At 46.2% G+C, this 70,811-nt stretch overlaps 3 protein-coding genes across 5 annotated transcripts in view; 1 reads left to right on the top strand and 2 right to left on the bottom strand.

Annotated features, from left to right (window-relative positions):
• TNFRSF4 (TNF receptor superfamily member 4) overlaps positions 1 to 8,765 on the bottom strand; it is a 12,069-nt gene extending 3,304 nt beyond the window's left edge. Inside the window, exons 1-5 of one of the 2 annotated variants that reach the window (XR_007952343.1) lie at positions 5,615 to 8,765; positions 3,342 to 3,464; positions 1,289 to 1,390; positions 734 to 800; positions 1 to 479 (exon numbers count right to left, since the gene is read on the bottom strand). The exon at positions 1 to 479 is cut by the window's left edge and continues 262 nt beyond it. Coding sequence is in view for 1 of the 2 variants with exons in the window: in XM_051988854.1 (XP_051844814.1) it covers positions 268 to 479; positions 734 to 800; positions 1,289 to 1,390; positions 3,342 to 3,464; positions 5,615 to 5,756 (646 nt within the window). In the remaining variant the exon portion in view is untranslated. The remainder of the gene's footprint in view (positions 480 to 733; positions 801 to 1,288; positions 1,391 to 3,341; positions 3,465 to 5,614) is intronic. The other variant, XM_051988854.1, reaches the window with a different exon arrangement.
• A 6,769-nt stretch (positions 8,766 to 15,534) lies between these two features.
• On the bottom strand, positions 15,535 to 54,671 carry SDF4 (stromal cell derived factor 4). 2 transcript variants are annotated; one of them, XM_051988849.1, is made up of 7 exons: positions 54,577 to 54,671; positions 45,402 to 45,761; positions 33,681 to 33,817; positions 27,824 to 27,937; positions 22,903 to 23,061; positions 19,848 to 20,023; positions 15,535 to 16,580 (listed from the first exon to the last, which is right to left on the bottom strand). In XM_051988849.1, the coding sequence occupies exons 2-7, from the start codon at positions 45,704 to 45,706 to the stop codon at positions 16,404 to 16,406; spliced, it is 1,068 nt and encodes a 355-aa protein (XP_051844809.1). In that variant the 5' UTR covers positions 45,707 to 45,761; positions 54,577 to 54,671; the 3' UTR covers positions 15,535 to 16,403. The 2 variants fall into 2 exon arrangements, with proteins under 2 accessions (XP_051844809.1, XP_051844810.1); XM_051988850.1 differs by having other exon boundaries at positions 45,402 to 45,756; positions 54,577 to 54,668.
• A 124-nt stretch (positions 54,672 to 54,795) lies between these two features.
• On the top strand, positions 54,796 to 60,982 carry B3GALT6 (beta-1,3-galactosyltransferase 6). The gene has a single exon (XM_051988851.1). It carries the CDS (start codon positions 55,116 to 55,118, stop codon positions 56,121 to 56,123), a length of 1,008 nt encoding a protein of 335 aa, XP_051844811.1. The 5' UTR covers positions 54,796 to 55,115; the 3' UTR covers positions 56,124 to 60,982.
• Positions 60,983 to 70,811: the final 9,829 nt, after the last annotated feature.

Raw genomic sequence — 70,811 nt, 5'->3', positions numbered from 1 at the left:
CCCTTGGGGCTTGCTGGGGAGGCTCCCCTGGAGAAGCAAGTGGCTGGGAAGGGAAGACTTTATGCTATCCCCTTGGAAGGCCACAGGTCCAGCCCAGGAGGCCTTGGGAGCCGAGAGGAACCGAAGAGAAGGATCCCCATTTTAAAGACGAGGATTCCCGGAGAGGGGATAAGACAGAGCCCAGAGCCAGGACTGGACGCCGGGGGCTCTGTCCCTCTCCCCCAGCCTGGAGGGCTTGCAAGGGGAGGAGGGGGGCGGCGTCCTTACACCAGGGTTTGTCAGGCTGCGGCGTGAGGGTGCTCAGCACCCCTAGGCTCTGGGTGGTGAGCCGCAAGGGCACTGTGGGCGGGGAGCTGGCGGCCGGGGTCCGGGTGGGCGTGGGAGGGGATGGGTGTGGCCCTGACGTACGGGCCTCCTCGCAGCCGGCGTCGGCTCTGCTGCTCCCGGGCCGCTGGGTCCGTCTGCCTATGGCCACGCAGCTGGAGGGGGAGGGAGGCAGGCGTGAGAGCACGGTCAGAGGGCAGGGAGCCAGCCCCGCCCCACCCCAGGTGCCGTCCCCGAGATCCGGGAGGCGTTGGGGGACCCTGGAGGAGCAGGGCCTGGAACAGAGGGAGCAGGAGGCCGGGGCCTCCCCCGTGCTTTCCGTGCCCCCTCCCTAGCTCGGGCTGAGGGCTGCCTGGCGTCTGGGTACCAGTCTTGTTTGGGTCCCCTGCCCCCTACGGGACACACTTACTTGGTCCACGGTTTACACATGGTGTTTTCTCCCAGAGAAAAGTGTCCTGGGGGACACGGGGTGCACTCTGGAAGAAAGACAAGGACAACCTGGCTCAGCACCGTGGCCCTGCTGGGGGGGAGGGGGGCGTCCCTCTCACTGGCCAGGAGGGATGTCATTCTGGAAGAGGAGAGGGGGTGGGAAAGGGAGGGAGCCCTGAAGGGGAGGGGACGGAGAAGGACGGATCTGGCAGGCTGAGGGGCCCAGGGACTGCCCCCTCCCCACCCCCCCACCCCCGCCCCACACCTGAGCACGTGACCCCCGCCCCCTCCCCCATCTCTGCCAGCCCACCCGTAAGCCCAGGCTCAAACGGTCACCTGCCCAGGTGCATCCTGGCACACTTTCACACACACACACACACACACACACACACACACACACACACACACACTCACACTCATTTATACACACACTCACACCCACACCCACGCCCTCCCCCTAACGTCCCTCCCATCTTGTTCCCTTCTGGGGGGAGGGGAAGACCCTCTCCTCGGTGGGGTGGGGGGAGCCGCTCACCCACTCCCCACTTGAAGAACTGAGCCGGCTGCGTCCCTGGGGTGCACTGACACACGGTGTCACTGGACCTTGTGCAGTTCTTCAGGACCCGGCTCCCGCTCCCTGAGCGACCGAAGGGGAAAAGGAGAATCAGGCAAGGCCGGCCCAGGCCAGGACTGCGCGCTCTGTGCAACCCCTGGCCGGCCGCCGGACCTTCAGGAAAGGAACGGAAGGGAGCCCAGCCCCCCTCCTCTTCCTCTCGGGACTCTGCTGTGCTGGCCCATGACGGGCAGACCTAGGGAACGGTGGAGAGGAGGAAGAGCAGCCAAGGAGGCCCAAGCGCAAATCCGCCCTCAGATGTTCCCTCACAGGGTGGTCCTGGGCCAGTCATCTCTCACTGCTGCCTGCCTCAGTTTTCCCCACTGTAAGAGGAGGATAATAACAGCACCTCCCTCAGGCTCTGGTGAGGATCAACGAGGGGATAATGCTGAGAATCCTTTGTAAATCTTAAAGCGTCACATAAATATGGACTCTACTTATGTCTATGTACCCAAACAAAGCCCATACTTATATATCCCATATACAACATATGTCCCACCAGGCCTTGTCTCCGGGGGCTGTCCCTCTGCCCCCTCTGGGGCTGCTCTACACACCTCCAACAGTGAGGATCCCACGGGGTTTGAGGTTTGCCTCTGTGGTTGAGGAAATGGGTACAGCGCTTCAGCATACGCCCCGGCTTTTCATTCACTATTCTTTCAATTAGCATTTACTGAGACCTCCTGAGTCATATGGGCCATGGACTGGGTGGGAGGAGGTGGGAGGGGGAGGGAGAGGGAGAAGAGAAGGAGAAGGAGGGAGAAGAGGAGGAAAAGGAGGAGGAGGGAGAAGGAGGAGGAAAAGGAAGAGGAAGTAGAAGAGAAGGAAAAGGAAGAGGAGGGAGAAGAAGAGGAGGAGGAGGGAGAAGAGAAGGAGAAGGAGGGAGAAGAGGAGGGAGAAGAGGAGGGAGGGGGAGAAGGGAGAAGAAGAGGAGGGAGAAGAAGAGGAGGAAGAAGAAGAGGAGGAGGAAGGAGAAGGAAGCCCATTTCTCTCTCCCAGCTACAATGGGAACTTGTCAGCTTGCACACCAGGGACCCTGGTTGGCGGCACACGTGTCCTGGCCTGGCCCCACACCAATGTGTGTGCACGTGCACTGTCCACATGGACATTTCGCCCCGCACCCCACTTGTGCTCTCTCGCAGGGCCCTTCGGGGGCGCCTCTCCAGGCCTTGCTGCCCCCGAGTTGGTCTTGTTTAAGAACGACAGACGTTCTGGGCTGCTGTCATGGTTGGTCTGGGTGACGCAGCACATAGAATGCCTGGAATCAGAAAGACTCATCTTCTTAAGTTCAAATCTGCTGACCCTGGATAACCCTGTTTGCCTCAGTTTCTTCACCTGTAAAACCGGCTATCAGAGCTGGGAGGGCTCTTAGAACAAAGAATGTGAGAGCTGGGGGCCTGAATGATGATCTAGCAAACAATGCCATCACACGAGGGGAGATGTGGCCAGGAGCGGGGAGGGTCTTACAAAAAAGGTTGTAGATGTGGGGTGCCATCTTTGGGGAGCACCAGGGAAAAGTGGGAGCACAGGAGAGGAGCTGGCACATCAGGGAAGGAGTGGAAGCACGGGAGAGGGGCTGGGGCACCAGGGCAGGAGTGGGAGCACAGAGTCGGGGTGGGAGCACCAGGGCAGAAGTGGGAGCATAGGGGAGGGGTGGGAGCATCAGAGAGAGGTGGGAGCACAGGAGAGGGGCTGAAGGACTAGAGAAGGAGTGGGAGTATAGGAGAGGGATGAGAGAACCAGGGGAGGAGTGGGAGCACAGGGGAGGGGTGGTAATACAGAGGAGTGGTGGGAGCACCAGGGAGAGGTGGGAGCACAGAGTCAGGGTGGGAGCACCAGGGCAGGAGTGGGAGCACAGGAGAGGGGCTGAAGGACCAGGGCAGGAGTAGGAGCACAGGGTCGGGGTGGGAGCACCAGGGCAGGAGTGGGAGCACAGGGGAGGGGCTGGAGCACCGGCTGGGGTGGGACTGACGCTTACCGACGTTGCACTGAGTGCAGGGCTGGCAGAATTCGTTGCTGAAGCCCTCATTGAAGAGCCCCTCGAGGCAGGGTCTGCAGCCCGTGTCTCTGTTACTGGTGCAGCGGCTCTCCATCTCAAAACCTGTGGTGGGAGCCGGGGGAGCTGCCCTGAGCCTCGCCCTGGTCCGGCTGCCATCCCTGTTTCGTCCCCGCACGTCTCCCCAGTCCCAGCCCCCTCCGGCTCCTCCCTGGCCACGCCGGGCTCCTAGCGACTCCCTTAAAGGCGACCTTTCGCCTACCACTTCCACTGCCCGTCCGAGCTTACAGTCTTACAATCCTCGCCTTCCTTCAAGGCTGAGTTCCTCCTCCTCCAGGAAGCCTGCCCTGATCCCTCCGCCCCCGCCCCGCCTTGGTGCTCGTCCCTCCTCAGAGAACCGGCTTCACCTGCAACTATCCCCCCAGCTCCGCGAGCGCGATTAAGAACCTGCTGTGTGTCGGGCACCAGGGTGAGTGCTAGGGGCTAAAAGAGCTTGAGCAGTCTTTGTGGATCCCGCTAGCCCCGGGGCCGGAGTGAAAGTGGAAGGAGATTGACGGAGAAAGTGCAGTTCGGGAAAAGTGTTTTTGAGAGAAAGGGACTGGATTCAAATTCTGCTTCCAATGCTTATTTCTTGTGAGGCTCCAGGTAAGCTCCTCCCCCTTCTGAACCTCAGTTTCCTCCTCTATAAAAATTAGACTAGAAGGATTCTGGGATCTCTCCCCCCCCCCCCCCCCGCTCTAGTTCCAAGACCCAGGCGCGCAGGAATAGGGCAAACCCAACCCCCGGACAACCTGTTCTGACCTGGCACTAGAGCCCCTCCAAGATCCACCTTCCATGGTTCCAGCTGCGTGTTCCAACTCTCCTGGGTTTTTGATCATCCCCAACTGTCCACCAAGAAGCCTCACTGAGCCCCCTCCCCCATATTGTTCTCTGCACATAATAGGTCTTAATAAATCCTAAATTAATTAACTAAAATAATTAAGCACATAATAGGTGCTTAATAAATGCCTGCCCTCCAACATCCTTTGGTGGTGGCTCTAAATCACGGCATATTCAACACTAATTATTTAGGGCTTGGCAGCCTAGTATCACTGAGGCACAACAGATAGGGTGCTGGACCCGAAGTTACCAAAGTCCAAGGTCAAATCACAACTCCAACACTGGGCGACATTTAATCATTTCCTCATTTTCCCCCTGTAACATGGGGATAACAGCACCGTCTCCTGTGGTTTGGATCCAATGAGATAATATTTGTAAAGTGCCTCCCACCGCATCGCACACAGTCGGTGCTCAATAAATGCCTACTCCCCCTCTCCTTCCTCCTTCATGGAGAGCGTCAGCTCAGGCCTCCCCATCTGTATCTTGACTCTGGACCCAGATGGCTGCGGAGGAGAGTCTGAGGCTGGCGGCCCGTCCCTGCGGTCCCTACCTCGATCCACCCGACTTGCCAGTCACGGCATCGCCTCCCCACATCACGGTCCTCCGAGAACCAAGGGCAAACAACAAGAGCTAGCCTTAGGCGGAAGACTTGGATTCAAATCCCGCTTCCGACACGTACTAGCCGAGTGATCCTGGCCAAGTCTGTTTCATTTTCCCCATCCTCATCCACAAAATGGGGGGGGGAAAGGGGGGCGCCGCCCTAGCGGTGGAAGCTGCCCAGTCCCAAATCTGCACACAGCTGACGGAGTACCGGGATGCTCCGCGAGAGCAGACACAGTGTCCGGCACCTTGTATATGTAGTGCACGGCAGCTAAGTCCTGCTTGATGGAACTCCGGACTCGGACACGGGAAGACCCAAGTTGAAATCCATCCTCAGATACTTACTAGCCTAACCGTGTGATCCTGGGCAATTCACTTAACTTGCCTGACTCAGTTTCCCCAACTGTAAAATGGGGATCATAATAGCATCTTCCCCTCAGGGTTATTAGGAGGATCAAAATGCTCCGCATAGCGCCCGATACATAAATACCAGTTCCCTTCCTCCTTTTCCTAAAATACTTAACCACGGTTTCCTCTCAACTCCCCCACTCTCCCTCCTCTCTGATGTAGAGTCCCCGATCTGGAATCAGAGGCCCTCAGTTCGAATCCCCCCCTCCGCTAATTCCTGCCTGTGCCACCCGTTACCTCCCTGGGCCTCAGTTTCTCCCCTTGCAACTTGATTGGCTTGGATCAGTTGGCCAGTCTGAAGCCGGAGGCTCTATGAAGCCTTCCTCCTGGTCTCCACCCTTGGCTGCCGCCTCTTCCCCAGGACTCACCAGGTTTACAATAGCTGCAGCACTTGCCCTCTACGCTGTAGGAGAACTTGTCGCACGACTGCAGAGAGGCGGGGGGCAGCTGGGTAGCGAGGAGCCAGAGCAAAGTCACGGGCCTCCATGGGTGTCGCTGCCGGTCAGTCATCTTCCTGCCTCCCTCTCCGCGGCCTCTGCCCGCACTGAGGGCTCAGGAGCCCCGAGCCCTTCCTCCCTCGCCAGGGAAAGCCCCTTTCGGCGGATGTTGAGGTCGTTGATTGTTATTTCATAGAATCACAGAGTCTCAGTTGGATGAAGGCCCCGCCACAGACTTTCCTACACTCCAGGGGCTCCCAGCCTTGGCTCGGAGACTGCTTGGGAGACTCTGCTCCTTCCTCTCTCTGGGGGAGAAGGAGGAACCCCCCTGAAGGCACTCCCACTATCTCCTCTTGCTCTCAGTTTTGGCTGTCCCCTGGAACAAACCCCTCCTTTCCCAGAGTTCCCCCCCAAGTACTGGCGGAGCTCCCAGCAGCACTCTGGTGGGCTTCCTCTGGTTCCCACAGCTTACAAACTTCCTTCATCAAACCTGAAACACTATATTCCCTCTGTGGTCCGAGCAGGGTGCAGAGCACAAGACTCATTTCCTTTTTCCTGGACACACCGCCTCTTTCGGGCAGCCTTCTCAGCTGCCGGCTCAAATCGCTGATTCAGACGGAGGGTGATGTTCCACCCAAGCCCCAGTAATCCTCCAAGACTTCCTAGTATTCCCTAGTCAATCAGGACCCATGTGCCATAATCTCAAGATCTGGACAGGACCCTCAGAGGCAATGAGTGCAACTCATTCCTGGCTAGAAACCATCGCTATAAAATCCCCAACAAGGGGCTATCTCTAGCTCTAAGTGTTTTTTAAAAAATGTTATTTCTGTGGTATGTGAATATTATGGAATATTATTGTTCGGTAAGAAATGACCAGCAGGATGATTTCAGAAAGACCTGGAGAGACTGACACGAACTGATGCTGATTGAAATGAGCAGGACCAGGAGATCATTATATACTTCAACAACAATACTATATGATGATCAATTCTGATGGATGTGGCCCTCTCTCAACGATGAGATGAACCAAAAACAGTTCCAAAAGAGCAGTAATGAATTGAACCAGCTATGCCCAGTGAAAGAACTCTGGGAAATGAGTATGAATCACAACATAGATTTCCCAATCCCCCTATTTTTGTCCGTCTGCATTTTTGATTTCTTTCACAGGCTAATTGTACACTATTTCAAAATCTGATTCTTCTTGGGCAGCAAAACAACTGTTTGGACATGTATACTTATATTGTATTTAACTTATAGTTTAACATATTTAACATGTATTGGTCAACCTGCCATCTGGGGGAAGGGGGAGGAGGGAAGGAAGGAAAAGTTGGAACAAAAGGTTTGGCAATTGTCAATGCTGAAAAATTACCCATTCATATAGCTTGTAAATAAAAAGCCATAATAATAATAAAAAATTGTTATTTCTGGGGACAGCTAGTGGACAGAGAACTGGCCCTGAAGTCAGGAGAACCTGAATTCAAATCTGGTCTCAGATACATTTTCTAGCTGAGTGAACCTAGGCAAGTTACTTAACTCTAATTGCCTCACCAAAAAGAAAAAGAAAAAAAAATCTATCAGGTCTAAATTGGGCCCTCCATAATATTTATCCATCACTGGAATATGAAATTTGGAACTGGGAGGAGTTTCAGATAATCTAGCCCAATCATTCTCAATCATGGACCTTTTATAAAACTCCTGGGAGTTGTGGCGTTCTTACTAGGATTCACAGCATTATGGGAAAAGAGTTAGAAGGTGCTTGAAGATCACTGCCATCCCCTTTCATTTTACAGAGGGTTTTCTCGACTTTCCTATTTCTGTCTTTCAATCACTCAGGTTCCAGATCTTGGAATCACCCCCGACCTCCAGTCACTTGCTAAATCTGGCTGATACTGCTTCCACCTCAACCCTCACATCCAATCATCTTGAAAGCCTCTAGTTCACAACCTCATCCCCTCTTTCTTGGACTATTTCTATAACCTGCTCATTGGACTCTCTGCCTCCAGAATCTCCCCTCTCCCAGCTAACGTCCACACAGCCCAAGCCTAGCCACATTACTCGGATTTGATGGCTCAGATATCATTTTCCTTGGCATTTAAAGCCCTTCACAATTAGGATCCAGCCTATCTTTCCAGACTCGTTACATCATTCCTTTTCGTGAATTGTATCAGCCAGCTGAATCAACTTCCTTTTTAAACTTTTTTTTATTTTTCCCAATTACATGTAAAGATGATTTTTAACATTGAATTTCCTTTTAAAATTGTGAGTTCCAAACTTTCTCTCCCCATCCCTTTCTTCCTCCCTAAGTGGTATAAGCAATTTGATATAGATCACATGTTCAATCATATTATTCCATATTCAAGCAAATTTAAATATTAATCATGTTTCAAAGAAGAAACAGACCGAAAGGGGGAAAATGACAAAAAAATAAGGTGAAAATAATATACTTCAATCTAGTTCTTTCTCTGGATGTGGATAGCATTTTTCATCAAGAGTCCTTTGGCATTGTCTTGGATCACTGCATTTTTGAAAAGAGCTATATCTCGGTTCTGCAAACATATATTGTATCTAGGATATACTGCAACATATTTAACATATATAGGACTGCTTGCCATCTAGGGGAAGGGGTGAAGGAAGGGAGGAGAAAAAATCGGAACAGAAGGGATTGCAAGGGATAATGTTGTAAAAAAAAATTACCCTGGCATGGATTCTATCAATAAAAAGTTATTATAAAATTAAATTAAATTAAAAAAATTTCAAATAGAATCAACAACAAAAAAAAAAAAAAGAAAAGAGCTACATCTTTCATAGTTGATGATTGTACAATATTGCTATTATGGTGTACAACGTTCTCCTGGTTCTGTTCACTTCACTTTGCTCCGTTCATCTAAGTCTTTCCAGGTTTTTCTGAAATTATCTTGCTCGCTATTTCTTATAGTGCAATAGTATTCTGCTACTATTATATACCACAACTTGTTTAGCCATTTCCCAAAACATCAGCACACTCTTAAATTTCAATTCTTTTCCATCACCAAAAAAAAAAAACTATATTAAATATTTTTGTACAAATGGGTCTTCCTCTCCCCCCCCCTTTTTTTTTTTTAAATCTCTTTGGGATACAGACTTAATAGTAATTTTGAAGGTTCAAAGGATGTGCATCGTTTAATGGGACTTTGTGCATCAATTCACAACTAAGTTGTCTCAATTTTCTCACATCCTCTCCAACATTTATCATTTTCTCTCATATTAGTCAATCCGGTAGATGTGAATGGTGGTACCTCAGAGTTGTCCTAATTTGAATTTCTCTAATCAATAGTGATTTAAAGCTTTTTTTTTTTTTCATTTGACTATAGATAGTTTTGATTTCATCTGAAAACTGCTTGTTCATTTCCTTTGATCATTTATCAATTGGGGAATGATTTATATTCCTATAAATTTGACTCAGTTCTCTACATATTTGAGAAATGAAGCCTTTATCAGAGAGACTTGCTATAAAAATCATTTCCCAGCTTTCTGCTTTCTTTCTAATCTTGGTCGCTCTGGTTTCGTTTGTACAAAACCTTTTTCATTTGACATAATCAAAGATATCCATTTTATATCTCATAACGTTCTCTCTGTCTTTTATATGGCCATAACTTTTTCCCCTCTCCATACATTTGACAGGTAAACTATTTATTTATTTATGGCATCACCCTTTATGTCTAAATCATGTACCCATTGTGACTTAGTATGTGGACTAAGCAATTGGTCTATATCTAGTCTTTGCCATACTGTTTTCCAGTTTTCTCAGTTTTTGTCAAATAATTAGTTCTTGTCCCAAAAGCTGAGGTCCACTAGGGCCAGGATCACCTCGTGTCCACCCATCCAGTCTGCCCCATACCTTCCTCTCCCTAACAAATCTTCCATTTTCCAATTTAAATATCCCTATTCTCTTTGAGGGATCCCCATACAATATGACTCCAGGTCCTTTATCATCGTGGTCACTGTCCCCCTTCTCGGTCACTCTCAAGCTTGTCAATACCCTCCATTGTGCAAAATGAACACACACTCAGTGAAGTCCAAGTAAGGCAGAGGAGAACACAGCTAGAACGTTCTAATCCCGGGCACGAGACCTTTCAGTATAGTTGAAGGTCAGATTTGTTGTTTGGGGGGAACCTGTCACACTGCTGATTCAAACTGAGTTCATTAAAATCACCAGAATTTTTCCCACAGATACTTCCCCCTCCACATTATATCATTTAAAAAAAAAATAAAAGTCTCGTTTGTTGATTGGTTGGTGGTGGGGAGAAGAAATAGGATAAGAGAAAGCAGATGGGCTTGGGGAGTTGGAGCAAGGAGCTCCTTGTTTTTTGTCAAAAAAAAACCTGGAAAATCTATACCCCTTCTGTTTTGTTCAGGGGCTGGGATCCAGGTAGGTTATTTCCCCTTCCCCACCCCCACTGCATCTTTGTGAACCTTTCCCTGGGTCCCCCTACAATTACAGGTGCCTCATCCCAGATATCACTCTGCATATAGTCTGCATGTATTCATACACATATAGTCCCCAACCCCTGAATCCAGCTGGGGGAGTTAGGGAAGGTTTCAATATGGAAAATGGAAGATTCCAAGATGAAAGGGACCTAAGTGATCAGGTACCTAGCCCAACACCATCAATTTACTGAAAAAGAAATGGAGATCCACCTCCCATGTGGAAAAAAGGGCAATTTCTTTCAGATAATGAATGAATGAATGAATGAATGAATGACTGGAAGAGCATTTGGGGATTCAAGAAACAGTAAGGGTTAGGGTGAGAACCTAATAGATCTAATAGACTAGTAGTAGTCCAGTACCAGTACTAGTAGTAGTAATAGTAATAATAATAGTAGTGTACTAGTAGTAGTAATAGTAATAATAGTAGTAGTGTAATAGTAGTAGTAGTGTAGTAGTAATAGTAATAATAATAGTAGTAGTAGTAGTGTAGTAGTAATAGTAATAATAGTAGTAGTAGTAGTAGTGTAGTAGTAATAGTAATAATAATAGTAGTAGTAGTAGTGTAGTAGTCATAATAGAAATAGTAGTAGTAGTAGTAGTGGCAAGTAGAGCTCAATGGTCCACAGGTCATAGAATCTAACTTTCTGACTACTGTTATCCATCAGGACATTCGTCCTTTTCCTACACTTCTCCCATTCATCAGAATCGGGCGGGAATCATATGCTTTGACAAGTGTTGGAAGTTCTGAGCCACATCAAGCACATATCTCTGGACCACCGTCGCATTATGGGGTCAATAAGACAATAAGCTTCTTTATACTTATGACACCACTGATCATCTCTTCTTCCTTTGAGCCTTACTAAATGAACATTTTATTTATTTATCTATTCATTCATTCATTTATCGCTTGCTTTTTGCTGAGGCAATTAGGGTTAAGTGACTTGACCAGGGTCACCCAGCCAGGAAGTGTTAAGTGTCTGAGGCCAGATTTGAACTCGGGCCCTCCTGACTTCAGGGCTGGCACTCTATCCACTGCGCCACCGAGCTGCCCTAAATGAGCATCTTAAATGAAGGTGCAAAGCCAAGGATCTTAGGGATGGGAGATTAGATAAGCCGATGGGATCCCATCCCATCAATACCGATTTTCAGAGATTTCCATGGAACAGCTTAAGCATTTAGAGCTGCAGGCTCAGTAGTCAGCTCCCTTCTGTACAATGCTTCCTATTTTTCTATCTTAGACTTTGCTGATGTGAAAAACCAGTTTTGTCCTTTGTCACCATGACTCCAAGAAAGGAAACAGAGTGAAAGCAGGAAGAGAGGCTGAGATTTTATGGAACGACCCATGGGCAGGGCGCGGCCTGCTGGACTGGCTCGGCAGTTCTCTTTCCTTTCCGGCAGGGCCCGGGCCAAGCATCCTCCAAACTTCTCAGGAACAAAAACGCTTTTTGAGCCCACTGCTGGCTTGTTGCACGAAGGCTAGACTTGCGTTAACCAGCCAAGAGTCCTTCGGCAGATGCGAGAAAGGGAGGGTATTGTAGGGATGGAAGCGGCTTGTAGAACCGCAGGAGCAGGTGGCTTCTGGGATCAGCTGGTAGTCCTTGAAAAGGGGCTTAAATTTTGTCCGTCTCGGGTTCCTCATCTGTAAAGTGAAAAATAATCACAATAACAGCGTTTATAGGGTTATTGTGAGAATCACACGAGAGAACTATAAAGTGGTTATTTTAAATATAATAATAATGAAATAACTGTCATTAACTCACATTCTGTCTGACTGGGAGTTCTTTCCTAGGGACAGAAAGGTCGTTCGAGTCAGAAGCCAACTTTTTCCTCTTCCCGACATTACTGAGGCCCCTGATGGGGAAGGCTGGGAAAAGGATAAGGACACTCTCCCTTCACATACGTTATTAAAAACACCACCAAACGTGAAAAAAACAACCCTCCTTCCTTCCCTGCTTTCATCCATCCCCAGGGGTTTTTTTTTTTCTTCCTCCGCGAGGTACTGGAAATCCCCGTTCCCTCCCCAGGTCACAGCAGCTACAGGTGAAGGGAAATTAGGCCTTTTGATGTGCAAGCCTCAGCCCCCATCTGCTTGGACTAGCTTCCCTTGGTTCGGTGCTACCTCTGGGACCTAACTTGACAATTAGACTCTTCCCAGCAGGCCGCTGGGAGGTCTTGCGCTGAGGGAATTTCGTGCGGGGTGGGGGCAGGGGTGTGCCGCAGTGGTACAATGAGGAGCCCAGCCAGGGCACCAAGTGCTAGGGAGAAGATTCACGGGGACAGCTCGCTGCCCCTGGAGCCTTCCTAGGCCTCTGCAGATCCCACTGGCCTTAGCCCTAGGGTGCTTTGATTAACAAGGGGTCCTTTTTTGGAGGAGACGCCAGGGCTACTAAGCTAAGGATCTGCTAAAGCATCTCAGGCCATTCTGGAGAAGATGGAGAGAGACTGGATTGAACTGGTCGCAGAACCAGAAAAAGCAGGGCCCAAAGCAGGGCCCCGGTGGAAAGCCCCAGGGATCTCTGCTTAATTGTTGTTCATCAGTGGCTTAAAGAAACGTGCCTATCAAATTCGTAAAAAAGGTGGGGGTGGGGGGCAGAGCCGGTTACTGTAGTTTGCCCTTCAAGGGCCATGATTCAGGGAGGTGATGTCATGAGTCGGACCCAAGTGAGGGATCTCCTCTGGATCCAGGGAAAAGGACAACTGGAGACGGGCCTGGACGCTGTGGGAGATTGCCTATGAGAGCACTGGGCTGAATCTCCTGAGATAAACTTCAATAGGAAGGAAATGAGTAGTTATGAAATACTTCCATGTGCCAGTCAATGCGTCAAGTGCTTTACTAATATTAATATGAATAAATAAAGATTTGCTTCTCCCAGCAGGCCCTTTTCCCAGCTGAGGCATCTAGGTTGGACTTGCCTAAGGTCACACAGCTGGTGTGTGCTCGAGGTCACATTCCAACTGCAGCAGACAAGAGTGGGAGTCCCAGAATAAGGAAAACCCGAGTTCGAATCTGGCCTCGGGCACCGGGTACTGAAACTTTTTTACCTCATCTGTAAAAATGGGCTGGAGAAGGAAATGGCAAAAAGCACGAAAGGGATCACGAAAAAGTCGTGACTGAAAAAGAAAAGAACAACTTCCTGGCTGCAGGGGCAGGTGCTAGCACGGTCCTCTGAGGCATTTCCCATCACCAGAAAGTCTACGGAGCGTCAGGCAGGGCTCCCACAGCCGACGTCAGGCTTCTTACTCTGTTCACGTCTCCAACAGTGGGGCCTTGGGCCTGCTTGGAGAAGGGGCTCCCTCTCGGATAGAGCAGCCGTGACTCACTGTTAGGTCTGGCCTTCACTGACCCCGCGGCCTGTGACGGAGACCGAAGAGGGGGCCGCAGATGGATAGACAAGGCCTGACCATGGTCTGCAGTGTCCGGCAGTCTCGAGCCACCTCGCTGGCAGCCGTGGTTCCGTGGCTCGGTCCCTGCTACGTTGATAACGGCAAGATCTGAAGCTTGACGTTAAAGCCCTTCTAAAGGGAGCTAAACTCCCAAGGAAGGACAAAGTTTCCCCTCGTCTATTTTTACACAAACTCTGCCCACTCACAGTTGGGCACGCCGCGAGAAACGGCTTTCGGTGATGTAGGAGCAACCCAGCCAGCGGGGAGATTCTAGCTCAGTCACACGTATGTCAGGAGCTGGCTCAGCAGACATGTCAGCGAGGGGAAAACAGGGCGTCTCCGAGGGCTTTGGAAAGAGTTAATAAGAGAAAAATAGACGACTTTGCATGGAACTGGTCACACTCCCCAATTCACACCCACCCTGGGAAACTGGTCAGCGGCGGAGCCCCCTGCCCGAAATGTGCCGACCCCAAAGAAAGCCACTGATAAAAGGGCATTGCTTGCAGAGCTCTCGCTCGCTGCCGTCACCCAGAGAGGAAGGTTTTATCTGGGACTTCTCCTTGGTCCTTTGTCCTTGATGACGCCCAGAAGCGAGGCCGTGGCCACCAGGGCCCCTTTGTCCTCCGGAGCCCCCTGGGTCCCCCAGGATAGAGCGGGGGCCTCTTTAAGCTATGGCCTTTAGCACCCGGCCATTGGGACGCTAGTCTCAGGTGGTAAATGAGCATGAGAGGCTGGACAGGGCTCACGTCGCAGACATCTGTGAACATAAAGAGGAGGGAGCAGACGCCCAGCTACCTGGGGCCCGAGCAGGACTGGACACTCAGGGCTCCGGCCTCTCTTTTATGCTGCTTTTCTATAAACCTGGACTCTCGATAGTCCAATGGGCTGGCTCTGCAGGCCAAAATCAGTTTATCTGCAGACCACCGGCCAGGGAGGGGGTCCTGGGGAGCAGCGTGGCTGAACGTGACGTCTAGCCAAGGACGAATGATGTAAGGGGGCTCTGCCTCTGTCCCAGGAGCCCGGCCTGCTTACAGCCCTCAGAACACACACTCCCGGGAGGAGGGGGCTGGGAGGGGCACCCGCCCCCCAGGTCAGTGACCCAAATGAGACTTCTGCAGGGCATGCTCCCCCACACGATCCCCCGGTGACCCCCCTCTGCAGAGCCAGTCTGCCCAGGCCGACGCATGACTCACGGCACCCAGATAACTGAAACGAGCCCGTCAGGCAGATGCAGCGTGCGCCAGCGGGGAGCGCGTCATCAAGGACCGGCAGCAGGGAAGATAAGGACCCAGGGGAGGATGGAAAAAAGCCATCACATCCTGAGAGGCACCGGGCCAGGCCGCACGTGGCCCTGAAGACTAAGCCCTCGGGAGATGAGAAAGGCACCTCCAGGGAGACCCAGGAGAAAAGGGCGTGGGCAGGCAGGCGCTCTCTACCAGGCCAGGCCAGGCCCGTTCAGGGTCCTCTTCTGCACCGGGCCAGCCCACAGCAGCTCCCTGGTGCTGACTGCCAGCCTTTACCAGCAGCAGGCCCCTGGTCCCTCAGAGTCTGAGGCGGGTGAGTCCGGCCCCTCCTCTGCAGTGACGGGGGCCATAGACCCCTCTGCCCGAGCAAGGCTGCTGTTGGTCACCATCCCAGGCCCACCCCGCCCCGAGACACAACCCCCACCACAAAGCCTGGCCACTTCCTCTGGCAAGCTTGCTCCTTTTTATGGGCAGACCTCCTCAGTTTTCTGTCTCAGTGAGGCAAAGGGGGCTACTGCCGCCGTGGGCGTGCCTGTGGGAGACATTTTGTATCACATGAACAGTGGGTATTAATGGGACGCCTCAGAGGCTGCTGGTCCCTGGCCAGGGCGGTATAATGGGAAGACGGGATCCGGGGACCACTGGAACCAAGCTGGCTTCCAGCCCACCTCTGGCACTGCCCTCCGTGGGACCCTGGCTAAGTCACTCCTGGACCAGCCACCCCCGGGTGCATTCAATGAACACGACAAGCCAAGCTTTCTGAGGAGATTTTTAATAAATTTGAAAAACAAAACTGCCACTGGGACAAAATAACAATACAGGAAGGGCAGGGGAGGCCCGATCCAGATGTGTCTCCCAACAGTCTGATGCGGAGTGGGGCAGCTTCCTCACTGGGGACGAGGAGGGAGAGCCCGTCCCCTCCGAACTAGAGCCTCCGTCACTCTGGTGTGGCCAGCTCCAAGCGGGCCCAGGACTGCTCCAGAAAATGCCAAAAGAACATGGAGATCGTGCTGCTCGCGCCCAGTTCAGATCCTTTCCCCGGATGACTTCTAAGGACCAACTCAAGGCAGCCAGAGTAAACATTAATGGAGGCCACATTCCCACAGGCTCAGGGCTAAGTGGGGTGCCCCGACTTGTTGGGAAAGATCATCCCTGTCCTTCCTCGGCCTGCCGGCCAAGCACTGGCCCCTCCTTCCTAAGCCACAGAGAAGCCCCCACATCCCCCTCCCCCTCAGCTGGTTCCGGGAGGGGTGTCACAAGCCAAAGGACGGGTCTGATTGAAGAGATGGTGGTCGGCTCTGGGAAAAGCATTCCAAGTGGCCACTGCCCTGCTGAGCTGGGATGGGCTGCAGGACAACAGACCCACACGTTTAGAGTTCTAGGTGGACGGAAGGTTCTCTGTTCCAGAACAGTGTGAGTGCACGAGCGCACACACACACGCACACACACGCACACGCACACACACACACACACACACACACACACACACAATCGCACACACACACACACTGTGCACACGCACTCACACCACAAATAGCAGCAGGAGAATTCTATTCTCTCGTCAGTGGGGCAGGAACAAGGGCAGGAGCGCGAGAAGGTGCAGCAAGCTCCGCAGGAGGGAGACCTCAGAACTCTTCGTGGACGTTCCGGGCATAGTCCATTAACTTGCTCCCCGTGAAGTATTCCCCGTATTTCAGGATCTCCTCCATCTCGAGGTGGTGGTTCTGGTTCTCATCGGCCACGGCTATCATCTGTTTGGCTTCATTGAGAGCGTTGTATTCGTTCATGGGGTCCATGTACTCCTACGAGAGACAAACCATTAGAAAGACAGAGTCAAGAACCACACCGGGACCCCTTAAGGTACGAACCCCAAACGCCAAACTCCTCCATGTTTGGGGCATTTACCGGCACTAAAACACATTTTTCACTTACAAATGGCTGACTTACATCCACCTTTCCCAGTCTCCCAGAGTAATATGAGGAAAAAGTCCCTTTTCCAACGTTGCTGTTTACTCTGAGCCCCTCCTGCCACAGGCGCCCTCACGTTCTGCAGAAGGCTGCGAGCCAGAAGCACGGGCTGAGGATGAATTCTGAACTCGCTCAGGGAAGCCCAGAAGGAAGGACAGTTTTGATCATTGGGAACCTGAGGCTTTATGCAGCTGATGAAATGAGACCCAGAAGGCCAAACTGCCCACACGGCTAAGGGTCCCTGAATGTGTTTCTTATCACTCCAACAGAAACATGGCCCTCAAAACTCTAAAAAGACGGCAAACACTGCCAAGATCCTAGACCGTACACCTGCCAGGGCCACAACCTCTCACAGCACAGCAGGCTGCCTAGCTCAGTGGTTATCCTCCTTTATTGGGCCTCTCCCCTTCGCTGAGCCCCACCATGTGTGTCCTTCATATCCCGTGTACAAGCAAAGAACTGCCACTGAAGGGAAAAAAGGCCATGAAATACCACAGGAAGCCGGTGCCCTCAATAGGGCGCTCAGGAAACCAGCATGTTTGGAGGCTCCTGCCCAGAGGGAACTCTGCAATCCCATCCTTAGTCCACAGGCAAACGAACAAAAAGCCCACTTTTGTTTCCATGGGCACCTGAGGCTCGGCATGTCCAGGGCCCCAGCAGGCTTCCTGTTCACTCCTACACTAAAACGCACTTGCCGTTCCCTCGTAGCCAAGAAAGGGCAGGCCTGCGGGTCGGCTCTTAGGCAAGCTGCCACGAGACCTAGGGAAGTCCTCCACAGTCCACCTACTTTCTACAAGCCACCAAAATGACTTTGCTAAAGCACAAGTCCTCTGCTCGAAAAACTGCAGAGTTCCCTCATACTCAAAGGTCAAATTCAAACTTGCTTGCCAAGTGGGCACCAAATAGCTCCATCTGGCACATCATGTCTCCACACCTTTGCCCCACAAACCTAGCATGCCTTTCCTCCCTCTGCGCTTCTCTCTGCCTCCTGGTCTCCTTCAGAGCTTACCTCAGGTGCTACCTCCTCCATGAAGCCCATCCTGATTCCCCTGGCTGCCTCCCACCCACCACAAATTCCTTGATGTGTCTTGTATCAACATTCTCTCCCTGACAGAAGAGATGTCTTCTTACTTGAGAGACGCTGCTGACTGACTGACAAGCTCTGGGCCTGTCTTAGGCTCTGTGTGGCTCCATCCTCCCAGAGATGGGTTTTCTGTATGAAGCTCCCCCGCTCCTGAGCAGGGCTCCCCAGCTGTGAGGGCGGCTGCGCCAGCCGATCTCTGCCAGGGAAGCACTGATGGGCAACTCTTTTGGCTTCGAGGCACACAAGCAGGGCAATGCCCGGGACGAGGGATCCCATGCCTGCACGACTCCACCCAGGGCTACAGCTCCAAACCACCAGCTGCTTCTCCTCGGTCCATTTCCCACCTTTCTCGCTACAGGACAGAATCTGAAGGACAAAGGCCAGAAAGGGAGCTCCAAGCCCGGGGCCAAACACTGGGAGCCAGGGGTCAGTGCTTCTGCTATGAGCCAAGAGCAGGGGAGAAGGCCTCTGAAACCTTCCAGAAAGGGGGATTCCAGACCTCACTGCCTCGTCTTGTTCTCTGTGGTGGCCCAACCTCCTCAGGCTGCCGCTCCCAACATGGCGGCTGGCCTGGCCCTGCTGATTCAATGTACTAAACCCTTAGAAAGCACTTTTGCACCCAGAGTAATGAGGAAAAGACAGGGTAGACACAGGGGACTGGACGCTTTGCTTCCTGCCCAGCCTATGACTCTAAACGACTCAAGTTTTCTTAAAGGAGAGAACCAAAGATTTTAGAGCTGAAAGAGATTGAGATTAGAGTTCAATTCTTCTCCAAGACTTGATTTCTTCATCTGTGAAACATTAGACAGCGCCCTGGAAGAGTGCTCCCGCTCCCTGACTCCAGAAATCCCCTTTCTATTCTAAGAGGAAAGGTGGAGTGAGGGTCAGCATCTCCAGGGCCCCGAGCCTCTTTCCAGGTCCGTGCCCAGAAACCCACCCCATGTCAGACCAGTGACAGCAGCAACAACATGCTGCCAGCCCTTCCTCTAACCAGCCGAGCTTCCCTCTCCAATAAATGGGAGCTAAGAGAGAAAAGATTTCTAAGAATAGGAAAACCTATTCAGTGCCCACGGGACATACCCAGATGTTGAATGACCATCTCCTTCTTTCTACAGAAGCCTAAATACTGACAAGAATTTCATTATTCAAAGCTGTGGGCAGGGGTTTCAATGCCCCCAGGGGCATGGGGAGAACCAGGAACCCTTGGTGAGTTTATGGTAGACTAGCCAAAGCACCGGGCCGTGCATCCTTTAAAACTTTTAATGAACCACTAACAGCATCCTCTCTCCCCATCTCTTTCCCTGCCTCTATCTCCCTCCTTCCTTCTTCTTCTCCTCCCCCACCATACTTCTTCCACATATAAAATAGCTCTCCAAAAATGACACTTCAGTGAAGCAGGCAGCAAACTAGAGAGAGCGCTGACCCCAAAGCTGGCGCAAGTCTCTTGGTCCCAACAAGGGTCTAGAGGAACTCTCCAAGACCCTGAACTGCAGGAAAGGTGGGGTCCGTTACACCGGCACAGGGAGGCTCCTTATTGACCATTCGCTGCACCAGTGAAATCCAGGGAGCAGATCACCTCGGAACTTAAGTGATCATACACTACAAGGAATGGTTCTTAAATAGTAAATGGCCTCCTACTATGAATGCCCATGGGTTAGTTTAAGGACTATTTGGAACTTCAGAGCAGAAGTGTGAAGTGGGCAGACTAGATAATTGAATTGGAAATGACAGATCACCCAGAATGAAAATCCCCACAACCCCCTCTTAACTCTCTTACATCAAAGATGGGATTCACCCAGTGACACCCAACAGAGGCTTGCTGACCTGAAATGGAAGAAAGCCCTCTCTTCCCAATGGCAGGAGGGTCAGATGGCTGCCCATAGCACAGGCCTGGCTGGGCCTAGGAGCAGTGACTGAACCAGATCACCGAAGGCCATAGCAAAAAACCTGAGAGGCTGTCACAGACCGAAAAAGGCAGAGAGAAGGCCTCCAGACAGGTCCCCTCCACGAGCCTCACCTCGAGCTCATCCATGGTGACAATCCCGTCATGGTTAGCATCAATAACTTCTTCAAATTCCTTCTTCCTGTCTTTCACCCAGTCGTCATCAATGTCCTGGGCCTGCTGGTTTTCAACTGTCCCCACAGGCAAGGAAATGAACTCGGACAAAACCAGCTTCTTATCGCCATCCTGGTCTGGAGAAGAGGTTTGAAGAAAGAAGGCACATGAGAAACGGACACAAAAGATTTGCAACTGACCGTGCAAACAACAGAAACAAGTCACCCCTAAGCACACAGAAGACCATCTAAGTCTGGGGTGACAAATTTAGCCCAAAGTTTTGTTTTTTCTTGGAACAAGTCAGGCCACAAATTTTATTTACCTTACACAAAACTGAGATTAGTTGAAGTAACTTGAAACACAGATGCCATGTGAGGTGCCAGTGAATTAAGAGTCATCCTGAAAAGAGAACCTTAGTCTCTGGTGCCCACAACACTTATGCCCAGGGAACCCCAGACAGCGTCATTCCTCCCACGTTGGACCTGAGTCACCTGGGCTCTCCCTGCCCACCCCACCTAAGCTCTTTGTAGCTCTCCCCAGGGCACCTGACAAGCAGGACAGACCAGTGACCCACCAGAGTGGTCTTTTAGAGCTGACAGGAACACCAGCATCAGATCACAGGTTTAGGGCCTGAAGCCAAATGATAGAAGAAACTGAAGCTGAGAGGCCCAAAGGTTCATCCACGGTCACACAGTGATTAACACCAGAAGGCAGCACTGCACCCTCAGGCCCAGCATTCTCTGTTCACGCCTTCCACAGCCCCTCGTTTAGAATCCCTCTAAAAAAGCCACAGCTTCTCTCAATTCTTTCTAGAGAACCATCACTCCTGGCTACCTGCCATCCATTCCCTTTCTGCTCCCTGATCCCCTTCCCCAGAAGACCCTCCTGGCCGCCCCTTCCCAAGGCCAGCCTTGCTCTGGGTCCCCTTCTCTCTCCACTCCCAGCAAGCTCATCAAACACAAGCTCTGCTGAGGCCCACAGCCCAAACGAGATTTTACCAAAAGAAATGCCTGGGACCCAGGCCCTCGATGAATGCTTAATGAAAGGAAAAGTCCTCTAGCTGCCAGGGGATGGAATGAGCTCTGGAGGCTAGATGGCTCAGCTCCTGTCCCCAGGAGTCTCCCCTCGCCGGCTGGCCGGTCAGGAGCCTCCTCACGCCGGTATTCTCACTTCCACAGCGGGGCTGGGCCACCTGAAGCCCTTTCTGAGAGGACTTCCAGGCCCTGGCGCCGCTCCTTCCTGGGCAGCCTGTACTGACACACTCTGCCTCCTCAACATCTGGACCTGCTCTATGCTCAAGGCGGGCTCTGGGCCTTGGTGGGACACAAACGCAGGAGACACAGGCAGAGACATCGAGCAGCTTCCAAAGGACTTTTTGCCATTAGTTAAACTCAAGTAAGAGAGAGATAACATGACAGAATCTTACTGAAGAAAAGCACTTTAGTCCCATGAAAGAAAGTTAAACTATCTCTATTTTTATGTATTAAATAATTTCTCCATGTATTCATTCTTGCACATCTACAAAGCACAAGATGGAGGTAAGGAACTGGCCCTGAGCAGGTTCCCAATGGTGGGAGAACCAAGAAATTACAAAGAGAAAGGTCACAGTCCTCTCTTTCACACATAACACATGATACATGTTGTGTGACCCAGAACACTTAACCCTGCTTGCCTCAGTTTCCTTATCTATAAAATAAAGGAAATGGTTAATCACTCCACTATCTTTGTCAAGAAAATTCCCAAGGGGTCACAGAGAGTTGGACACAATTGAACAAAGAGTGGAAAGAACAATAAAAATGTGGAAAGAATGATGAACATGTATGTATATGTACCTATATAGGAACACATGTATATATGTGCATATATGAATATATAGTATTTACAATAATAACTGTTCCCCAATAAGACAATGAGTAAGGGAGTCAGAGAGTAGGGGAGAGTCCTGGAAAAATTTCTGAATAGATGCCCAAGAAGGGAAAATCCCTCCGTTTACCTGAATTTCCCCAAAATGCTTAAAATGTCCAGGAAAAAAAAAATCATATAATTTGAGTGGGCCCAGCCTTTATGGGTTAGGAATGAAAAATGAACCAAATGAAGAAAATGTCAGAACTGAAAAGAACATGAAAAATAAAGAAATGTAAGAGAAAACTTATTTTCAAAAGTATAAGATTAAGGGAAGAGAGAAGGTAGAAGCTGTAGTCAGCTTCTCCTTGAGAACGAAGTATAAAAAAACAACTGTTTTTCCCCTAAGGTAAACCACAAAATTTACATTGTTAATAAATTCTACCACAAAAAACACAGGTAAAAAAAATTTTTTTTAAATTTCAGAGAAGTTTTTCTATAAAGAATACTAAAATAATAAAATCTGAAAGTTTAAAATAGTTTCAGTTTAAACTTTCTTCCCAAAGCCATAAGAGAATCAGTCACCTGTTCCTTAAATACTTCTGGTGTCAGGGAACTCACTACTTCTTGATAAAGCTACCTAATTCCATAGCTCTTAGGGGAGCATGCTGAAATCTGTTTTTTTTCCTTCCCTGATCATGTCCAAATTCAGAGATCAGAGGTACACTCGAATAAACGGACACCCAGTGAAGTAACCGGAACCAGGAGGACGAGAGAGACGACCACAGAGCAAAAAACAAGGCAGCAAGGTGTTTGTTGTACAGATATTGTTGCCTACTCTCTGGAGCCAGGGGCTCTTCCTGGTGGTCGTACCACTGAGCTCTGTGTCATTGGATTTCTTATTACAATGGAGGTTTCCAAGTTACAAGGGAAGCCCAGAAGGCAAACACAGATTGGATTGGATGTAAAAACAGAAGTCAGCAAAACAAACAAAATGGATCCAGTGAATCTGATCCCTTTCACAAGAGATCTTTCTAATTATTTAAAGTCAGCTCTCTGTTCCAGATCAACACACTCTTTAAGTCCCTCTGACCCATCTCCATATGCCAGGTTCTGTCCCCACCCTGCCCTGAACAGATCCTTTTACTACTCTGGGCAAAGAGGAAGCACATACCCAAGTCCCGGACAATCTCCTTGACCATAAACTTAAGCATTCCCCTGCTATGCTCTGGATGGAGGAAGGACAGGAACTCCTCCTCATTTAGCAGCAGGTCAGCCGGAGGGTTGTCAGCCTGATACCAGCGATCCTTGAGATTATCGAGAACTTCCAGGGCTGAAAAAGGACATATCTCATTAGCACAAATAATCACAGGTGCCACATACCTTAATCTCCTACAGCTGAAGGGAGATGTTTCTGGGGAGTTCTGAGTACCTACGTTTTAAGAAGAAAAGATCATCAAATCGGAATTTAAAAAACAAATAAACCCAGCAGACCCTTCCAATGTAATCTCATGTGACAAAACCATTTACGTGGGGGGAAATGGATTGCTGCCTTGTCCTCTCCTACAGAAGCTATTCTTTCATGTGCAGAAAGCATGTAATCACCTGAAATTGGATGAGTCGTAAGGCTTTTATTATTATGAAAACTAGGGAAATGGGGCTGGTCTGCCGGTCTGGGATTAATACACGCTATCTACTGAAGCAAGTGACTCCCTTAGCCTAAGGCTGGAACCCCAAGGTGGCCCCAAATGAGGATGCTGCTGATCAGTCTCTGCAGTAGTCTCTCACTCACCCCTTCCTCTGCTCTTATCCTAACTCCAGGCCTCCTGAGTTGGGCTCATAATCCGACCCTCCCCATTGGGGTACTTTCCAGACACAGGCTCTTGGAGGAAAGGCTTCTTTATTTTTGTCTCTGCCTTTATCCCCTGGCACCATGCCTGGCATGCAGAAGGCACTTCGTAAAGGCTTCCCCGCCAATTCAGCCCAGCCCCAAGCAAGCGGGAGAGCAGTCCCTTCTTCCAGAGTCGAAGATTTTCAATGGCCACCGAGCACTCGGGATCACCTGAGGGCTGGGAGGCCGCACTGAGGAGATGGCCTTTCCAAGGCTGTACTTTAACAACTGCAAATAGACCATGCAAGGGACTGGACAAGACTGACTGCTCTGGGCCTTGGTCACACACATCCTGGCCAAACAGAAGGGCAGAGGGCTAGCTCTCACCTCCCGAGAGAGGCCGGAGGCCGCTACCCAACTACCTCAGACAAGGCTGGCCACCTTCCAAATGTCAGTGATCTCAGTGAAAAGCTTTTCCAACTCAGATCCAGCAAGGAAGGCAATATGATCACTTCAGTGTCTGGAGAATATCCCCAGCTGCATTCCAAGATGATGTCAGAAAGAGAAGGATGCTTTCCTTCCCTATCTCCCCTGCTTCCCACCTGGCGTGGTCCATTCAAGTCAAACATTTGTTAAACTCTTGGTGGCAAGGTCCCAACTACAACCATGGCTGCTGCAGGACAGCAAACCTCACCAGAACCTCAGAGGGCCCAGAAAAACTGGTGTTTAGTCCAAGCGGTCTCAAAGTGTGGCCCAAGGACACCCAAAGGCCCTGAGACCTTTTCAGGAGGTCCAAGAGGTCAAATCTATTTTTCTAATACACTAGTATATTATTTGTCTGTATCTCCCTTTTTCAAGTAATATATCCACAGAATACGATCTTTCATGTATTTCAACTAACACATGGGTTTATTATTTGACATGAATATTTAAAAGTGGATCAGTTTTAAGTTCTAATATGGTCGTTACTAATAACAGCATATCTAACCCACATTTTAAAAAAGCTCTCTGGGGTCCTCGATTATTTGTGAGAGTATAAAGGGGCCCCAAAACCAAAATGTTTGAGCATTGCTGGTCTAGTTCATTGCTACTGGCACAGCTGGAGAGATGGGCTTCAGAGACCACCACAGACCCACCAAGGGGGTCTTCTAAGCCTGGTATCCACCAGTCACCCTAGCCTCTGCTGAGGGCTCAAGGACTAACAAGGCTGGGATGATAGCAGTTGGAACAGGACACACCTCATAGGGTGACAGAAGAGATCATGATCCTAGAGGTGAGTGCCTCCTTATTCCTGGGGTACCTCTTGCAGGTGGCTTTTGTGACCACCCCCTCACATGAGTGAATGACTGTTTATTTAATGCTAACTTTGTGCCAGGTGCTGTACTAAGTGATGGGAAGACAAAAACAAGCAGAAAGAAAAGCACCCGCCTGCCCTCTAGGAGCTACCCTAAAAAGGAAAAAAAAGAAGCTAGGAAAAGAGCCTGGAGGAGGAGGATGGGGAGAGAAAATCCTAGGGGATGGGGACTGGCTTGGGCTCTCTCTTGAAAAAGGAGGTTCTGAGAGGAACCATCTAATCTAAAGAGGATGGGCTGCAGGGACAGAGTGAGAGGAATGAGCCTACAGGGTGAGGAAGCTGCTCCAGTGCCAGAGAGGAAACCCAGAGTCATAAGGAGACCCCACGGGTCACAATGCTGGGAGTCTGCTTCAATGCCCAGATCAGACATCCGGTCTTTCTTTAACCCACGTAAAGGACCTGACACATTCCTGCTAAATTTCATCTCATCAGATTCGGCCTCTGTGCTCTCAAGCCTGTTAAACATTTTTTGGAGTGAGAGAGTGTGAGTGAGTGTGTGTATCTGTGTCTGTGTCCCTCCCAGCAAGGCCGCTGACCAGCCTCCATCTAAATCACCAATAACTTGGTCTTACTGTCAGGCAGGTCCTTTCTTTGCCGATAATATTAGCGGGCCTGACCTGACCCTTCCTCTGATTATGGAGACAAGATTCTTGTTTCTTTTGTCTTTTTCATTAAGTGGAAACTGTGCTACCAACACTTAGTCATAACAAAGAAGCCAAAGGCCGATTCTTTTCTTACTGTAGGTTATTCCCACATGCAAAAGGACAAATGACAAGAATTTCCACTAAAAGTCCACCATAGAACGTTATTTCCTGATAGGAACGGACCAAACAGGGATAAAAACTATGAAAATGAGATTTGGATTAGTCAAGTTTCAAGATGCAGACAAGCACCCAGTAGCTGAGGCTCAGCTGGAGGGCCACTCCCCCTGGGGGCCGCCCGGGGCTCCCCCAGCTCTCTTAGAGCGTCCTGTCCTGAATCCCCCTTTCCCATCGCCACCTTCTACAGTCTCTGGATCTGTACTCGTCCTGGGCTCCCACACTTGGCTGATCTCTTTTAGTAACAGATCGGGCCCTGGAGCCCCAGCTCTATGTCACTTACTAGCTGGGAGAGCCATGCACCCCACCCAACATCTCTCATCCAGGACTATTGAGAAATTCAAACGAGGGACTGTGTACAAAGCCCCCCCACTGGGCCCAAGACCTTGTACTCAAATGAGTATCTGACAGATGTGAATGGCCTACTCAGCATTCTTGTAAAGGAAAATCACATACGTAGTCCTAAGACGAAGGGAAAATACCTGCACCATAGAGAAATTATATTTGTCTTTTGATGAATAAGGGGTAAAAAACAAAAACAAAACAAAACAAAAAACCCATTTTAAAATGACTAATCCACACACAGATCAAAAGAACCCAGAGCCTGGGTCGGAAGGGCCCTCAGGGGCCACTAGGTTCAAGCAGGATGTGCATGAGCAGCCTCCAGTAAGGAGGGCCTTCCATGGCTAAGGTCCAGATCCAGGAGGGACGTGACCTGCCCCCTAACTGCTGCTGGCTGTCCCCACATCTATCCCTGAAGCTCATGAGCTAAAGACTCAATGTCCATCCATCTTGGCCACCCTGCCTCCTCCTCCCCCAACAAAGCTTTTCTTTCCCCATCTAAACCTCCCGAGTTCCTCCATCTAGATGGACTCTAGGTTCTCCACCCTCTGGCCATTCTTCTGCTTGTCCACGACTTCACAGGCCAGCAGGGCTGGCCCCCCTGCCCTCCTCTGAAGGCAGACACAGCTCCCATTGGCCCTTTGTGCTGCCATGTAAACTGGGGTGATTCACATGGAGTCTATTCAAACCCCCAGAAGTTTTCTACACCTGCCTTCTTCTCTCTGTGTCTATGAAGCTATCTTCTAAACCCAACAACAAAACTTCACATTGATTTCTATTAAATGTCATTCGAGGAAATCCAGCCCTTTATTCTAGCCCACTGAGGCCTTGGGGCTCTGTCGTTCAATGATATTGGCCATCCTTTCTAGCTCTGAGTTCTCATGTTGAAAAGATATACGAGTCATGCTTTCTTCCCAGTTGATGATTCAACTTGTTTCTATTTTAATTTCACTTTTTGTTTTATTTCAAGCTCTGAAACATCTTTCCTTCCTCTCTACCCCTAATTACCCAATTTTTAAATGGTCCAGAGCCAATGAAAGATTCCTATGGCATTTCACTAGAAAATTCCCCAAGATGACATGGATTTTCATGACCATGGGAGCTCCAGCCCCCACCTCTCTAACTTGTCTACATGAGTAACTCTGTCAAAGACTTTATTGACATCTACACAGTCTCTTCATCATGTTCCTAACCAGTGTAAGTAAGGCTGGCCAAAAGAGATGAGCTTCGTTCTCCGAGACCTCTTCTTGAGGAAGCCACTTTGGCTCTTCATGATCACCATTTCCCTTTACAAATATTTATGCATGGGGGAAGTCATTCACTCCCCCAAAGTCTTCATGGTCCCTCCTTCAACAAGGTGGCTCCTGCTCAGTCAGGATAATTCTGCCACCTTCTGAAGAATGAAAGCAATACTGCTGTATGTGAAACGCCTCATGAAGCCCGAAGCCCAGCAGTTACTGTCACCCCAGTCTGACACATCTGCGAGCTGTGCATCCTCACTAGGCCCTGAAAACCTGAACGTTCGTTACCCCACCTCTGGCACTACCCATCTGGCAGCTGCTTGCTCTCCTGGCCTAGCACGGCTCTTACTTACCCAAGTCAAAGCAAATGTTCCACCAGGAAGCACCAACTGGCCCCCTAGCACCCTCATTCTGAGGGCCCAATAAGTAGCTGGCTCAAGAAGGAAGCCATGCAATCCCAGAAAACTCCCAGAAAACCTGGCCCTGGATCAAAGCTCATCTCTACTTACTTTCTTCATCAATTTTCAGCTCCTCATTGTTTTTTATTTTTTCCGCAATCTCTTTTTCGTTGTGGCCTTTGCTTGCCAAAAATTTTACTTTATATTCATCCCAAGACACACGGCCTAAAAGAATACATCAAACATGTTAGAATACTTAATAATACATCATTCTGCTCTTCTGATATAGCTATTAAAACCCCAAAACTACAGTCATATGTAAAAAGCAGGAAAAATCCCAGGAATCTTCCCAAATACTTAACTAGCTTTCTTTTTGAACAAAGGCTTCAAAAATACTTTTCTTGAGTCCAATTTTACTTTTAGATAAAGTGGGAAGTAGGGAAATGGAAAGAAAAAAGAAAAGCACATAAGAAACCGCCCAAGGAAACCCCCATGTCGGCCTCCACCTTCCCCAGAATTCCGATTGGGTGCCCAGCCCTTCTATGGGTATGCTAACCCAGAAAATACTATGGAATGAACCCGAGGGGTAAAAAGCAGTATGGTATGAGGAAACATTCTTAGGTAAAATTTTAGACCTCCTCTACAAACAAAATCAGTGCAGCCAAAATAAGAGAGGAGAAGCTGGAAGGTTGTGTGTATGGAAAAGCCATTGAACATTTCTAAGAAAAGTCCCATAGCCAAGAAAGCAGCCAGGAATATATGATTAAGAGTCATGCTTGCAGCAGCAGATAAATTTTTAAAAGAGAAACACTTTTCAAAAGAATTTAACAACCATATAAAAAAACTATTTCAACCATGTAATCTATATTTTAGCATTAATATTTTAAAATTTGAGTTCTAAATCTTCTCTCTCCCTCTAGCCCTTCAGTCCACTCTCTGAAATGGCACATAATATATCAACAATTATACATGTGAAGTCACACAAAACATATTTCCATGTCAGCCATGTTGCAAAAAAGGAAGAAAAATTAAGTGAAAAGAAGTATGCTTCAATCTACACATAAAATTTATCAGTTTTCTCTCTGAATGTGGATATATGAATCCCTTGAAACTGTCTTAGAACAATGCGTTGGTTAAATAGTTAAGTCTTAGATCACCATAAGTATATACAGTAATGTGACTTTAAATTATTCACTACAGCTAAATTAGATTAAAATTAAGCAAGTAAAAATGGCTCAACTTAGAAAAACAGTGAACATAATTGAGCATTTAAGAAACAAAAACCCATTACTATGTAGTTTTAAATAAATAAAATATAAAATATTCACTTATACTAAAAAAAAAAAAAAAAAAAAACTCTCCAAAATATAGGGATAGATGAACTTTTTATAAAAAAGTGATAATGAATACAAATCCAAAACTAAAATCTAACATTGGGGAAAGCTAACAATGAGGAAATATGAGAAGCTTTCCCAGTAACTAACAGAATAAAGCTATTTCACATAGTTCTAGGAAGTCTAATAAGAGTAATTATACCAAAGAAAAGAATACACAGCAGCAAAGAGCAGATAAAATCAATCCTATTTGCTGCTGGCATCGAACTTCAGCAAACAACTAATAAAACAACAACAGTTAGCAAGAGAGAACATATTTATATAATATGTAGCATCTCACAACAACCCTGGGAGGAAAGTGCTTATTACCCCTTTTTACAGATGAAGAAATGGCTGCTGGTGAGGTTCACAGAGCTAACAAATACCCGAGGCTACATTTGAACTCAGGTTTTCCTCACTCCAGGGTTAGTGCTCAATACACTGAGTCATCTAGTGAGAAAATGTTCAATTAAGAAAATGGAAATAGATAAACCACAAATAAATGATATTTCTATGTAATAATAATAATAAAACTCAGGGAATAATAATAGAAAGAAAAATCCCAATCACAACTAGTAAATGCAGAAGTTATCTTAGAGTCAGTTTAACAAAAACAGACACAGAAAATTATAAAACCCTTTTAAAAAATAAAAATAAAAATGGAAATATTCAGAGGGATATTCCTTGCTCATTGCTAACCAGAATCAACATAACAATAAACTTTATACTACCTCAATTATCGTATAAATTCAATACCATACCAAATCCTCGAATCAATCATCACTTCCTAGACTACAGCAAGATTCCAACCCAGTCACATTCCATACCAAAGTTATCTGTTATTCCAATTATCTTTTATTTCCTATTTTAGCATTTTAGTCCCCTGTGATGAATTTTGGTGTTATTTCTAGAAAATAATGCATTGGTTTCTTCAGCATCAATGACTGGAGTGCAGACTTGTAAGAAATTAAGTTTAGATCAACATATTACACAATATGCCACGAAAGATACAATTGTGAAAATCAAAGGATTACACAATAAAAAAATACTGATACTTTAAATTGGTGCAGAAGATTTTTTTATTAATTCAATTGTGAATAATGGAAAACTTCTTAACATAAGAGAGAGAATCACAGAGGACAAAAAAAGATACTTTTAGATACTTTAAATTATAGTAATAAAAAATCTTCAGCACCAATAAAATCAAAGTGCCTTATGTCCAATAAAACAACAAAAGAAATAAGATAAATAAAAGTAAGCCATGCCCTTTTCTGGGCCCCAACAGATCAGTGATCAAAGAATATAAACAAACAATCCTCAAAAACAATTGCCAACCATGAAAAACCAGAGGAAAAATGGTTCCAAGTCATTTAGGAGAAATGTTGATCTTTCCCCACACACTCAGCAAATTGACAAAGATGACAAAAAACAGGAATACACAAATGTTTCAGGAGTATTAAAAAGGTGGGGCATACAATCTACTGGGTGTGTATCCTAAAAAGATCATAAAGGAGGGAAAGGGACTCACATGTACAAAAAAAGTTTGTGGCAGCCCTTTTTGTAATGGTAAGAAACTGGAAACTGAGTGGATGCCCATCAGTTGGGGAATGGCTGATTAAGTTGTAGTATATGAATGTAACGGAATATTATTGCTCTGTAAGAAATGAACAGTGGAATGCTTTCAGAAAGGCCTGAAGAGATTTACATGAACTGAGCTAAGTGAAGTGAGCAGAACCAGGAGAATACTATATACAGCAACAACTTGATTATGTGATGATCAATTATGATGGACATGGCTTTTTTCAGCTATGAGATGATTCAGGTCAATTCTAATAGACTTGGGATGGAGAGAACCATCTGCATCCAGAGAGAGGACTGTGGGGACTGAGTATGGATCACAGCATAGAATTTCCACCTTTGTTGTTGTTGTTGTTTGCTTGGTTTTTTCTTTCTCATTTTTTTCCTCCTTTTTGATCTGGTTTTTCTTGTGCAACATGATAAATGTGGAGATATGTTTAGAAGAGTTGCACATGTTTAACCTATACTGGATTATTTATTCTAAGGGAGGGGAGAGGGGGAGAGGAAGAAAGAAAAATATGGAACATAAGGTTTTGCAAGAGTGGATGCTGAAAACTATCTTTGCATGTATTTTGAAAAACAAAAATTATTACTTAAAAAAACAAACAAACAAAAAAACCAAAGATGGGGCGCACATAACTGCCATGAGTTGAGATGTAAAGTGGTCCAATCATTTTGGAGGTAATCATTAAGAATTATGCTTTTTAAAAAAAAGAAGAAACTAAAGTGCAACTAAAGTGCTCATTATCTCTGACCATGATAAGCCACTTCCAGGCATAACCCCAGAGATGAGAGTCAGAAGGAAAGGCCCCAATTATACTAAGACAGTCAAGGCAGCATTCTTTTGGTGGAACATTGGAAAGGAAGCTGGCCAGGGATTGTGGCTTATGAGTGTAACACTAGTTTTTTCCTCAATAGTATTTTATTTTTCTAAAAACATAACTTCCAAAAACAAACTTCTTTATGAATGTTGAATTCATTTCTGTAAGATTTTTGTGTTCCAAATGTTTTTTCCCCTCCCTTCTTTATCTCCCTTTCCCCAAGACAATAAGCAATCTGATTAAATATGTGCAATCCTTTTAAACATATTTCCATGTTTGTCATATTGTGCAAGAAAAATCAGACTAAAAAAGGAAAATACAACAAGAAAAAAAAACCAAACAAAAAAAGTGAAAATACTATGCTTTGATTCACATTCAGCCTCCATAGTTTTCTTTCTGGATGTGGATGGAATTTTCCAAGCCTAGTCTATTGAAATTACCTAGAATCACTTCATTGCTGAGAGGAGCTAAGTCTATCATCATAAGCGGATCATGAATCTTCCTGTTGCTGTGTACAAGGATCTCTTGATTCTATTCATTTCACTCAGCATCAGTTCATGTCAGTCTCTCCAGGCCTTTCTAAAAGCATCCTGCTGATTGTTTCTTACAGAACAATAATATTCCATAACATTCATATACCATAATTTATTCAGCCATTCCCCAACTGATGAGCACCCACTCAGTTTCCAGTTCCCTGCCACTACAAATAGAGCTACTACAAACATTTTTGCACATGTGGGTCCTTTCCCCCTGATTATAATATTATTACATAGTAAGTACTATGTAATACTAGAAAGAAGTCGTGGATGTAAAGATGCTAGAAGCGTGGGAAGATCTCTGTGAAGTGAAGAACTGCCAGAAAACCTAGTACACAATAAGAACAGGAAAAAGAAACTATCAAAAAGATGGAAACAGAATGCTGGGAAGTAACGACCAAGTTCTCCCCAAAGAACCAAAATGAGAAGACATCACCCCAACTTCTTTGCAAAAGGAGGGACCAGGGGTGGGAGACACTGCAAATAATGTCAGATTTTCAGTGTTGTCAGTTTTTCTGAATTTTTATTTCTCTTTTTATTTTTTGTTAAAAAGGATGGCTCTCTGGGATGGTGAAAAACAGATACTTCAAGAAATACAGATATTACAAAACAAAAAAAATTATAAAATTTATTTTAAAAATCCAATGTAAAACATTGGCTTGTTTGTCATCTAAGGGTAGAGATAGAGAGGAAGAAGGAAGAACAAAAATTTGGAACACAAACTTTTGCAAGGTGAATGCTGACTATTCATGTGTTTTTTTGGGGGGAAAAAAGCTTTATATAATTATTTAAAAATTATAAAAAACAAGATGTTTTAAACTGCTAGTTTCTGTGTCCTTTACTGATTATTTTCTTTGGTCCTTTTCTTTCTTCAGGTTGTATTGTCCTTTTTAATGTACAACTTTAGTCAGCGTTTATACTAAGGATCACTCATTAAAAAAAAAGTTCAGAGGAGCCCTTGCAGTAAAGTATTTCAAATTTATTTTTAAGATGTTCACTCTAAATGGTACCAAACTATATTAAACCAAAAAATATCAGACCATTTCCTAGTCCATATTGTCAATCAATTGTATTCAGACTTTTTAATATGATGAACAATTTACTAAATGGGAAGTGACTGTGACTGTATTTATAAAGGACTCCTAGGGACCTGGTACTATGCTAGTGTCTGGGGTTTCAAGGAGCAGAAACCAAGTTCTATGGACATCCTCATCACACTGGAAGGATACAAGCAGAGCCACCTGTTCTACTGCCCAGCCACATTCTGGGTATTCTGTGCAGTTCAGGGACAGGAAAGCAGCCACCTGGCAGCTCCAGACTAGCCAGGCCTATGGCCGGTTTATCTGCCAGGGTCAGCAGGGACAACTGTCTTTCTTATTGTCTCTAAAGCCTAGAATGTGGAGGCCCACCCTGCAGGCAACTCTCCCTGCAGACCCAGCAGTTTTTCAGACATGAAAAGCGACAGGCTAACTCACTTCTAGGAAAATGAGCACCCCTTTTCCTCTGGGCTCCATGCACCAGTACTGGGAGAGCAGTTCTTTTGCCCTATTTTTGCTTTTAAAACGTGCAGTTTGGCTCAGGAAGACCTTTGTGACCTTGCTGGAAGTACAAGGGCCTATTAAAAGAGGCACAATTCCGGGGCCAGGGGAGACAGTCCTACCATCACCATCGGGATCAACTGCCCTGAAGTGCATCTTGTTCTCTTTGACAGCTTCCTGAAAGTGCTCCTCCGTCTTCTCCATGATCCATCGCTGCATTTCTTTGGCGCTGATTCTTTTGTCGTTATTAACGTCCACCCTGCAAAGATGCACCAAAGTCAATGAAAGAGCTGTCCCTGTAGGACTAAGGGTAACTGACAAGAGCTGTTCTCTAACCATCAGGGCATCCAAATGCCCAAAGTCCAAGCTCTCCCCACTGCCCGATCACAGCGGGGAGCATAGGTCCAATCCCAGCACATCGGGGTCCCTGGGCCTGAGCCAGGACAGAATGGCTGCTGGAAATGACTGCTTCTGTGGCCTGACTCCTGGAGCTTTATTCTAAGCCCTGGTGATGACTGAGTGGCACTGTGGGAGATACGGGTGTCCCCTCCAGGATCTAGAGATACTGCTGTGCCCACTCATATGTCTACACTCCTCAGGCAAAGGAGAGAGAGAAGAGGGACAAGTAAAGCAGACCAGGGCCAAGGGCCGCACAAGACTCAGAGCCACTGCTTTTGCCAGAAGGAGCCGAGGAAAAGCCCGGGTGCTGACACCTCGGGGAGAGCTCCTTATCTTGGCACTCTGGGGGCTTTGGCAGGTCCCAGTGAGGTCTAGGTCTGAGGCTTCTCTTAATTCGGCCTGCAGTGGTTTTTATGAGACTCTGTGAGCACCAGATTGCAACTCTAATTCATACTAAGGTTCAAGTCCACGAGCACTACCAGGATCTCCTTGAACAAACTTATCTCCCCAAGTTAACATGCAAAGTTAGAGAAGCCCCCCAAATGTTCGTAGGGACTTTGTATGTGACCTGTGGCAGAGCAGTCTGAGCTCGCACTGGTCTGATCAGCCAGTCGGACACACGACACCTCTACCAGAGTAACGTCATCTTGGTCCTCTTCGAGAACAAAGGACAACGGTGGACCAAAACCCCAGCCTAAGACTGGACCTGTCCTCTAATAAATGTCACCCTTCTCACCCAACCAAAATCCTGGCCTAAGACTGGACCTGTTCTCTTATTAAGCGTCACCTTTCCAATCTTTCAGCCTGCCAGGGTCTGTTTGGAGAATAACCATCATTTAACATGCTAGTATGTCATCTGAAAACTGGAAACCTGATATCTGTGCCTTATCCTGGAAGACTAGATCCCAGGCACTCTGCTGCGTGCTGGGGCACAAACGCAAGGGCAGCTGAACCAGGCTTACCCGGGCAGTCTGATGGGACTCATTCAGGACCGAGACATGCTGACCAACACTTGCTGCCTTCTCTAGACGTGGTACAAACCATTTCTTAAGTGCTGGACAGTCCAGAAGAAGGCCAGAAATCAAAGTCCAACTCACTGGCCTGCACTCTGCTTGTACCCTTCTCGTCCCATCTTAGGAATCGGCCCAGTCTTTGTCCTCCAGTCCTGAGGCACTTCTCCTGGGGTCCATAATCCCTCAGACACCAACAACAGCTGCCCGTCCCATGCGGCAGTTACTCAGCACCCTGGGGAGGTAGCTCGCTTTGGCCTGGTCACTTGACCTCTGTGGGATGACTATCTCCTCAATCCGTTCCTCTCCTTTTCTTCCCCTCTCTGCTTAAAAGGCATTTCAACTCTATCCATCATTCTCATTTTTTAGTGGTTTACACTATCCAGGCAAGATGATAAAAATGGAGTCTGATTATATAAAACAGAGTAACTGAGTCTGGACCTAGCTAAGCCAACTAAAACTACTGTTCCTACTCTCAAATGGCAGAAAGTAAGGGGACTTTTTCTTTTTCTTTTTTTTTTTTTTTAGCTCAATATCTCTGGTTCCATTCTATAGGTCACATTACCCCTAAAAAAATTCCAAGACTAACCACATATGACTGAAATGAATAGTTAAAATGTCAGCAGATAGCAGATAGATTAGAACAATTTTAAATCAATAAGCAGACCTGTTATTAGATGGAAATATCACAGAAATGTAGTGGGGACAGTCACTTTTGCAGCCAATCTTTCTCTTTTCTTTCTTTGCCTCTGGTTTTTAATGTTTCTGCCTACCTGCTGGTCTGCCTGCCTCTGTCTCTGTCTGTATCTCTGTCTCTGTCTGTCTCTCTGTCTCTCTGTCTCTCTCTCTCTCATAAATAGCTATAAGTTATTTGATGCTTTAAAATTATACTGTAAATCTACCTTCATAACCTCAACAACGATACTATATGAGGATGTATTCTGATGATAGTGGATTTCTTCGACAAAGAGATCTAACTCGGTTTCAATTGATCAAGGATGGACAGAAGCAGCTACACCAAAGAAAGAACACTGGGAAATGAATGTAAACTATTTGCATTTTTGTTTTTCTTCCCGGGTTATTTTTATCTTCTGAATTCAATTCTCCCCGTGCAATAAGAGAACTGTTCAGTTCTGTACACATATACTGTATCTAGGATATACTGTGACATATTTAACATGTATAGGACTGCTTGCCATCTGAGGGAGAGGGTGGAGGGAGGGGAAAAATTGGAACAGAAGTGAGTGCAAGGATAATGTTGTAAAAAATTACCCTGGCACGGGTTCTGTCAATAAAAAGTTATTTTAAAAAAATCTACCTTCATAGCATTGTATTGATAAGGAACTACTTGGAAATTATTAGATAATTTTATTTTCCATAAAATCACCTTCTGATTCCCTATTTTAATCCTGACTATGGCATTAAGAGAATAAGAAAGGAAAAAGGGAGCAGAGCAGTGATTTCATCGGATTGGTCTCTTGGTCTGGATTCAGAAAGATCTGAGTTCAGATCCAACCTGAGATAAAATAGGAATATTCACCTCTCAGGATCGTTGTGAGAACCAAATGAAATGACAATTGGAAAGCACCAATGTTAGCCATCATTATTACAAGGAATTCCTAAAGGTTGATACTTTCTCTCCAATTTATTTAGTCTTAAGAGAGATCCTGGTGGCCCAATGTGAGAAAAGTGACTTTTCTCACACAACCAGTAGGTGTCAAAGGAGGCTCTTGAATCTAGGTCATCTCAACTCCAAATCGGCTCTCTAGCCACAATGCTATGCTCATTCTCGATGGGAATACAGTTGGTGAATTATTTCTAAATTAATTCCATTGTCTACCTACAGTAAAACAAGAATCTCCATAATATTTTAAGGCAACAAAAAAGCAGCAACAGGCAATGTTCACATCCTCCTACTGCTCTCCCCAACCCTACTCAACCACAACAATTTGGGTACGGACTGAATTAAATGTAGCTTTAAAGGAGTTTTTCCTCTGGAGCCAGCAGGTAACAAGTTTTCTCAGAGTATAGGATAAGGTAGGTATCCTCAAAAGGCTGTTAGGCATATTGCCTGATCTCTCAGTTAGCCAGGTCAAGGACGGCAAGAGAACAGGCCTTCTACTGGTTTCTGACAGGGAAATTTGGGGGTTAAACCAAAGGGAGGTTATACTATCTACCTAACTCACTTGGCCTCCTGGCTCTTCCATGAACCAGATCCTCTCCTGGCTCCGGGCACTCTCTGGTTGCCCCCTATGTCTGGAAGGCTATTCCTCCTCATTTCTGCTTTCTACTTTCCTGGTCTTCTTAAAATTCCATCTCTTACTGGAAGACTTCTCCAAGCCCTATTAATTCCAGTGTCTTCTCTCTGTTCTTCTAGCTTATTTGTTTGTCTTTAAATGATTACAACGTAAGAGCAAAAAGCATCAACAAAATTAGGTTTTTCCCCCAAAGTTGGAGATAAAGCAGAACCACCCCCGGATACCACTTATTTTCTCTGCCAAGAACAGTACTCTTTGTGCTGTGAAAAACAGAACAAAGACCATGAACAGGAGCTGAAACTTGGAGTCATTAAGGACACACACTAGACACCAAGTGTAGACAACGGTCTCACGAGATGTGACGAGAGCTGGCAGGTATGGCAGCTGAGTCACAGTCAAGGGCCTCAGAAAGACTGCAGAGGATGCTCAAAGGCCTGAATCTCAAAACAGCCCTGCTGATGGTGTGACAGATTACTTGCTCCATCTTGTCACTGGAGACCAGTTTGAGAACACTAAGAGAGGAGTGCTGATTGGTAACTCCCAAAATAGCTCATCCAAAAGAGTTCACATCAGAAACAAAGTGTTGGAGACAAAACCCAACAATGAGTATAGGGCTAAAGAGAGAGTCCTTCCTACCAGGGAAGAGTATTAACAAATGACTTTAAAAGAAAAAGCAATGAAATCATTATTGATTATAGAAATACAAATTTAAAGAATTCTGAGGTACCATTATACACCTCTCAGACTGGCTAAGATGAGAAAAAGATAATGATGCATATTTTAGAGGGGATGTGGGGGACACTAATACATTGTTGGTGGAGTTGTGAACTGATCCAACTATTCTAGTGAGCAATCTGGAACTATGCCCCAGTGACTATCAAACTATGCATACTCTTTGATCCAGCAGTGTTTCTACTGAGCTTATATCCCAGGGAAATCTTAAAGAAGGGAATGGGACCCACATGGGCAAACATGTTTGTGGCAGCCCCTTTTTGTAAAAAGTGGCAAGAAATTGGGAACTGAATGAATGTCCATCAGCGGGAGAATGGCTGAATAAGTTGTGATATATGAATGTTATGGAATATTATTGTTCTGTAAGAAAAAATCAATAAGATGACTTCAAAGAGGCCTGGAGAGACTTATATGAACTGATGAACACAGCAACAGCAAGATTATATGATGATCAACTATGATGGACTTGGCTCTTTTCAACAATGAGGTGATTTGGGCTAATTCCAAAAGATCTGTGATTGAGACAGCCATCTGCATCTAGAGAGAGGACTGTGGAGACTGAATGTGGATTAAAGTAGAGTATTTTCATCTTTTTTTGTTTGCTTTTTCTTTCTTATTTTTTTCCCTTTTGGTCTGATTTTTCTTGATATGAATATGGAAATATGTTTAGAAGAAGTGTAAATGTTTAAGCTATATATGATTGCCTGTTGTCTTAGGGAGGGGAGAGGGGAATGAGAGGGAGAAAAATTTGGAACACAAGCTTAGCAGAGATGAATGTTGAAAACTATCTGTATGTATCTGGAAAAATAACTATTAAAAAGAAAAGAAAAGAAAAGAAAAAGCAAGAAGCTTCAATAAGGTAAGATTTTAACAATAATAGATCATGGCAGACCAACTTGATTTCTTTTTATAGGAAGGTTATTTGACCCTGTCAAGACCAGAATATAATAACCATGATCCATATCATCAAATGTTGGATAGGCTTCCATGCCATCCATGGCCAAGGTAGAGAAAAGAGCAGATATAACTGACTGAGAAAGGTATTTATCAACGGGGAGCAGCTGAACAAATGATGACACGTAAATTTAAGGGAATACAGTGGCTATTAGAAAAGATGAACGGGACGACTCAAAGAAACCTGGAAGACTTGAATGAGCTGTCAGAGGAAGGACAACCGAGGCAAGAGCACATTAAAGGCAAGCCCAATAAGACAAGGAAGCTCCCTCCTGAGAACTGAGACAAAGCTCGCCACCTTGAGGAGGACAGAGACCTGCACTCTCGGACCGGGCCTGATCACATCCCTTGTGACTAGCAGGGCAGGGTTGGGGCCAGAGATCAGGGCCCCTCTCTGGGGATTAGCAGAGAGATGGCCTGAGGTCTCGCTTACCCAGCATTCCTGAGGCCCCCTCCTCACCACACTCCCATCTAGCCACTCCTAGTGATAGACAAAGAGGCCAATGGGAACCAAGTGATGTTCTTGGTGAGAACAGAAATGAGTCTCTGATTCCCAAGAATCACAGGGTGGAACAGAAGCGTTGCTGTCATGTGTATACAGCTTGCAGTCATTAGGGGCCAATCGCTCTTGACAGGAAAGGAGGCTCTGCCTGCTGAAGGGTAGGAATACATCTGCAGCAAGACAACAACATTTCTGAAAACAAACAGAGGGTGACAAGAACTACCTGTCCTTTCTGAGAACTACCTCTTTTGCTTATCTCAGAAACCACAGTGTTCTCCCTTACTAAGGGAGATTAGAAGGTCATAGAAGTAAGCTTACACGGCTGGTCATCAAGTTTGCTCTTGAAAAAGAAATGAGAAAATGTCCCCTCCCTCCTTTTTTGCAGACAGGGTTGGGGGAGAAGATGATGGGGTACTGAACACTGCATTTATACTGTCAACTCAGTTGCTGTATGTGTCAGTTCTACTGGGCTGGATTTTTTAAATTCTCTTTTTAAAAAATTATTATTATTATTATTATTATTTTTTTTACAAGATATAGTTCCCTGGGTAGGCAGAAGAAGGATAGTTATAAATGCAGGTGACAAATAACAATTTCAAAAAAATTCAAAAAAAGTTTGGCTTCTCCTTCCCCAACATACTTCATTTCAAACAAAAGATCCCTCTAAATGAAAGACAAGTTCTTTGGTGGAAAATGCTGCTGCCCTTCCATCAAATCCAAGCACCACCATTTATTTAAATCTATATTTAATACATACTATGTTCACTTTTTTTGTTCCTCCCCACCCCTATGGTTTTTCCCTTTTGTTCTGATTTTTCTCTCCCAACATGATTCATTAGAAAATGCGAACTAAAACAAAACAAATAAACGTATTTAAGAAACTGTAAGTTTTAAATGCTAAGGGGGGAATCACTGCCATCTTGTGGCAAATTTGTCATCAATGTAACTAGCACTGCACCAATGCTATGGCACTAGCTACCCCAATAGAGGAGTAGAGTTGCCTTAGCTAATTGCCTTCTGTTCCAGAGCCAGCACGGACTTAGAGGTCATCACAATTGTAAAAGTAGGGCAGGGCTTCATATTTTAGGGAGAAATGTTATAAGATCTTAAATTAAAGCAGATTAATTTTTTTCTTCACAAAGACATTTTTCCACAGAAGGGTGTTAGAGTTATCTACTGAAAATTAATCTTAAAGTCACTTCAAGCTATGTCTCAGAGTTACTGAGCTATGCTTCCCCAGTGGTACCAACAAGAAGCTAAGCCCCCTTATATCCCAAAGAGATACTAAAGAAGGGAAAGGGACCTGTATGTGCCAAAATGTTTGTGGCAGCCCTGTTTGTAGTGGCTAGAAGCTGGAAAATGAAAGGATGTCCATCAATTGGAGAATGGTTGAGTAAATTGTGGTATATGAATGTTATGGAATATTATTGTTCTGTAAGGAATGACCAGCAGGATGAATACAGAGAGGACTGGCGAGACTTATATGAAGTGATGCTGAGTGAAATGAGCAGAACCAGGAGATCATTATATACCTCAACAACGATACTGTTTGAGGATGTATTCTGATGGAAGTGGATCTCTTCGACAAAGAGAGCTAATTCAGTTTCAAGTGATCGAGGATGGACAGAAGCAGCTACACCCAAAGAAAGAACACTGGGAAATGAATATAAACTGCTTGCATTTTTGTTTTTCTTCCTGGATTATTTATACCTTCTGAATCCAATTCTCCCTGTGCAACAAGAGAACTGTTTAGTTCTGCACACATATATTGTATCTAGGATATACTGTCACCTATTCAACATGTAAAGGACTGCTTGCCATCTGGGGGAGGAGATGGAGGGAGGGAGGGGAAAAATCGGAACAGAAGCGAGTGCAAGGAATAATGTTGTAAAAAATTACCCTGGCATGGGTTCTATCAATAAAAAGTTATTTAAAAAAAAACGATTAAAAAAAAAAAAAAAAAGAAGCTAAGCCCCCAAAGGGATCCACCCTCCTGGGCACTCTCTTGGCCAGCACAGGCTGGAGGAGGGAGGGGAGCACCTAAATCAGGGGCATGGAGGGCTGCGGCTCGTGCCCCATGTGCTGAGGTAGAGTCAAGGGAGTCGAGCCACTCAGGAGGCCCCCTGATCTCTACTTCCCTTGCCCCTTCACAGACAAGACTCCCTCTCCCTCAAAGCCAGCTCAGGTGGGTATTGGTATTGCGAGGTCTTAGCAGGTGCCATCGTACATAGAGCACTGGGCCTGTGGTACAAAAGCTCTAAGTTCAAATGAGACCACAGATACTTCCAAACAGGTCACTTCTCTCCAAATTTGCCTCATTTCCTCATCTGCAAAAAGAACTGGAAAGGGAAAGAGCAAAATCCTTCCGGTATCTTTGGCATGAAAACCACAGAAGGAGCCAAGAGGAGTCAGACACAACTGGACAAGCGAACAGCCAAAATGCCAGTGACAATCCTTCTACCGCTTGGTCTGCTGGAGCCTCTGCTCAGTCTCTAGCTTCTTCTTCCTAGCCCTGGCTTTCCTGATCTTCTCTTCTCCTGGATGCACCCCTCAGCATCTCTGTACCACTTCTGTGACTTCTTCATTTCCTTTTTATTCCCTATAGGGCTGAATATTTATCAATGATGTATTTATTGTTTAAACTTCTACAATAACTTGTCTGCAACTTAAAAAAAGCTATCACTGTTTTATCACTAAAACTATTTAAAATACAAGCATAAAATATTAAGTACCTATTAAGTGCCAAGCAAAAACCTTGTGGAGGGGGAAGAGCAGAAGAAAACATCATAGCAACAACTGACCTAGAAAACAAATTGAGGGAAGGAAATTAAGACTCTTTGGACTATTTGAACACCAAGATCCAAAGAGAAATCTCGACATAATGTTTCAAGAAATTTTAAAGGAAATTTTTTGGATCTCTGAGAACCAAAGGATAAATGGAAATAGAAAGAATTTATCAATCTCTTCTTGAAAAGAACCCCAAAGTGAAAAGTCCCAGGAACTTTATAGACAAGATCAAAAAGCTCCAGATAAAAATTAATAATAATAATACAAGCAGCCAGAAAGAAATAATTCAAGCACTAAGACAGCCTAATGACTATTACATAAAATTTAGAAGCACCACTATAGAGGAAGAGAGAACCCAGAATATGATATCCCAAGAAGGCAAAGGATGTGGGTTTACAGCCAAGAATTTACCCAACAAAACTGAGCATAATGTTATAAGAGGGGAAATGAACTTTTAATGAAATAGAGGACTTATACACATGCCTGATGAAAAGACCAGAGCTATGTAGAAGCTTTGAAATTCAAACACTGGAGTGAAGAGAATGATTTAAAAAAAAAAAAACAACATAAATAAAGGACTTAATAAGGATAAATTCTTTCCATTTCAAACATAGGGAGAAGATACAAAAGTCTCTCTGATGCTTATCATCATCAGGGGCCGCAGAGGGAGTCCAAATGGATAAGGTTTAAGAGTGGTTCTATAATCGCTTCATGATTTTAAGAGAAGAATGAAAAAAGAGGGGAAGGAGGAGAGAGGAAAAAAATCATCCCATGTAATCTCACATAAAAGTATCTCACATAAAAATATTTCATAAAATTATCTCACATAATATCTACACAAGTAGACATTTATACAAACAAAGAGGAGGGGTAGAGAGAAACGGCTGATACTTAAACCTCCCTCTCATCTGAACTGGTCAAAAGAGTCAAGAATACACACATACACGAAAAAAGTACATTTCACACAACAGGAAAACAAGAGCAAAGAGGAAATGAGAGAGCGAGAAAGAGAGAGAGAATATTAAGGGATAGATTAGTTCTATGCAAAGCAAATTCTAAGGATGTAAGAAAGTATCTCTCTTTGAGGGGACAAAGAATGGGAATCTGAGAGGGTGCAATGCACACACAAGTTATGGTATACAAACTTATGGAATACCACTGTGCTAACTCCCACCAGAATAATAATCGACCAAGATTTCAGAAGACCGGTGGAGAAGCAAATACCCGCCCTGACAGAGAAGTGAAAGACTCAGAATGCAGAATGGGACAAATATGTCTTAGACATGGTGAATATAGAAACTTCTTTTGATTGACTACATATTTATGGCATGACTCCATGTTCCTGTTTTCTCAATTAAGAGGGGCAGGAAAATTAGAAGATGAATCTTAGCTTCTTAAAAATGAACTTTTTTTTTTTTTAATTTTTAAAAGAGATCATTGATAACTTTGGAGAGAACATTTCTGGCTGAACGATGATGTCAAAAGCCTAACAATGGAGACTTAAAGAGACTGTGAGAGGAAGGGAACGGTGGCACCAATTATACATGGCCTTCCCCGGGAGTTCGGACCCCAAAAGGAGAAGAGACAGAAGATGAAAGCTTGTGGGCAAGGACGAGACACGGGCATGTTGGTAGGCAGAACGGAAGCAGCCAGCAGACATGGAGAGGCTAAAGGAGGGTAAAAATGACAGTAGGGAAATCTCGCAAAGACAGATGGAATGAGCTCCTGTGGGTAGGCAGAGGATTCACCTGCCTTAAAAAGGATGAGGGAGGCCTTTGAGTGATGGGAGATGAGAAGGAAGGGGGAGGGAAACAAAGAGAATGGCCTTCATTTTTTCAGTGAAAATATGGGGTGTCAAGATTCTCAACTGAGAAAAAAAAAAAAAAAAGCAAAAACAGCCTCTGTCTTCAAGGAACTTGTACAAACAACAGAAATGCTCCTCGATCACAAAGCATTAATTAAGACCCTGTGTCTCATGTAGCTCACTTCCAATGACAGCTCTTCATCTCCTTTCTATCCCTCCCTCATCAATCCCTCTCTTTCCTTCACAATCCTTTCTCTAGAATTTGCGAGGGAAGCTCTCATTATCCCCTGACCTTGTTCCCGCTATCAAATCAGTCACTTAAATCAGCTGTGCTTGTGGAATCTTCTCTAATAAGACCATGGCTCTCCCCCACGCCTGAGAAGGCAGTCTTTCTACCCCAAAGAAGGCCTTGCCCACTTCAGCTTCCCCTCCCCATCATCCACATGCTTAAACCTTAGGTCCAGCCTCTCAGAAAAAACTGGTCCTCTCCTTACCAGGATACCCTCCTCACTATGCTCAGTCCTGTATCTCCTCCACCAATCATTTCACTTGCCACCAGTCTACAAGGCCCAGGACTATTCACACAGCTAGTTCACACTATTCCTTTGCTCATTATCTTCCCCCATTAGACTGATTACAAGCTCCTTGAGGCCTGGGATTGTGTTTTGCCTCTTGCTGACCCCACAGGTGCCTGCCCACAGCAGATGCTAAATCAATGTTTGCTGATCCCTTACCGGTATCCCTTGCCCTTCAAGACAAGACCCCTCACAGCCTAGAATCCAGCATCTGCCCCAAATAGCCTTTCCAGCCATGTTTCACATTATTCCTCTCCCTGACTCTATTTAGGTCAAACTGGATGAGCCTCTATTCTCCAAAGTCATGTTTTGCTCCCTGCCTCGGGGAGGCCACACAAGCCAGCACCCCCTGCTCTGTGCTTCTCTTCTCTTCTCAAACCCTCTTTCTATACCAAGCCCCAACTCTCTTAAGGGCTAAGGTTCTCTCCTCAAATTATTTTGTGTTATACTTATCAATTCTACTAAGAGACAACTAGGAAGGGCCATGGATGCTATTCTGATCCTGGATCAAAAAGGACCTTAATTCAAATTGTGCTTTGGGAACCTACTAGTAGTGCGATTTAAAATGAGTCACTGAGTCACTTTTTGCCTGTTTCCTCATCTATAAAATAGGAATATGATGGCATCCATCTCCCAAGGTTGTTGTGAGACTCAAATGAGATTATTTGTAAAAAAGCTTAGCACAGGTCCTGGAACATGGTAGGTGCTACATAAATACTAGTTATTACCATTATTACCAGCATCATTATTGTTTTTCCAGATAAATCCCAATGGCCACAGTAAACACTCAGAACCTGCCCCTAAGACATATCCCCGACTTACTTTGCAAAGATTGCCATGAGTTTTTTTCTGTTTCTTCGTGGTTCTGAATCTTCATCAAATTCCTCCATCTCTTTCCCCAAAAAGACCTCCTGGTGAAAGTCTTTGTTCAGGTGCCCGTCCATCTCCATTTTGACGCCATTCAGGTGGTCTCGGGGTAGGATCTCATTCTCGTCCTTGTCAGCTCCCTTCTCCTTTAAGGCCGAGTTGTTCGCAGGCCTAGCGTAAACGTCCATGAGGAGGAAAACAAACAGCAGAGACAAGTAGACGGAGCCTAGGCTGCAGAGGAAGGCCTGCTTGGACACCATTTTCTTTCAGCTCTTTAATACGACCTCAAGTATCTTCAAGGAAGGATCCACTGAGCTGCCAAAATAAAAACGAGATAGTAAAGCTCCCGGAAGACCCCAGAGAAAGCTTAAACTGGCCTCCAGAAAAGGGACTGGGATTGACTAGAGACCCATCAACAGCTCCACAGCCAAGCCCAGCTATACACTTCCAAAAGGACAAATCTATTTTGTCACTTGAAGAGTCAGTCTCTGGTTTAAATCTCTTCAGACAAAGAGCATCTACTGAGTCAGAGTCAAAAGCAGAAACCCCCAGGCTTCCTTCTGGGGCCTACCTCAGCTAAAAGAGCAGGGTCAAGCTCACTCATGTCGCTTTATCCCAAACACATTGTGTTTATAACTAGCACTCTTTGCCCAGATGCCATGGGAATGCTGGGCAGAGCCAAGCATAAGTTATTTACATAACAAACGCTAAGTGCTGGCTACAAAACCCTTCCCCAATGCCTCTGGCTTTCAGGGACAGCACTGAGCCAGGCCCCAGCCAACTGGGAGGACTGCAAGCCCAGGTCAGAAATCGTCCTGTCCCAAAAGGACCAAGTCCAGGTCACAGAGATTGGCTTCCTGAGAATCAGAGAGAGTCACCAGGCTGAGGAAGACATGGCTCCTCCAAGGACATGGAAATGAGCTACAACAAGAGCAGTAAAACGTTCACTTTTCACCATCAGAAACTTTCTTTTTTTAAAGTACACATGGTGTCTACAATAAATATCTTATGTAGTTTTGAAGGGAAATGGTTACCAAATCTTATACTACCTACTGCAGCTGATGTCCTCTCTCCTGACTGCTACCAACTAGATCCATCCATCCATCTAACCATCTATATCTTAAAGCACCTACTACTATAGACCAAGAGCCAGGTCTCTATCAACTCAATTCAATTACTGCAATCATCACCTAATAGGCATTTCAGGAGGTATCTGGACTATGAAAAGCAAGGAAAGAATGAAAGACCAGTACAAAGCTGACCAGTGGATTTCTGAATCCTCTGCTCTAAGGGACTTTGGTTTGCTCTGGAGCCGCTATCAATGCAGTTTTTATCAGGAGCTCTCTATTACTAATTTTTTTAAATTATAGCTTTTTATTTACAAGTTATATGCATGGGTAATTTTTCAGCATTGAAAATTGCAAGACCTTTTGTTCCAATTTTTCTCCTCCTTCCCCCTACCCTCTTCCCCAGATGGCAGGTTGATCAATACATGTTAAATATTGAAGTATGAAGTATAAGTTAAATACAATATATGTATACATGTCCAAACAGTTATTTTGATGCACAAAAAGAATCGGACTTTGAAATAGTGTACAATTAGCCTGTGAAGGAAATCAAAAGTGCAAGCGGACAAAAATAGAGGGATTGGGAATTCTTTGTAGTGGTTCATAGTCATCTCTATTACTAATGATGGGAACATCCAGAAAAGAGGTGAACAGCAAGAAGACCGGGGGCTGCTATGGCCAACCTGGTGGCACATGCCCATAATCCCTGCTGCTGGGAAGACCTAAGCTGTGCTCAGGCAACACAGGGGAATGGGTATGTACCCTATGCAGTGAGCCTCTAGGAGCTGAGGTGAGCAGGTGCTGAGGTGAGCAGGTAGCCAAAGAGTGAGACAAACAGAGCCAGGCTGGAAAACTGGAGGCAGTTAGAGTTTCTGTGACCATCAATTTGGGGATCAGGCCTACATGTAGCCACGATACCTCCAGCCAGGGCAAGATACCAGTCATATTAGACTACCTTGATTTCATCTTGTGACAGGGTATCTAAACTGTATAAGCAGGGAGTATTATCAATATGGTTCACCCAAGTCTTAAACCACTTGATAAAAGTATCTCATACGGGTTGTTTTTTAAATCATAAAGATACATTTTATTTATATACATATTACATATATATATGTTCATATAGTTTATAATTTTCCATTCCTAGCCAGAAGCCCCCTTCCCAATTAGACACAAGGACTCCCTGTATTGGGAATTCCCAGGAGAGGAAGGCTCCTCCAATGCAAATCAATCTCTTCTTAGTATCTCCATGTTTTGTAGGGGTGGAGGTTTCTTGCCCAAATGACAGATAGGATGTGCTAGATAGGCTTTAGGTCCTTGAAATTAAAAATAAGAACTAAAAAGGGAGCAAAACAACTACAGAAAACTGGCCAGCACAACAGTCAAATCCGAGACTGCTCCAAAGAAGAAAATGCATTTTCTCTTTTTCAAGGCCAGGCTCAGTCAGTTATCACGGTGCTGTTCAGTTTTGATTTTTCCTTTCCATTTATCTTATGCTACTCTGACAGGAAAAAGGAGAGATGCTGACCAGACAGAAGCACAACTAGATGGGTCTCCAACAGGCTGCTCAGAGAGCCACCATCACCAATGATTCCACATCAGCTGGGAAGGTTCTCTGACAGCAGCCCAGGATTTCTGCCCAGCCCTTTTTATCAGCAAGCTGGATAAAGTTAAAGAGCTTTTTACAAAACCTGCAGTTAGCTTGGGGGCTAACTAACACATTGGGTAGGTCAGAACTTCAAGAATGACAGGCCAGAAGAGTACACTAAACCCAACAAAGAGAAAGGATGGGCACAAGAAACCAGGCTGGCAGAAGCATGGTAGGCACAGTTGGAGCTTTGAGGGGATTGCAAGCTCAATGAGCCAGTCAAGTAATAATCATTTGAAACTGCTAGGGAGAAAAGGCCAAAGCCAGTTCCCTCCTCCCTCCCCCAAATATGGTCCTTGGAGTGCTATGTTTTTCTGAGGAGCACATCCTGACAAGCTAGAGAACATCCACAGGAAGACAATCAGAACGGTGAAGGGCCCCAAATGCATGGAAGTCCCTAATAGTCCCAGGGATATCACAACTCCTTTGAAGCACCCTAAAAGCAGGATTTAGTCCCATCCAGTCTGCTCCCTACAGGCAGTAAGAGGAAGTTGCAAAGAAGCAAATGTATGCTTCACTGGGGGGAGGAGGGGAGGAGAGAAGGGCACAGCAGGAATAACACTCTAGGAGCTCTCTAACATGGAATGGGCTACTCTGGAAGGCAGTGGGAGCCCCCCAAGAGTATGTACTGTGAACATGACCACAATGGGCCCCTTGAACACCTATAATTCTACAGATTTGGGGAGGTGTATATCCTAAGCCAAAAGACAAAAATTCAGAATTTGCCCCTCTGACTACAGTTTTAGATCTCTCTATGCCCAGCCAAGAGCCCCTTTTTCATTCCAGCCTGGCAGGAATAAATCCAAAAATCCATATTTTGCTGATTTGAAAGGGAGGAGGCAACTAGAATCCCTAAACCTATCAGAGATGGTAAATTCAAAAGAATTCCAAAAGTCCCATCCATCTTTCCTATGAAAAAGATTTCACAGGCAGATGTAGCTAAGGGGAAGATTCTTCCAAAATCTCCCTTCTCAAGGTACAATAAAAATTACATTTTGTTACTGGCATGTGCTCTCCACTTTTAACTGTTGCAACATGAAACTAAATAAGTAATTATTGTCAACCTCCTTTCTTGTATTAGGCCCCCAGCACTGCCCTCTGAGACAAACACTTGCAAAGAAATGGTATGTATTCCTGACTTGCTACAAATCAATAGTGAAACACACACACACACACACACCAAAACAAAGGGAAGGGAAAACATGGCTTAAAAACAGTTATTTCTTTAGGAGAAAAAAAAGGAAAAAGAAAATCTGGGAATTTTAGAGACTTACAAGCTGCCAAAAAAAAAAGCCAACATCATTTCCAGCAGCATCAACAATGCTTTTTTCTCTATTAGCTTTAGTACTCCCTTAGGAGATTCTTCCTAAAAGCAAGTCATGTGATTCACTTACACCTGGGGGACTGAGCAGAGACCCTTCCACACCCCCACCCCCATTCCCACACACACACTGGGGTTCAGAGGAGTACTGGGTCAGTGACAGAAGTTCCTGACTGTACTAAGTCACCAGTCAGGAGGGAGCTCAGCCTTCTCAGCTCTGGCCCAGCTGCACTACTCTGATTTCTGACTTTTTCCTCCAGGCCCCATGCCAGGAAGGAGCATCGAATCTCTCTTCCAGTTTCCTGGTGGACCATTCCCCCGTTAGAACAGGAGCTGGCTTTTTTTGAATTTGTATCTCCGGCACTTTGTAAATGTTTAAGGACTAACTCACTACAGCCCTGCTAGGAAAGGTTAATGCTTAATCTGCCAATCCCAACTTGATCCCTGGTTTTACTGGTCAGTCCATAAGCTTCCTCTGCTGATGTCAGCTGCTGAGGTCTAAATCTTTCCTGCCACTTGTGAAATTCTATAGTATCCATCCTGCCCAAAGTAACTTAGAGCTACTTGAGATGGCCGAAAAGGCTGCTCAGGACGCCCGGCTTCTGCGTACTGCGGTCTCTGTTCAGCATGTTACAAACCGCTTCGAAAATGTCTACTTGCTGATAAGGCAGCAAGACCTGTCAACAAGTCCTTGGACAATAGTGATGTTACTAACTACGGATGCCAGAGGCAACATTCCCTTCCTGCCTTCTTTCAGGTGGGAGCAGACACCTGAGGTCACGAGGACTAACAGACCTGGAGGCGTCTGGCCTGCAGAAGGTCCAGAGGGGCAGATGAGGGCACGTTTCTGAAGGGAGGCCCCAGGAGGAAGGCCTGGACCGGCTCTCTGGCTTCAGAAAGCATTGCCTGGAGAAGCCAGAGCACCCGGCTGGGTACCGGACACTGAGCCCAGGCCCTTCTACCTCCCAGAACCAGTGAGGCTGCGTGTGATGCACGGCTTCTTAGCTCGGTGACATCTGGCCTCAACTCCCCCCCTGTAATGTGAGGACTGGCAGGATAAGAGAGAACCAGAGAGGCTGGTGATCCTGCCCTAGAGGAGGGCTGCGTCCCCAGTGGCTAACTGTTAACAACCCCGGGACACCCCAGACCACCCAAGGGAAACAGAGTAAAACAAGTGCCGGGTTTCAGCTCACGCTTGAGGACGACCCGGCTCAGGCTGGCCACGCTGGGGCCCCTCCTGAAGACATTTGGCCAAGCTGTAGAGAGACCTGAGCCTCCTGTCCATTGCTCTGGACACTCACCACGCCGCCGCCACCATCCTCAGCCACAAAAGGGCAAGGATCTACAAAGTCTCGAGTCGGCCCAAGGCCTCATTGAATGGGGAAATGGGTAAACAAATTGCAGCTCCATGGGACTCCAAGTGCTCTTACCCCATGTAAATCTCACCTATCTGCAGGAAGTAGGGGAGGCTGGGAGGAGAAGAGGAAATCATTTCCCCTGGAGCCCCCCTCCCACCCCTGAGCTCCCGGAGCATCAGGGCTTCCCAGGCGGGCCAGCTCTCCTCAGAGCAGGGCGACTGCACTCACATCAATAACTGAAGGAAATGCAATTCCAAATTCTGTTAGGGTGATGAAAATAAAGACAGTTCTCCCCTTCAAGTTAACACCCTGCTCCTGCCTGAAATACATCCATGACCATCAGTGTAAGAGCACCTCTCTGTGTGCAACATGGAACAAATGAACATGAGGACTGATGGCTCCCCTCCCACCTCCCAGGATGCACGCCCCAATTGTTGTTCTATTGGGGGGGGGGCAGCCTGGGTCGGCGGGGCAGCAGCAAGCACCTTTCAGTCTGTTCCCTGACTTTCTTGGGTTCAACTGTGTTCTGGCGAAGCAGGAAAGGGTGACTCCCTATAGGAATTAGATTTAACGTAAGAAGTCCTTTCAAGAGTATTTTTCCTCTAATGGGTTTTCAAAGACAGTTTTAATTCAATGAGATTTAGCATGAAAATAATGGAATCTGAATGCACTACTCTAAGGACCAAAAGTTTTTAAAATTTTAAAGAAACATGTAAAGAACAAAGAGAACACTATACAATTTACCATAATAATATAAGTGGAAACAGTACTAAGGCATGGCAAGCACTCTGTGGCCTCTCAGGAGTCATATTATTATATGCGGTTATTCTGGGGTGTAGGTGTTGCTCAAATTACTCTGACAAGAATTCAATGAAAGACAGTATAAAAGTTAAAATAAGTAAATAAAAAGGGTTATTACAGGAAAGAGGGGTTACTAGGTGTCATACAGCAAAGCTGCCAAGAGATCAGGCAGTAACAAACAGCTGCTCCAAGTGGAAGCCACTGGCTAAGGGCTGGAGGCCGGATGCCCATATGCCAGGGATGTCACAGAAGGTTCTGGGCAGAGAAGCATCGGACAAGATGAAGGCCAAGCCTCGCCCAGCAGAGCTCCCAGCCTCAGAATGTTCCTAAAACTTATTTTAGTTCCTAGTTCCCAGGTAGGACTCTCCTCCCCTTGGGGAGACTTGTTCCTCCCCCTCCTCCTCTTCTCTTCTCCTATGGCCTCAGCCCCCTTTCCCCCTCCCCAAACTCAGGACTCCTGGGGTAAGGAGGGAGTCACTTCAGTCAAGTCCCAACTCATTGTAACCAGCTGACAGGCACACCCAAGGCTCTGTCCTTTCCTTCTCCAGCCCATTTTACAGATGAGGAAACTGAGGTAAACAGGGTGACATGACTTGGCCAGGGTCCCAGATCTGAGCTCATGACTTCTTGGTGCTCTGCCCACCCTCCACTAGAGACCCTGGACAAATTGCCTTATTTCCTCATCCACAAAGAGGGGATGGCAGCACTACTGACCCTTCCCTTCCTGCCCCTTTTGGCACTACAGGGCAGCTCTGGTTGGCACACAGCCGTGGGCCGACCGCTCTCAGCCAGCTGACCCTTCTGACCTAAGCTCTAAGTCTTCACCCAAAGTCACTGGGATCGTCCCTGACAAAGCTCCTTCTCCAACCTTCAAGGCCCACCCAAGTCCAAGAGCCCTGACTGGGGTCCGGCCACCTCTTCTCCCACTAAGCTCTCCAGGCATTCGGTATCTGGACCCTTGACCTTAGCAAAGACAAGCTTCCCTGCAGCCTCAGTGCTGTCAGCAGCTGTAATTTAACTCTTTGGTTATTTATTATTTAAAAGTGTTTTTTCTTGTATGAAACTGAATATTTATTATTTAAAAGTGAAATCCCTTCAAAACAACGGCATATTTACATGAGCAGTAATCAGCCACTAGATTTAGTTTGAAAAAATAGATACAATTTCCCCCAGAGTGGGGCCTCCCTAGGTGGCGATCAGAGAGAACGTACCGACCACTGAGAGGACTGTGGGCCAGGACAGTTTTCCTCTAGCAGAGTCAAAAAGCCTCCCATAGCCCTTTATCTATCCTCCCCTAGGCCCTCTAGGGCTCCCCCGGTGCTAAACCCAAGCATCCTGTTCTCCCAGGACTGCAAGAGAGTTCTGGACTTAGCTGAGATCAGGCTTCGATCACAGGTCCAACACTTAGTGACCCAATGGCTTCACTGACTGTAAATGATCACCCGCTCGCCTCCCCTATTCTGGGGGCAGGTGTGAAACCTCCCCAGGAGCTGACAGCTCCTGCCTTTTTTTGTGGGCTCCCAGGAGCGGTGAGAAAAAGCTGGGCCCTTCACCCAGAACACAGCCCTCTCCGGAGGCCCCAGGGCAGTGGGGGTATCCGACCAGGGGGGAGCTCCTTTGAACAAGCCCCCAGCTCCACAAGTGAGGTCCTTTGGGCGGTTGCTGGCCCAAGGACGAGGCCCTTCGCAGGGGAGAGGATCCAGCCTCTGACCAGACAGGGCACAAGAAGGACTTGCAGATTTGGGAGGTAGGAGAGCATCCTCCTCCTGTGCTCACCCTGTCCCCGGGTGCTCATGGATAATGGGGGCTGGCATCTCCCTCACCCTCTGTCAACAAGCACTTGCTGAGCCCTTTGCAAACTCGGAGAGCCAGAGACCAATGTCACATTGGTTTTACAGAAGAGGAAACGGAGGCAAACAGCCCCGAGGGCCTTGCCCAGGGTCACACAGCTAGGATATGCTTGAGGCTGGATTTGATCCCGGGCTACCTAATGCTCCAGGAATCAAGCAGACTTGGAGCCTCCCCAAAGGCGGGGTGGGAGTCCTTGGCTCAGCCCCGAAGCACCCAGTGGGAGGGTACCTGGGACAGTTCCCCTCCCTCCCCCCAAAAAGAGAGGATGACCAGGCCCCAGACTCGGTCTCTGGCCCACTCAGTCACCTCGGCCGGGAGGATCGCTGGGCGGGGTTCCATGAAGCCCCCGTGGTGTTCACAACCATTAAGAGACAAACCTGGGGCCAGAGTGGACACCTCAAGCCGCGCGGGGGGCGGGCCGAGCTCCAGGTCCTTTACAGAGCTGGGGCTCTCCCCCAGCCCGCCAGCCTTTAGTAGGTGCTTCCGAAGTGCCAGGCCCGCAGCTCACCCTCAGCCCGCCAGCCTTCAGTAGGTGCTTCCGAAGTGCCAGGCCCGCAGCTCACCCCCAGCCCGCCAGCCTTTAGTAGACGCCTACAAGGCGTCGGACCCAGACTCGGAGGACCAAGGGGCAGCCAGGGAGGACTTCAGGCCACCGCAGGTTCGACTAGAGGACGGAAGGGGGGTGGTGGGAGAAGGACAGCTGCCTCCGAATCCAGCAGTGACTTCCAGCGGGAAGAGGAGCCCTCCACCACGGGCTTCCAAGTCCGCCCTCCATCCCAGGGAGTCTGACTGTGACCCCGTAACCTCCGACGTCCCCTCCCGCAGGGCTGTGCAGTAGTGAGCTCCCCGTCGCCGGGGAAATCCCAGCGGGAGTCCTGTAAACTAGACCGGCTGAGAGGCTGTGACCCTGTGATGCCCAAGCAGCCAAAGCAGACGGTCCGTGATTGGTAGTGAGCTCCCCATCGCCGAAGGTCTCCCAGAGAGACCCCTCTAGCCTGGACGGCCTATGACCTCGTGACCCCCGGGTCCCCTCCACGCCCCCAACCAAGCCAGGCCGCCCCAAGGAAGTCGTCCGGTCACTCACCGCCCTGAGCCCCGAGATGGCCAGGAGCAAAGTCCGCGACACAGTCAACGGAAGCCCAAACAGGCCGCCGCCATCTTTCTTAAGGGAAGTAGCGGGGAGGGGCAAGAGGCCGCAGACTCTAAGGCTCGCAGCCCCCGCGCGTCGCCATCTTTTCCCCGGGCGGAAGACACCGAAACCACGGAGATCCTATCACGTGGTAGAGGCGGCAGAAGTTACCAGCGTCATATGACTCTCGGGCCCGCCCCGCCCTTCAACCCTGCCACCTCAGCGCGCTCGGCTGGAGGCACGCCTCCACCTTTTGCGAGTTTGCGCGCCCGCCCCTCTCACTTTCTCCTCAGCCGGGAGGGGTGAGCGCCGCCCTCAGACGCGTCACAGGTCTGGATGACAGGGGCTGTGGGAGGCCGTCCCGCGCACGCGCAATAGCAGCGCGCTGCCCCCACCCCCTCGGCCCCCGCCCGCCAGACGCCCCCTACTCGAAACAGGCCGCGGAGGACAGCGGAGAGGAGGTGCGCGCGCAGTCCCGCGTGCGGCAGGGTGCGATGAACTTGCTGCGGCTCGTGTGCCGGCACCGCACGGCGCTAGCGCTGGCCGGCTTGGCGCTGTCCGCAGGCGCGCTGCTCTGGCTGGCCAGGTGCGCGCCCGAGAACCCGGCGAGGGTCGGCCGCGCCGCCGCCGCGGCGCATGCGCCGGCCGGGGCGGGCGAGCCCGCGGAACGCGCGTTCCTGGCCGTGCTGGTGGTGAGCGCGCCCGCGGGCGTCGAGCGGCGGAGCGCCGTGCGCGACACGTGGTTGGAGAGCTCGGGGCGGCCCGGGCCTCTGGCGGACGTGTGGGCGCGCTTCGTAGTGGGCACTGCCGGGTTAGAGGCGGCCGATCGGCACGCACTGGAGCGGGAGCAGGCGCGCCACGGCGACTTGCTGCTGCTACCGCAGCTGCGCGACGCCTATGAGAACCTGACCGCTAAGGTGCTGGCCATGTTCGCGTGGCTCGACGAGCACGTGGCCTTCGACTTCGTGCTCAAGGCCGACGACGACACGTTCGTGCGCCTGGGCGCCCTGCGCGACGAGCTGCGCGCGCGCTCCCCAGAGCAGCGCAGCCGCCTCTACTGGGGCTTCTTCTCGGGGCGCGGGCGCGTGCAGACGGGCGGGCGCTGGCGCGAGGCCGCCTGGCTACTCTGTGACCACTACCTGCCCTACGCTCTGGGCGGCGGCTACGTACTCTCGGCCGACTTGGTGCGCTTCGTGAGCCGCAACCGCGACGTGCTGCAGCGCTGGCGCAGCGAAGACGTGTCTCTGGGAGCCTGGCTGGCGCCCCTCGACGTACTCCGGGAGCATGACCCGCGCTTCGACACCGAGTACCGCTCGCGCGGCTGCAGCAACCTTTACCTGGTGACGCACAAACAGAGCCCCGACGACATGCGCGCCAAGCAGCGCAGCTTGGCCCGCGATGGCCGCCTGTGCCCGCAGGAGCTGCGCCTGCGCCTTTCCTACATCTACGACTGGGACGTGCCGCCCTCGCAGTGCTGTCGGCGCCGGGAGGGCATCCCCTGAGCGCCCCGAAGGGCGCGGGTCCGGAACGGGAGGAGGACCTTGAGCCGCTGCACGGACTCTGAGCCCCCTCGGTGGGCGCGGGGCCGGAGAAGGCTGCGCGGCAGCTGGAGGAGGATCAGCCCAGCCTAGCTGCAGCACCCACGCTGTACTGCCCTCTCGGCGTGGCCTGGGGGCGGAGCGGCAGCGAGAGGAGGACCCCGAGCCGAGCTGTGTACTGTGGGCCGCCGGCTGGGCCCCTCCCCGCAATGGGGTGGACGCCTTCCCTACTGTAGCCTCCCGGTGCACCCCAGAGATACCGTTTCCCCTAGAAATAGGGGCCTCCCGGGTTCACATTTCTCCAAACTCCGTTTTTGGGACCAGCTTCACCCCCAAAGCGGGCTGAGACCGACGGAGACGTCGCGTCGGATGTTTGGACGTGAAACGTAATTGATTATTTGCCATCTCTTAGGTTTATTTATTGAAAGTTGCACACGGTGGTCACTGGACCTCTTGTCCTAATTCTGAGCCAGGCCAGCCTCCCCAATCCTGTTACCTAGGAAGGGGGAGACAAATTTCAAAATACCAGTAACTAAAGTTGACCTCTGTTTTAGTCATTTATGCCAAAGGAATCAAGACTGTATATATTCTAGGGTGGGACTGAATAAATTTTTCTCGTCTCATTCTAAACAAAACTAATGCTTGAAGGAAAAAAAAATATTTTAATGGTTGAAAAGGAAATCACTTTTTGACCCCTTTTACACCGTTGAGGTAAAAATATACTTGCCAAGACAATTGTAACTTTCCTTAATCTACTCTTTTGCATCTGACATTAGCAAAATTAGTTGTAGTAGGTAAAACTTGTTTGAATTTTATTTTGGAGTTATTATATTTAATGGGCTGCTGGCTGGTATGTCTCTAGGGGAAGGCAGTACTGTAAATACAGGTCAGTGTTTAACTGTGATATATTTATAAATATTGTAAATATATATAGTGAGGAGCTTAAACTGAGTGTGAGGTTCCCAGTATTTGAGTAGTAGTTAATGCTTTTATTCTTCATCTGTCTTAACAAAACTTCAAATTCACGGGTGTACAGTTTGTTTTTAGGTTCAGAGTTTTATAATCCCAAATTGTTTCATGTCCATTTAAATTGGCAAGGACATAGGAACCATCCATTTATCTTAACAGTTTACATATATTGTCTTTTGTTAAAGCCTCTCCTTTTAAGGCTCCCTCGTTGAAGTGAATAGTTACAACCTCAAACCAGGCAGTGAGAAAGGCTTCTCTCTCGTTAACATGGGTCTGAGCTTCTTCAAATCCTGGAAAGACCCCTTTCCCATGGTGATACTATTTCCTTTAAAAAACAAAGAAAAAGGTTCCTAGGAAATGACCCTGACCAGTAGCCTCCAGTGCCTTTTTCTTTTTCTCTGGTAAATGAATTCTAGTCCTTGTAATTAAAATAGGGTAAACCTTCATTTTATCAACTGATTACTAAACTTACTTTAAGACTTTTTCCTTTGTGGTTTGTACCTGAGAAGCTATTATGCATTCATCATCTTACTAGACTTGTTAAAACACAAGTTTGTCATTTCATTTTTAAACAAATATTAGGAGTTATGAGAATTCTAAAATAATTACAGTGTTTCTTGAAATTTTAAGTTTTATTTTTCTTTATGAAAAAAAGAAAATGGTATAGGAACTTTAAAACCCCTTTCCCAGGGCAGAGGGAGTGTTTACATGGAAGAAGCACAAGCACAGACCTGGAGGGCCAGCAGTCTGGATAACCCTGGGCAAATGAGTACATCTCTGTCTCCCTGTGTATAAAATGTGTTCCCTATGTATAAAATGAGAGGTGTTGTCTCCAATGCTCTACAGGACCTGAGCTCCATAAGTCCATGGGATACATTCAGTGGAAACATCCAGAAGAAGCAGTCCATGTCAAAGAATCAGAATTAAAAGCTGCTTTCTGCACCATTCAGTTTCCTCTCTAGATTGCCCGATTGTCTTTCTAAGTAGATTATAAGGAGACTGCTGAAGACAGTTTCAGCTGCAGTGAAAATAGAGTTGAAATGACCAGCTCATGGTCTGTGACACTGGTCACAGTTGAGACTTTCTTAAGAAAAGGAATGTGAGCATCAGTCAACCCAGATGTAGATAAAGGCTCAAAGTAAGCCTGAAGGAATAAAAGGAAAAGCTTTTCTTGTTTATCTCATTCACCCTACTCCTGGAGCTAGAGATGAGGATTTCTTGTGGTGGTCACAGTTTTGTCTGTCCCAGAGTTCTTGGCTTTACCTAGAACATACAGCTCTAGAATCATATCTAGAATATGGAGAGATTAAGGATTGTGCCCAGGTTCCCAAAGCCAGGGGGTTTCACAGTTAAGACTCAGATCCAGGCCTTGGTTCCAAGGCCTTTTCTGTCCATTTTGGCCTTTTGCTTTTCAAATCTCTGAATGAAGTCTAAGAAAATTTTTTTGTTTTATATATATTTTGTTTGTTTTGTAGCAGAAGCCTTTTTAAGTTCTAGTAACATATTTGATAAGTTGTGGACATCAGGAACATTATTCCATTTATATTTTGTTTTGTTTAGAAAGATGATGCTTTAAGGGCAGCTAGGGGGCACAGTGGATAGAGCACAAGCCCTGAAATCAGGAGGACCTGAGTTCAAATTTGGCCTTGGACACTTAACACTTCCTGGTTGTGTGACCCTGGGCAAGTCACTTAACCCAGCAAAAAAGAAAGAAAGAAAGATGCTGTTTTAAAATAAAGTATCCATTATCAATGATCCTTAGTTCTAAGTCAAAACTTACAAATCAGTGCCTCTCTATTTTAATAGCTTTCAGTGACTTGCTTAGTGTGCATAAATGATCAGACTCCATCTGTCACACCTGGTAGACCCCCCCCTTCTCTTTTCTCCCCATCTTGACTTACAGAAAAGGTTTGGAAAGTGAGGACGGTGCCTTAAGTAACAGTTGTGTATAACCCTACAGTGACATACTTTGACTTAGAGCCATATTTCAACCTATGAGACAGGTCCTTCATTCAGCCACGTTTTAGGTCTCCTCTCTTACTAGGAAGCTGCTTTGTTATGTGCTCTCTCTCTTTATAAATGAGCACATTGGGAGAAGTAAGGTTACTTGCCTGGGATCATCCTCCAAAATTAGTGTCAAAAGTAGGATTTGAACTCGGGTGAGCCCTTCCTTTGGGCTACCTAGTCACCTCTTAGTTTGATTTTAAATGACTTTTTCTATCTAGAGAATTTGCATTATAGACCTGTTCAAATTTTGCCTTTGGCCAGTTGTATCAGCCCCTTCACTATCCCCCTTACATTGGAACATTTATTGAACTATACAAACTGGAAAGTTGGGCATTTGGGATGGCTCATTTGATAAAGGGGCTAAGGGAAAGAAATGATCATTTATACAGCACCTATTTTGGATTTACAAATATCATTTGGTCTCAACAACCCTAGAAGGGAGGTGCTGTTAATATCCCCATTATAGCTAGAATAAACTGAGGCAGATGAATGATTGCAGCTTGTGTCTGAATGCAGATTTGTACTGACAGCTTGACTCCAAGCCTAACGCTGCCACCTAGCTGCAGGGATGAGCTACGTATCTGCCTTACCTGGCCAACCTTGTTATGTTGACTGGCCAGGTGCAAGCAGTTCTTCAGCAGTTCACTGTATGAGGACACTGGGATGGAGAATCCTGGAGCTTTAAGGGCAAAAACTGAAAGGAACACCTGCCCTCAAGGGGCAGACATTCTACTAAAGGTAGGCTGTAGTATTCAGGTAAATACAAAGTAATTTCAGAATTTAGCAAGTGATAAATAAGGATTAGGCCCATTCACCATATATCCCCAACCCACCCCACCCCACCCCCCAAAAAACAAAACTAATTCAGGAAGATATGTTAGGATTCCTATAGAAAGTGACCAACTCCTAGAGAGAGTGGTTCCTAGAGATTTCCCCTAAATCTAGATCCGAGATTTCCCCTAAAGGGAATCAGCATCCTGGGGGAGGAGTTGCAAGATGTAACTGCCAATATGGCGGAAGAGGATTGTGGTTGTTAATGCAAAGTCCAAGATTTGGAGGCCCTTTCCAAGTTGAGGGGAAGGGGGTGACTCAGCTGCACAGGTCTGTGTGTGACATTTATATCAAGTCTGTAAATACACCATATTTATGGTCTTTCAGGGGTGGAACCCAGACATAAAGCCTACGTTTAGCTGGCTAATGAAACCTGGCTGCTCTTCATTTCCTAATTTAGCCCCTAATTGTGGCTATTCCAACCCAAATATGGGGCTCGATTTTTATAGCAGCAGAGATGCTGCACAAACAAAAAGAAGGTTTTTTTTTTTTTTTTTTTTTAAGGCATAGCTTGGGGATTTAAAGAGCCCCATTAGTGCTGTCTCCCTGTAACTGCATGTCAGGGGGCTGATTTCCAGAGACTGCCATGGAAGCGGGGTGCAATCATTGGAAAAGGCGACATCATTCAGTTCAGCAGGTATTAATGCCAAGCACTGTGCTGGGGCTACAAAAAGGATCTGCCCTCAAGGAACCCTAAGAAGCACAAATGGGTAAAGAAAGAAGTGTTGGCTCGTGACAGGAAAAGGAAAGGCTCTCGTGGAAAGACACATGGGGTGTGTAAGAGGAAGCAAGGAAGAGCCCTCCTGAAAAGAGGAGCCATGTTGTGAAAGACTGTAATTAGAGGGGATTTTATTCTATCCATCGGCAGGAAGGAGCCCCTACAAGTCTGTCAGGGAAAGAGCCTTAGGAATATTAATTGGAATAATCTTTTGTAAGTGCTGGTCCTGCCTCTCCTTATTTGCTAAGAGCCAATTGTCATAATAAGTGCTTGTTGGATTGAACTGGATTGAGCAAAACCAATTTGTCTCCTGGCTCATAAGAAGCCTGTGGGTAGGAGATGGGAACTCCAATGATCTCCTGGATTCAGTGATTATCTCCAGTGCAAAGGGTCCAGCCCTGACCTCTCTCTGGAACACTAATCACACAGCACCAACTACTTCTTGGGACATCTCGAGCTGGATGTCTTCTAGACTTCTCAACCTTGACCAAAACAGAACTCCTTGTGCCCCAACCTTCCCTTTCCCTTCCCAATCCCTCTATTACTGTCAAGGGTACCACCATGCTAGGCTCTGAGTGCTCTTGGCTCTCTCTTCCCACTCCAGATAATTAATCTGAAGCCTCATGTCATTTCTGCTTTCCCAATCCTAATTCAGAGTCCTCACTTTCTCAGGTTCCCCGCATTCCAAACCATCCTCCACTCAGCTGCCAAGATGACCTTTGAAAAAGTTAAATCTGAATTGAAACTATTTATAGACATATGAAAATATGCTCCAAATCATTATTAATCAGAGAAATGCAAATTAAGACAACTCTGAGATACCACTACACACCTGTCAGATTGGCTAGAATGACAGGGAAAGATAATGGGGAATGTTGGAGGGGATGTGGGAAAACAGGGACACTGATACATTGTTGGTGGAACCGTGAACACATCCAGCCATTCTGGAGAGCAATTTGGAACTATTCTCAAGAAGTTATCAAGCTGTGCATACCCTTTGATCCAGCAGTGTTTCTACTGGGCTTATACCCCAAAGAAATACTAAAGAAGGGAAAGGGACCTGTATATGTACGAATGTTTGTGGCAGCCCTGTTTGTAGTGGCTAGAAGCTGGAAAATGAATGGATGCCCATCAATTGGAGAATGGCTGGGTAAATTGTGGTATATGAACGTTATGGAATATTATTGTTCTGTAAGGAATGACCAGCAGGATGAATACAGAGAGGACTGGCGAGACTTACATGAACTGATGCTGAGTGAAATGAGCAGAACCAGGAGATCATTATATACCTCAACAATGATACTGTTTGAGGATGTATTCTGATGGAAGTGGACCTCTTTGATAAAGAGAGCCTTAATTGATCAAAGATGGACAGAAACAGCTACGCCCAGAGAAAGAACACTGGAAATGAATATAAACTGCTTGCATTTATGTTTTTCCTCCCGGGTTATTTATGCCTTCTGAATTCACTTCTCCCTGTGCAACAAGAGAACTGTTCAGTTCTGCACACATATATTGTATCTAGGATATACTGCAACCCATTCAACATGTAAAGGACTCTTGCCATCTGGGGGCAGGGGTGGAGGGAGGGAGGGGAAAAATCGGAACAGAAATGAATGCAAGGGATAATGCTGTAAAAAATTACCCTGGCATGCATTCTATCAATAAAAAATTATTAAAAAAAAAAAAAAAAGAAAGAAAAAGTGAAATCTGATCACCTGTCCACCCTGCCCCCTCCCTCAGTGAATCTTGGGAGTTCCCTCTTACTCAGGGTCAGAGATAAATCCTCTGTGTGGCATTTAAAGTTATCTGTGACCCGGCCCCACCCTGTTCTCTAATCTCACACCTGCTCCCCTCTGCCTACACGACCATCTGCCTACACTGTGTTCCTCATGCACCGTCCCCCATTTCCCTTCATTGATCCCTTTGAACAGGCTGTCCTCCCCTCTCCATACCTAGAGTGCCCCTTCCTAAGCTTCCCTGACTTCAAGGCCCAGATGACACCCCAAGGACACCCCCACCCTCCGTTGCAAGTATCTTCCCTCAGAGATGGCCTTCCATTAGCCACTGTATGTATCTTATATATACAGTGTTGTTTGTATGTCATGTCCTACAAGGTTGGGGCTGGGTTTGTCTTACTCGTCTGTGCAGCTTAGCACAGTGTCAATCCATACACATTTATTAGAGAAAGAGGCCCACTTGTGCAACTATGTGGCAGCCCTTTTTGTAGTGGCAAGAAAATGGAAACTGTGTGGAAGCCCATCAGGTGGAGAATGGCTGAATAAGTTATGGCTTATGAGTGTTATGGAATATTATTGTTCTATAAGAAATGATGAGCAGGAGGATTTCACAGAGGCCTGGAGAGACTTATATTGAGTGAAGTGAGTAGAACTAAGAGAATATTGTAATAAAAATTTAAAAATAAATGAAAATGAACATTTATTAGGCACCTGCGCTGAGCATCGGGGATATAAAAATGAAGCAAAAGACAGCCCCTGTCCCAATAGCACTAATCTCATGAGAAATACGACAAGCAAGCAAATATATACAGAACAATTTATTTTCAAGATAAATAGGAAATCATTAAGAAGGCACTAGAATTGAGAGAGCTTAGGAAAAGCTTCTGTAATAGGTGGGATTTTACCCGGGATTTAAAGGAGACCAGGAAGGTAGAGATGAGCGACAGTGCTTAGTAACCAGTAAGTGCTTAATAAATGTTTGGTGGTTGATTTATTGCTCTAAGACCCCTTTTATCTCTAAATCTATACTCCTCCCGAACTTCTCCTCAGGACCTGTTCTCAGCCACCGGTTCAATGATTCTCTCTAGTGCAAAGGATACACAGGTCTAGATCCAGTACTGATCTCTCTCACCCATCACCAACTACTTCTTGGGGCCTTTCAACTTGACCAAAATGTTAACTACATTGTCGGCTCTGTCTCTTCCTGGTTCCTTGCCCTTATTACGGCCTCCCTTTCATACTCTGATCCGGCAGTAGACCAAGTTACCAATACTTTGTCCTTGATTCCCTTTATCTATGTACTGTTCTTTTTGTTATTTATACTCTACCCCTATCTTCAACCTGGGATCATCCCCACCAGCATTGGATCTAGACCTGTGAGTCCTTTGCACTAGAGAGGATTGTTGAACCTGTAGCTGAGAACAGGTCCTGAGGAGAAGTTCAGGAAGCAGCCAGAAAGGGCGATGCAGAGCCCCAGATCTGAGTACCCCACGTGGGCAATGTGAGGAGAGCTAAGCTGTGAGCATCCCTGGATGGGAATGAAGCATGTTGACCTGGAGCCAGCATGTGTAGAGACATGAGCATGTAGACTGAGGTCCCCGAGTGTGCAGGTTTTTATTATAAATTGGAGTTGCCCTTGTTGGCCATTTCTCTGCCTCTGTGTCTCTGAATGTGTATGTATGTCTGTCCATCCCTCCCTGTCTGTCTCTCTCTTTCCCTCATTCTCCTGATTTTGTTCACCTTACTATGCATCAGTTCATGTAAGTCTTTCCAGGTTTTTCTGAAATCATCCTGCATGTCATTTTGCACAATACAACAATATTCCATTACAATCATATAGCACAACTTATTTAGCCATTCCTCAATTGATGGACATCCCTTTGATTTCCAATATTTATCTACCACAAAAAAAGCACTGGTATAAATATTCTGGTACAAATAGGTTCTTTCCCCTTTTTTGGATGTCTTTGAGATATAGACCCAACAGTGGTATTGCTGGGTCAAAGAATCTACACAGTTTTATAGCCCTTTGAGCAGAGTTCCAAATTTTTCTCCAGAATGGTTGGATCAGTTCATTAGTATTCCAGTTTCTCCCCATCCCCTTCAACATCCAACATTTTGCTTTGTGGTAATATTCTTCACTCTGGTAGGTGTAAGATAGTACCTTAGAGTTGTTTTAATTTGCATTTCTCTGATCAGTAGTGATTTAGAGCATTTTTTCACATAACTACAGATAGTTTTGATTTCTTTATTTGAAAACTGCCTGTTTGTTTCCTTTCACCATTTATCAATTGGGGAATTGCTTATATTTTTATAGTTAAATGTGCAGAAATGTTTGCAGCAGTTCTTTTTGTGGTAGCAAAGAATTGGAAAACAAATAGGTACCCATCAGTTGGAGAATGGCTGAACAAACTGTGGTATATGAAGGTAAAGAATATTATTGTTCTATAAAAATTGATAAGCTGATTTTTAGAAAGGCCTGGAAAGATTAACACAAACTCATGCTGAGCAAAACAAGCAGAACCAGGAATACATTGTACACACAACGGCAAGAATGTACATTGTACACAATGTACTGCAAGAATGTGTGATGATCAACCATGAAAGTCTCGGTTCTTCTCAGTGGTTCAGTGATCCAAGGCAATCCCAATAGATGTTGGACAGAAAATGCCATCTGCATCCAGAAAAAGAAATGGAGATTGAATATAAATCAACACATGCTATTTTCACTTCTTTTTTCTGTTTTTTTCTCTCTCTTCTATGATTTTTCTCTTTTGTTCTGATTTTTCTCTCCCAGAATGATTCATAAAGCAATGTGTATTGAAAATCAATTTTTTAAAAAAGAAATGTCAAACTCTTTACATGTAATCGAAAAAATAAAATACTAGATGTAATGGGCTGAGACTTGAGTTGATGCACTGAGGTCCCAAGCACGTGAGGCTAAATAGTAATTGGACCATACTCTATTAATATATATGCTTGGAGAAAGAATGGCCCCCGCCCACTCTTTGTGCAAGTCCTGATGTGTTGTATAGGAAATGACGATTTTAGTGGGTGGAGGCAGGGGAGTGGAAAAGGAAGAGGAAAGAGAGACTGCTGGCTAGTGTCTTGACACAGCTGCTCACATTGCTATGGTGATCACCCTTTACCTCTGATCTCCTTTTCACCTGCAATCCCCCTTCACCTCTGCTGGCTGGCTTCCTGTCACAGTTGCCCATATTGCTATCACAATCCTTCTTCACCTCTACTGAGAATAAAGATTGAAGATTTTTCCCTTAACCTGAATTCCTGACTCCTGCTGATTTTAAATAACGTGGTCATCACAACTATTAAATAGGAGGAAGGAAGGAAAAAAAAAAAAAAAACCAGCAACATTGTAATTTTCAGAATGTCAGAAACACTACCAAAGGTCCAGTCGTGCAAATCCACAGCGGTTGAGCCCAGGGAACCATCCTGAGGGGTGACTGGCTGGACCCAGCTCAACAGTGGGAGAGACCCAGCAACTGAGACTATATCTCCTGTCTCCTGCAAGAAAGGAACCAATTCCTCTAATCTAGTATGCTGTATAGAGAAGTGAACTTGATGAGAGGAGTTTTCTAGAGTTTCTAGTTTAAATCTATCTACTCTGTCCTGAGACCAAGGCCATTCAAAGGGCTTCTGCCTCAATTGGGGGGCAGAGAGCAGTATTTTGTGATAACCACTTTTAGTCCATTATCCTCAAGGACTGAGGTGTAAAGGGAAGAGTGTGCCATAGACCAGGTTGGGTGGTGAGATGTTTTTGTATTTTATGTCTTGTTATATACCTTTTTTTTCTGAGCAGAATTTTTATTTATTTTATTTAAAAAACTGAATAGGAAAAAAGAAAAGAGGAAAATAAACCAAAAGAGAACATCAAGGAGGATTCAAAATATAAAACAATAAATTACCAGTTCAATAAGGATATATAATAATAGAAGAAATTATATTCATGAGTGTCTATCTTTCCTTTGCTTCCTTTTAAGTTATGTTTTTGTGCACTGTTTTTACTTTTTTTTTCCCCTTTCATTCTCCTCCCCACTCCCCAAGCAGGCTATAGTTAAGCATAAAGCTATATCTTAATAGACTTTGTAAGAGCAAATCAGTGTCAGTTGGCTTACTAATGATTGGTTAATTGATATTAAGAGGCAAAATGGACTGATTATCAGTGTTGCCTGAATTCTCTTAGGCTCTTGACAACCACAGCCAATAAGCCACGGGAGACTAATAGACAGAGAAAAATGCAGTTTACTCAACCACTGTGACATCTCTCACCAGGAGATGATGGACCTTTGTGTTAGTTACAACTCAGCTAATGATATCTATGCCAGTCATGCCCATGTATCAATCAGATAAAAGAGGTTGTTCTTCATTTGTGATCAACTCTGCCAGCCCCGTTTGAGGCTTTCTTGGCATAGATACTGGAGTGGTTTGCCATTTCCTTCTCCAGATGGAGACAGTTGAATTGAGGCAAATGGGGTTAAGTGACTTGCCCAGAGTTATACAACGAGGAAGAGTCTAAGGCCAGGTCTGAAATTCCTGATTCCAGATAAAAGAGCAAAAGTATTAGAGAGTGGATGGGTCAGAGCAAGTAGATCATAGATAGGCTGGAAAGGTCCTTACGCCATTATTTGTTCCAACAGAAGGAACCTCTCCTTGGGAGCAAACTTATTCACCAATGCTAACTAGCAGGAGAAGAAGCACAGACTTCTTAACTATCCAAGCCCTTCTTTTCAAAATAAAGCCTTTTTGCCTCAATTAAATGCCGACAGGAGCCAGTCCGTTGTCCCTGCTTGGGAAATGCAGAGTCAAATGGTGAACGGGACATAAAATGGAGTTAATTATGTCAGCTCTCACCTGATCACTCTTAGCTCTCCCAAATCCACTTTGACATCAGAGGGATAAGTGCTCAGCCTCGTGGTGGGGAGGAATATTAGAAAAGGCTCCTAAGCTCCATAGCATACAAAAACTGCTTCCCAGTAATGAGGAGAGGGAAGAAAGGAAAGAATTTGGATCTCAGCATTTTAGAAAATAAATGTTAAAAATTATATATAATTGGAAAAAATTCTTTAAAAAAAAAAGAAAGAGAACTACCTCCTAGTGTCTGGGGGTCCCCCCCAGCCCCTTGAGGGGAGATGCATCAGCTCTGCTCTTAGAAAAGGATCCAGCAGTGCTTGAAGGGGTTGAGAAAAGCCACTCCAAAGCTATGTATGTTCCATTACAAATAGAAAAGATTATAAAATCTTAGTTTGGCAGTTTAAAACATCATAAAGAATGAAATTCCCTATGTAGTTATGATCTTCCATGTATCTTTTTAGTTGCAAAAAATCTCTTATTTTGAACTTCAGCCACAGCAAATCTCCAAGTGCAAAGAATCAAAGAGAATTGTAAATGAAACTGTGGACTTCTGTTAGGAACAGTTTGTTTTGGGGTTTTTTGTTTTTTTTTTTTTCCTTCAAAAAGTGTCTATTAAATTTAATAAGTTAATAACACAATTATCCAGTTTGTTTCTGTGTCCCCTTCTGAACTTGATGGGGAGGAGAGAATTTCAGTAAATAACTGTGGTGGGGGGAAAAAGAGTTTCAATAAAATGTTCTTTTTTAATTTAACAGTTAACTCAGTCCCCATGGGAGGGAGCTCTGCAGCCCTAGAGTAAAACCTGAATTCATTGGGTCCAGCAGAAATGCTTCATCTGCCGTCAACAATCACAGAATGTGAGTTTCTAACAGAAGACAAAGTCTTTTCTTGCTGAGAAAAGGGGGGGGAAATTTAAAGAAAAAAATTCTTAAAAAGAATTTAAACTATGCACAAAGTGTGTACCCCCTATTCCCCCACCCCCACATCTGAAATGCTTTACCCAGAGGACATTCTGGATAAACCCTCACATTGCCAGGATTTGGGCTTGTGGTTCACACTAAGCTGTAGGAAAATAAAGTCTGCTGGAGCCTGTACCCCATTTCCTCTCTCCTTTCCTCCCCTTTTTCTCTTCCCTCTTCCTCTTTCTCTCTCCCACTTTCCCTCCCTTTCTCTTTCTCTTTCTGTCTCTCAACCTCTCTCTGTGTCTCCATCTCTTTCTTTCTGTCTCCCTTTCTTCCCTCTTCTCTCTCTCCCTTTCCATCTGTCTTTCTGTCTCATTTTCTCATTCCTTCCTCCCTTCCTCTCTCTTTCTCGCCCTCTCCATTTCCTCCTTTCCTTCATTCATTCCTTTATTTCCTCTTTCATTTCTATTTCCTTTTCTCTCTTTTTGTTCCCTTCTTATCTTCCTCCGGTTCTCCTAACCTTCACTCTCTCGCTCGTTCTCTCTGTCTGTCTCTCTGTCTCTGTCGCTATCTCTCTCTGTGTGTCTCTCTCTTTCTCTTTTTTCTCTCCCTTTCTCTCGCCTTCTCTCTGATTCTCTTATCTTCTCTCAGTGTCTCACTTTTGACATAATGGAACCTTAGATTATAAGATCCTAGGTCAGGGGAGCGAGTATACATGCTTATTATTGTTGTTCACAATTTGGCACCCACAAATGCCATGGGTTTGGGAAAGAAGACAGAAGACAGTCTACTTAACCCACAAACCATAACTCTCCATCTTCTAAATAACCCAGTAATAGTCAAATTGAAAGATATCTAACTCCATGCACAACTCTGTTATTACTTTAAAATATTCCATTTCCCCCCAAATAGAAGCAAGACTCAGCTTGAAAGCTCAGTCCTATGCCAGTGCCTGAAACCTCAAAGGTTTCCATTCGAATATCCACAACCACTAATTTGAACGCCTGATTGTGGGTTGGGGGTGACCAGGGACTCTCAAAGATTGGGAGGAGGGGGCAGGAAGAGAGTTAGCCCTGGCAGATTTTTCCATGCTGTAGTCTGGGGGTGGTCCCACCAACAGACAGAGCCTATAGAACTTGGACTAAATGCGTGAAATAAGCAGCTCATCACCACTCCTCTGCCCACTAGGTCATGAGTTCTTTTGCGTGGCAACCCATGAAGGAAAGAAAAATAGTGAAGGACCCTGGGCCCCGGATGGATGTTAGTAGAAAAAGAGCCTGCTAAGAATTATTCAGTTGCAGACTGTCTAGAAGCACTAATTTAACTTTAGGTAAGATCTTGGTCCAGTATAATTTTGGAAAGATTCAGACACACAAATATTTATATTCTCGTGATAAATGAAAGCAGAAGATGAAGGAGATTTGCAGCTCCAAAGCAGGCTAGCTCCCAGGTTCTCCTTGGAGAGGCAGACCAGCATTTGGCAGAATTAGTTTCAACACACTGTCATTTCATGGGACCTTAATCATCTGACGTTGCACGGTCCGTGATGATCACAATAACAAGAACAAAAAGCGACCACCCTGAATATAATCGCCACGTAAGCGCCGATATCTGTTGCAGGTGATGAAGAGGTGGAGAAATTCTCTCATCTTGGGTGCACAGTGCAAAGATGGGCAAAGGGGGGAAGATGGGTAAAGGGATGCTGGAGAAAAGGACCAAGTGGTTCAAGTGCTGGGCTTGGAAGCAGGAAGCCCCTGACACTTACTGTGTGATTCTAAGCAAGTCCCTTGGCCTTCTGGGCCTCGCTTTCCCAATCTAGATGCTTTTTAGCTGTTAGTTCTCAAAGGCTTATAGCCTCCTTAGCAGTCCCACAAGTCCAAACCACATACACTTTTTTCAAAACTGAATTGGAAAGCCATAGACACAACAGATACCTCAAACTGACTGGAAAAATTGATTACATACGTGAGAGCTGCAGTCTCTTACAGGTAGGACATCTGAATTGGAAGGGACTTGAGAAGTCCGCTAGTCCCACAAATGAGGAAACTGAAGAACCCAGGCAAAACCAGAAGACCCAGATTCAAACCCAGGTTAGCATGAGTTGTTTGAGTAACCATACCATTAACCAGATCAGAAAATGCAGAAAAGATGAAAGGAAAAGGACAACAAAACCTAACTGCATCAGCTTCAGTCTTCCCTGGTTGTTCGAATGCCACGGATAATCTCTGGTCCCATACATCAACCTCTGGACTCTCTTAGAGCCATTAGACGAGGCGCCGTCTTCTGCCTCTTTTGTACCCTCAGAGCTTAGCATAGTACCTGGCACACAGTAGGTGCTTAATAATGTTACAATTAACAATTAAGTTGCAATTGATTGATTCCTTTGCTCAAAAATTCTCTTCTTGATAGATCCCTCAACTCTCAAACTTGGGGTTGCCTATCAGGCAACTCTAGTCCTGCCAAAGAAACTGGATTCTGGAATTTATTGCTCACAAAACTCCCCTTCTCTGGCTACGAGATTGAATTCTGACACCCTCGAACTAGGGGCTGCTAAAGAGGAAACTCTGAAAAAACAACATCACTCTCACGAAATCTCCTCTCCCTGCCCTACCAA

Source organism: Antechinus flavipes, chromosome 3 (genome assembly GCF_016432865.1).
Source record: "Antechinus flavipes isolate AdamAnt ecotype Samford, QLD, Australia chromosome 3, AdamAnt_v2, whole genome shotgun sequence".
NCBI classification, from domain to species: Eukaryota; Metazoa; Chordata; class Mammalia; order Dasyuromorphia; family Dasyuridae; genus Antechinus; species Antechinus flavipes.
This window is presented reverse-complemented; position numbering and strand designations above follow the sequence as displayed.

Coding starts and splice junctions, on each gene's coding strand:
- SDF4 (XM_051988849.1), bottom strand. CDS start 45,706: ATGGTGTCCAAGCAGGCCTTCCTCTGCAGCCTAGGCTCCGTCTACTTG. Junction 23,062..27,823: donor GCTGAAAATTGATGAAGAAA/GTAAGTAGAGAT, acceptor GTCCTTTTTCAG/CCCTGGAAGTTCTCGATAAT. Junction 20,024..22,902: donor GGAGATTGTCCGGGACTTGG/GTATGTGCTTCC, acceptor CCTCTTCTCCAG/ACCAGGATGGCGATAAGAAG.
- B3GALT6 (XM_051988851.1), top strand. CDS start 55,116: ATGAACTTGCTGCGGCTCGTGTGCCGGCACCGCACGGCGCTAGCGCTG.